Source organism: Notamacropus eugenii, chromosome X (assembly GCF_028372415.1).
Source record: "Notamacropus eugenii isolate mMacEug1 chromosome X, mMacEug1.pri_v2, whole genome shotgun sequence".
NCBI classification, from domain to species: domain Eukaryota; kingdom Metazoa; phylum Chordata; class Mammalia; order Diprotodontia; family Macropodidae; genus Notamacropus; species Notamacropus eugenii.
In genome coordinates, this window is record NC_092879.1 from 56,405,377 (window position 1) to 56,476,789 (window position 71,413).

At 41.7% G+C, this 71,413-nt stretch overlaps 2 protein-coding genes across 3 annotated transcripts; one reads left to right on the plus strand and one right to left on the minus strand.

Moving 5' to 3' along the window:
• Positions 1-7,919: 7,919 nt before the first annotated feature.
• Positions 7,920-36,127, plus strand: HPRT1 (hypoxanthine phosphoribosyltransferase 1). 2 transcript variants are annotated; one of them, XM_072625927.1, is made up of 10 exons: positions 7,981-8,179; positions 19,241-19,347; positions 21,037-21,220; positions 27,315-28,421; positions 29,732-29,797; positions 30,864-30,881; positions 34,037-34,119; positions 34,527-34,573; positions 34,739-34,815; positions 35,265-36,127. In XM_072625927.1, the coding sequence occupies exons 1-10, from the start codon at positions 8,153-8,155 to the stop codon at positions 35,310-35,312; spliced, it is 1,764 nt and encodes a 587-aa protein (XP_072482028.1). In that variant the 5' UTR covers positions 7,981-8,152; the 3' UTR covers positions 35,313-36,127. The 2 variants fall into 2 exon arrangements, with proteins under 2 accessions (XP_072482029.1, XP_072482028.1); XM_072625928.1 differs by lacking the exon at positions 27,315-28,421 and having other exon boundaries at positions 7,920-8,179.
• A 12,047-nt stretch (positions 36,128-48,174) lies between these two features.
• On the minus strand, positions 48,175-51,899 carry LOC140515294 (uncharacterized). The gene is made up of 2 exons (XM_072625929.1): positions 49,522-51,899; positions 48,175-48,512 (listed from the first exon to the last, which is right to left on the minus strand). The coding sequence occupies exon 1, from the start codon at positions 51,781-51,783 to the stop codon at positions 50,881-50,883; it is 903 nt and encodes a 300-aa protein (XP_072482030.1). The 5' UTR covers positions 51,784-51,899; the 3' UTR covers positions 48,175-48,512; positions 49,522-50,880.
• Between the last annotated feature and the right edge of the window lie 19,514 nt (positions 51,900-71,413).

Genomic DNA, 71,413 nt, shown 5'->3' on the forward strand with positions numbered 1-71,413 from the left:
ATTTGCTCCCAGTTTATGACTTCTGAGGTCCCTTCTAGCTTTAAGGCTATGAATCTATAAATGTATGTGGAATAATTTTTTTAATTGTGGAAAAACTGGTAAATCTTTATTAGTTCTTTAAAAAGGACCTGAAACAAGATCAGGGCCAAAAATTTTGGTCAATTGGGGTCTGTGAGAAATATTATAGCCATTTCATTCAGTGTCCACATACATGTTGAGCCAAGATTGGCTAAGACACATACTACCAATTTTCAAAAATAGCTAACCTATGTTGATGGGAGAGGTAGAGAAAGGGAGTGAAAGTGTGTCCCCCAAAACAAAAAAAAATGAAGTATCAAGGAAATATTTAAGAAATACATTTTAAAAAAATTTCAGAAGGAAACACAAACAGGCAGACAGTGCTGGTAGTACTGTGTTAAATGTAGTATATGGGGTTATGGACTGGACCTGTGATTTCTATGGGATAAGGATGAAAAAACTCCCTCCACCAATGCAGGTTGGCACCTTCTCTGCTATTTTTTAGTCTCAATGAGTTGTCTAGAGCATTGAAATGGTTAAGTGACTTGTCCAGAGTCGCATAGGCAATAGGTATGTAAAGTAAGACACAAATTTAATATATACATTTTACAAAACCAAGTTGCAAGTAATAGAAAACTCATAGTTTCATGGATAATATTCTATTTATGTTCTTTGTATATGGAAATGTTCGTGTTTGCTCATGCTTGTCAAATGCATAATAAATACCATTTTAGAAATTAAATAAAGGGTCTGGCTTATTTCTGACTTTTAAAAGAAAAAACAGACAAAGTAAAAGAAGATATAAATTTCCAACTTCTGTCCCCATGGGTTTAGCTGCAAGTGTGCCAGAGAATAGTTAAGACCTGTAGAAGCCTGTTACTGAGGATTAAATTCTTAGTTTGGGATTCATGGCCCTACACCATCTATTTCCAACATACCTTTCTAGCCTTATTTCTCAATCCTCACCTACACAAAATCATTGCTGAGTCCAGACTAGTCCACCCACTGTCTCTTGAATCCACCTCTCCATTAAGATGAGAACATTTCTGTAATGTTTTGTGTGGGATCGGATCACTTTATAACGCTAAGATGTTCAATGAGTCAAGAAGATGGCTTTTATTGATCCAATCTACAAGAAACTTTAGAAGAGTTTCACATATATATATATGTATGTATGTATATGTATATATATATGCATGTATGTATGTATGTATGTATATGTATATATATTCAGGAACTCCTTTTCATCCACTCACTTTGTTGGTGGTCCCAATTGTATCAAGGCCAGAGAAGAATCCTCAGAGAGGGTACACTGTGGATTGAGTTGTAACACCAAGCAGAGTGATAGTTGCTGGGCTGGCAACCAGCCCACTACAAGTTCGACCATTTCATGGAAGACCCACCTCACTTTCGAAAAATGTCACCAGGCCACAATCAACCCCAGTACTAGAAAATTCTGGAGGACAAAGGCAATTATGGGATGAAGTATACATTTCATGGAGTTAAAAGGTCTGAATATCTCAGAGATAACCTACTTCTAATCTCCTCATTTTACAGAAGAGGAAAATAAGGCTGAGAGATGAGAAGTGACTTTAGTCAAGGTCATACAAGTAGAGTAAGTATCATGGCATCACTAGGGAGCTTAAATCACTCACCTGATTAAACTACCCTGGTACTTCTCTGACTGACTTCTCCACCATGCCATTTGGGGAAACTTCATCATCCGAAAGATCACATCGGCCTTGGGATACCACTGCATCACTACCCTCTGCCCCTCTGATCAGAGGGCAGAGCCATGAACTCTGAAGCCTCCTTTCAAGGAAGGAGCTCATCTCAGAATGAGGCAGCCAGGCAGTTCTGTGGTTAGAACACTGGGCCTGGAGTCAGGAACCTTACTAACAGTGTGATCCTGGGCAAGTCACTTAACCACAATTTGCCTTGATCCACTAGAGAAGGACAAAACCCCTTGGACAGTAATACTGTGCTATCGTCCATGGGGTCACAAAGGGTCGAACATGACTGAACGAACAACATCTCAAAATATCTTCTCTTTTCTTACCTGGTTGCACTACTTTGGGATTTCTCTGACTTGTCCACCATGCTCTCACACTGAGTACCTTCCAAGGCCATCCCTCTATTTTTCAGCTTCCTTTTGTGTGTTGGCTTCCTCTATTAGATTGTAAGAAGCCTTGAGGATAGGGACTGTCTTTCTTTCTTCATATTTGTTTCACCAGTGCTTAGCAAATGCCTGGCACATAGTAGGCATTTAATAAATGTTTATTGACTATTGACATAGGTAGTAAGTGATGGGGCCAGGATATTTATCAGACCATCGGATTCCACGTGCAGCACTCTTTCCACTGTAGCATGCTGAGTATCCTTGCCAACAAACAATTTCAATTACCCCAGTGATGATTGTGGACTCCTTTCCTTGGCTCCAAACCAAAAAGGATAAGACTGGAACCTTTAATTTCTTTGGTGTAGGGATCTCCTAGAAAAGGAATCTCCCTCTCCTAATTCAGGCAAACACTTTCTCTGCAGTTTATTGTCTTAGTGCCTTGGGCACTGAGAGAGATTAAGTGACTTTTCTCAGGGACACATAGCCAAGATTCCTCCTAGGTAGGATACAGCATGAAATGTATATAAAAGTCTAGGTTGGCATAGCTGACCTAGCACTCTGCCTGGCCCAAAATTCAACAAGATATGAGGCGCTGTCAGCAAACGGACTGGGCGCAAACCTGACGGTATCTTTCATTCATACAAAACCAGGACCATCCCCACATGTGGCATACCCAAGTTCAGAGGCAGTAGATGAAGTGACTGACTGAGATGAGGCCAACTCTTCTGTCTACAAAGACAAAACTGAGAGGGAATGCAAGTGAAATCTACAAAACCACAAATGGTAACATAACAGGCTACTAAGTGCAAACCACAAGAAATTACTTTGAAGCCTAGTAACTCGCCCTGCAGGGAAACAAATTCCCATCAACTCTCAGGCATAGAGTGTATGTCTAAGGCAAAGCAATCAATAAGCTTTCTAGCATAGCTACCGTGTGCCTAGCACTGTGCTATTCACTGTGGGACATCAAAGGGAAACATAAGCATTAATGCCTTTAAATATAAACATCAATGCCTTTAAAGAGCTCACACTTTCGGGCAATTACACTTATACATAAGAAAAAGCTAGAGAACAGTATCTAATTTAGGGTCTAAAGATGTGGTAAAGATGTAAGTGCTATAGGAATTCAGAAAAGAGAGAAAAAGAAACTACAGGCTGGAGTAGAAAATAGAACGGAAACTCCTTGACAGCAGGAATTGTTTCACTTTTGTTTCTGTAGCCCTAGGCTTTGCGTGATGGAAGGGAAACAGTAGGTGCTTAATGAAATGTTTGCCTAAGAGATTAAAGCACTCAAAGGCCTCTTGGAGGATGGGATACCTGACCTCTGCTTGAATGGTGGATGGGATTGGGAAGGAAGTGGAAATTGAAAGAAGAGAGAGCAAAGACACAGTGGCAAGAGCAAATATGGTGACTGTGGACACTAGATTCGCTCTTAGGGGAATAGTGGGGAAAGGGTGCGAGCGGTAAAGGGCAGAAGAAGTTTTTGAACTTAATGCTAAAATTCATTTAGGTAACCCTTTAAGATTTGCAAAGTGATGTGCATACATCTCATGTGAGCCTAACAACAGCCCTTAGTTCATATTGCAAATATTATTGATCCCATATTACGAGGGAAGGCACTAATGTTTAGAGAAATCTTTGCCACAGATGCAAATAACTAGGATTGAAACCCAGGTCTCTCTTAATTCCAAATCCAGCTCATTGGAGTATATTCTTGGAAGAGTCATTTTCGGTACTACAGTGAGGGATGGAGGAGAGAGAGAGAGAGAGAGGGAGAGAGAGAGAGAGAGAGAGAGAGAGAGAGAGAGAGAGAGAGAGAACAAAGATTTGTTTTTCTTGCAAGTTAAGCAAACAACAAGCTTTATGAAGTGCCTACTGCGTGCAAAAAAAGCAGTTAGGTGCCACTAACAGAAACACTAGGAAATACTAGGGAAGGTGCAGGGGATGCAGAGAAGTCTCAAGTCAGAAGGACTTGAGGTCAAATCCAGCCTCAGACACTGACTAGCTGTGTGACCTTGGGCAAGTCACTTAACCTCTGCCAAATGTTGGGGATAAGTTCAGGTATCTTGACAGTATACTTTCCAGGGATGTCCACATAGATAAGGTTGATGTATGCATTGCCAGAGCTGCCTCAGTGCTTGAGAGGCTCGGAAGGAAAGTATGAGACAGAAGTATTAGCCTGTCTACCATGCTGAAGGTCTACAGAACCATTGTGCTAATCTCATTGTTGCATGCCTGTGAAACCTGGACAATCTACCAGCACTATGCCAGGAAACTGAATGGCTTCCATTTGAATTGTCTTAGGAAGATCTGGAAGATCACTTGGCAGGATAAGGTACCAGACCCTGAGCTCCTTTCTCTGACTGAACTGCCAAGCATTCAAACTCTGCTGCAGAAAGGGCAACTCCAATGGGCTGGCCACATTGTTTGAATGCCTAAAAGATGGTTTTTGATGGAGAATTCTCACAAGGCAAACGCTCACGTGGAGATCAGAAGTGATACAAGAACACTCAAGGTTTCTCTGAAGAACTTTGGAATTAATTATGAGATGTGGGAGACACTGACCCAAGATCATCTGGCATGGCAAGCTCGCATCAAAGAAGACACTGTGCTCTACAAGCAAAACAAAATTGCAATAACTTAAAAGATAAGCAAGATGCACACATTCCAAATGTCCATGTGAACTATTTGTGCCTGCTCTGTGGCAGAGCCTTTTAAGTTCCTATTGGCCTGATCAACCACAGTTGGACACACTATACCTTGACTCCAACATAATGATATCAGAACAAAGGACAACAACCAACCAACAACCAGCCTCAGCTTTCACATATGTAAAATGGAATAATAATAGGACCTATCTCTATAGGATCACATGAGATAATATTTGTAAGTTCATGGCACATAGTATATAGGTAAATGCTATCATTATTATTCTACAGTTTTGCAGAGAGGGTAATAGACTTAAGGAACTTAGCTTCAAAACCTCCTTTCTAAAGTTTTCCATGATCTTCCACAGGGGCCACAGTGTTGTATTTGGAGTCCAGAAAACCTAAGGTTTAAATCTTGCCCCACACTCTAGCAGAGTGAATTTGGGAAAGTTACTTAAATTCTTTCAGCCTCAGTTTCTCATGTGTAAAATGGGGATAAGAATTGTACCTACCTTCCAAAGTTGCTGTGAGGACCAAATGAGACTATATAGTTGTAATTATCTCCAACTGGTAAAGATGAGGCTCTGTCATTGACTTGCTTGGTAACCTTCAGCAAGTAATTTCCTTTCTTTGGGCCCCAGTTTTCTCATCTTTAAAATAAAAGGGTTGAATGGGAAGGTTCATAAGATCCCTTCCAGCTCTATATTCAGTACAATGTAAACTGCTTGAGGGCAGAGACCTTTTTTTCCAGGTTATTTTTTTTCTTTTCTTAGTGCTTTTCATAAAGAAAATAATTGTGGGTAGAGAATTTGGAACTCAAAGTTTTAAAAAAAAAAAAAGATGTTACAATTGTTGTTTACATGTAACTGGGAGGAATTAAATACTAAATAAATACAAAAAAATTGTGTATTTTTAAAAATGAATCATAAGACCACCCCTTTCACCCTCCCCCCCCCCACCTGTGGAAGTATGTTGTTTACATTTTGGTAATGCGCTTGACCCTTGTTTCTGTGCCTCTGTGTGTGTGTGTGTGTGTGTGTGTGTGTGTGTGACATAAAGGAGGCTGATGGGGAATTTCTGGGGCTACTTGATGAGTCTTTGGATCTTTGATTGCATCTTCCTCCAAAAGCTGTACTTATACCCACTGAATTGGAGAACTTCTACCAGGACTGGTTTAGTAACACCTCCCTGAAAGTGAGGACATCTTAATTCTCATCTTTTTGGAATGAATTGTTTGACTAAACTATTGTGGGTCTAAGCCACACCTTTGCACTTGGTCAGAGAAAGAAGTACACAGCAGATCCCTTTTGCTCTTTCTGGAGTTTCAGAGCTTAGGTAGGGTGGGGGTGGGGGAAGTGGGAGGAAGTGGGGAAAGCCTATGAGTATACATAGATGTATACATATTGGTTCCTACTATAGAAGGTAACCTCCTTGAAGAAAGAGATTGATTTGTTTTTGGTCTATTGTGTCCCCAGGGTCTAGTCCGGTGCCTGGCACATGTTTGCTTGAAGAGATGGTGCAATGGATAGAATGCAGGGCTTGGAGTCAGGAAGACTCATCTTAATAGACGTTAATAGTTGCTTTGGACTAAAACACATATGACTTTAATGTGCTCTCCTTTTAAGACAATGCCCCAAAAGGGAAGCCGGTCTAGATATGTATGTATGTGTATATATATGTATATATGTATGTATGTAAATGTGGGTGTATCCAGAGTTTGGGGCCCTGGGCCATAGGTTACACATAATTATTTCTGTTTTATCCTCCACTAGCCCCTGGAGTAGCAGGCGCTGTATCTTAGCTCACTTTTTTATTTTTTTCTCTTCTCTTCAGGCCTAGCAAGAAACATCCAGTAGACACTTAACAAATATTTTTTGAGTGAGCAAATCAACCAATCATAGAAATCCAAGAATCCTAAGAGTTAGAAAGGCCCTCAGAGGTCATCTAGTCCAACTCTCTCATTTGGATGGAGAAACCTGAGGCCCAGAAAGACAAACATAATTTCATAATTATGTCATACAATTAACAAGTGATTGAATTGGGACTTAAATCTGGCTATGGGTGTCCAAATCAACAATGTGCCTACCACAGACCAAGCACTATGCTAGAAACTGGAGATTGTAAGACAGAAATCAAACCGTCCCTTAGCTCGAATAGCTTACTTTCAATGAGGGGAGACAATATGTAAACAGAGAAACTTTGGTAACACATGATAATTTGAGGAGAAGGGAGAAGCAGTTCTCATAGCTGTGCTCTGAAGGGAAGTAGGGATTCTAAGAGGTGCAGGTGAGGAAGGAGGAAGCAAGGCATGGGGTAAGGTGGGAAGCATCCAGTGCAAAAGAACAGAAGTCAGAACCTAAGCCCTATCTTGGAAGACATTGGAATTCATGGGGTCAATATTTATTGCACTATGTGCAATGCCCTGAGCAAAGCTTTGTAGAAGCTACACAGAGGGTCTCTATTCTCAGAGAGTCCTAGGAAAGTGTACTTTGAGCAAGGAATGGATCCTAGGTCTAAAGGACCAGTCTAGGACCCTAGTTTTGCAGATTTTGAAATACCTTGCTCAAGGTCACATAGGTCATAAGCTGCAGAGATGAGATTGGAACCTAGGTTTTAGGAGGCCAGGTTTGGCTCCCTTACCACTGCACTGACTGCATCACAAGGCCTCAAAGAGCCAGCTCATCCAGAGATCAGAAGGAAGCTCAGCTTTTCGGAATCCTTGGAGGAGGAGTGGGCACCGCAGATGTTCGAGGGGAAAACTGGTGTGCGCAGCTGGGGGGAGCTTAGGGGTGGGGGGTACAGATCTGGAGAGAAGAGGTCGTGCTGCAAGTGTGCACGGGTTGTTTCCAGGATCCAAGCTCAGGGAGAGCAACGACAGTCGTTTTGTCTTAGCATCCCTGGCGTTTGAACAGTGCCTGGCACCTATGTTTAATAGGCCCTTAGTGTTTTAATGGATTGAGTTGCATCTTGAAATAAAATAAAGGCGGGAGACAGTACCTGTGAGAGTGGATGTGAGTGTGTGGCGCGGCGCGTGCCTGCCTGCCGCGGGGCTGGCGGGGGCGGGCTGAGTCGAAGTGGGGGAAGGGAGGGGGCGCGGAAAAGGGGCCGGGGGGGGGGGGGGGGCAGCGGGGGAGGGAAGGGGCGGGGCCACAGAGGAGGTGGCTTGCAGGGTTGGCGGGCGGAGTCTGCGCCATTTCAGCTCAGAGCTGGGGCTGGCACGGTCGCATCTCGATCGCTCCCTTGCTCTCTGGGCGCCGCCTCCTCCTCCTCGTCTTCCTCCTTCTTCTGCTCTGTTCCTCTTCTCCTCCTCTCCTCTCCTGTCCTCCTGCAGCTGCCCAGCCGTCGCCGTCGAGCCCCCTGCACCGTCATGGCGAACCTGAGCCCCAGCATCGTGGTGAGCTGACCCCGCCGCCCCTGCCCTCTCCTCTCTCCCCCCCCCACCCGCACGTCCCTGCCCGCAGACCCCCATCTGGGCGGCCAGGAGGGCTGGGGGAGCGATCCCCGGGGGGAGGGGGCTGGGCTGGGATAGGCTGGGCTAGACCAGACCAGACTAGACTAGACGGAGAAGGGGGGCGCGCTGCCCGGCTCGGCTTCGCGACGTGGGCGGCTGAGGGAAAGGGGGGGCGGTCGAAGGAGCTAGAAAGGAGGGAGGGGGGCTGCGCTCCAAAATGCGGGTTATGAGAGAGATGGTCACCAGCCATGTTGGGGGGGGGGGGGAATATGCGGCCACCAGGCTGGCGGGCAATAGAGGATTTGAGGGATGAGCCAGGCACCCAACGTTTGCTGCTGGGCTTGATAGGCAAGGGATGCGGTATGGATAAGTGGAGGGACCCCAAAAAATCAAGGGCGGAGCTAAGTAAGCAGGGAAGGAGGAAAGCTCCTTTTCCCCCCTTCATTCATTAAGTATGATCCAGCAAAAGAATTTTTTAAGTGCACACCAAGTGCAAGCAAGGCACCCTGTACTAGGCACCCGGGGAGAGGAACCCACTACAACTGCACTGAACGTAATTACCCTCTAGGAGCTTATGTTGAATTTCCACTAAGCATAAAATACCCAGTGGAATATAGCTTTTGACCAGACCTATTACGCACACACACACACACACACACACACACACATACACACATACACATACTCACGCTCACATTCTTCCTCCTCTCCCCCTCTTCCCCCCCCCCCCCCCCCCCGCCCTGCAGAGCTAGATTCAGCTTCTAGTAGCTTAAGATGAATTATTCTTTTTGGATTTGAGAAATCATGAATCACCTGAATCAGGCAATTAAATCAGGAAAGAATAAACCAACTGAATCCTACAAAAAGCGTCCTTACACATTGGGGAAAATGTTTTATAAAATTCAACTGTGTAATCAATTTAGTTCACTAAAAAATTTTTTCGTATTAAGGTATGTTTAATATAAAGAAGGCCCTGTCCTAAGGGGGGAGGGGAGGCGAGGAGGGTATTGCAAAAGGCTTCTGCCCTCAGGGAACTGAAATTCTTTCTGTTGAAGCTCCCACTATGTGCATAGCACCAAGAGGGATATTGAATTTTTCCAAACATGGCCCATTCCCCACAAAGAGCTATATTCACCTTTTAAAAGCTTGAAATGTACATTTTTTGGGGGCATTTGAGACCAGGAAAACATTAATCAATTTAAACCTATGAGATGACGTTTTTGTATATATTGTATTGGAAAGATTGCACTTTTGAAGAAATTCAGTTTAGGTGTATTTTATTGATTTTGATACGTTTTCTAAGCTCTGGTGTATACAGGGTGTCTGCAGTTGATTAAGATTTGGCGCTGCTTATTTGTTGTATTGTGTGATTTAAAATGGATGATAGTCAAAATTTTGCTCATCATGAGATGTTTTTATGTGGGTAATCCCATCATGCTTTGTCTGCCATGTCTGTTTCCTTGACTACCTAGGCATGATGTGTACCTTAAAAAAATAAAATTATAAATTCTAACTAAAAGATGATTTATGCAGCAAGGGTGAAAGGATATGTTTTTATTCATTTATATATAATTAATAAGCACTTTGAATATTATAGGTACTATATAAGGTGCATAGATAATGTGATATGTGCAGTTGTTCTCTTAATTTGAAATCTGTTATTACTGGTATGTTAATCCCTGTGCTAGAATTGAATTTCACCTTGGCAATAGGGTTTGTTGAGCTGTTAAATGTGTCTTTTCTCACCTAGAGTCCAGCAGCTGTGCTGGCAAAGATGACAAATTAGACTGTTGATGTTCAAAAATATTCTTTAATGTCTTCAACTAAGAGCTGTGTGCATTTTTATTTTGAGAAATGAGAATGGTTTGCCACTCCTACTGTATGTCTTCATTTTATGTTATATGATTAATCATACAGTATTTATCTGGATAATGCAGGTGGGAACCATAGGCAGAATGGAAGGCGAGAAAGATGGAGTCTACCATAATCTAAAAGAGGAAGGGGGAATCTGTTGCTTTGCTTTTCAGTACCTGGGGTTTGCTAGACAGAAACTGGACTGCGGATTTTTTTTTCCATGATGCAGACATGATGGCAGTCATCTGCTAATATACCCCCTTCTCTTTCTACCTACATGCTTTATTTTATGGACATTAAAAGACCACAGGATCTTGATTTCTCTTTCTTTGTTTCAGTAAAATACAAATAAAAGCATTTAATATTAATATTAACATCAAAATGATGGTTAGCCTGGCAGATCGACAATAAAATCAGAAATAAAGAAAATAGTCAAACATACCCTCCTGCCCTTGACTACGTAATTAGTCTGGAAACATAATGACACAATTTTAACAATATCATAGGATCATAGACCTCAATGATCTATTTGAATTAAATTGATCATCTACTTAAATCACCTTCTTAACCCCCCCCCCCATTTTACAGATATGAAAACTGAGGCTCAGAAAGACTTGATTTGCCCAGGATCAGACTGATAGTAAGTGGCAGGGCTGGGATCTAAATTCAAGGGGTCCCCTCCAGTTTTTCTGCATCAGGCTGCCCCCTTGACTGTTTTGTATTTGTATGGTAAATTATTTAATGATTTTTAATCTGGGAAGCCACATAAAAGACTTTTTTTAAAGATTTCTTCTCCCCCACCCCTCCTCAAGTCCACCCCACTGGCTCATCCAAATGTGGAGGGCATCCTATGGTCTCCTAGGCAACACCAGCCCAGCCCAAGCTTCCATCAGGTTTTACCTAGCTGAAAAGGCTTTCATTTTTGCCTAGAGACAGACCTGTGTGTCTAACACCTGAAGACTAGTTTTAGCTAGGCTCCATTCGGTCACATGCTAAGGACAAAAAAGAAAAAAAAAACAGAAGTAGGCCTTACCCTCAAGGACTTTAACAGACTGAATTCAGAGAGGTTTATCAGAGGGGCTCCAAGCCCCCCATCCCCGCAAAAAAAAAGGAGTGGGTAGGACAAGTCAGTGATACTGTTTACTGGGGACAGGGACCATTGGCCTATTAAGAAGGCTGATTTTAATTATTTTACCTGCTTTTTTAAGGTCCAACTTTCCTGGCCACATTTACTTTTTCAGAACTGCTCCCAAAAACCCACATTCTAAGCCATAGAAGGATCTCCTTATGCATTAAGGGAAGGAGTAAGCTCCCCACCCCATATTTGAAGTATTCTGGTTGTTGAGTCGTTTTTCAATCCTGTCCGACTCTTTGTCATCTCATTTGGGGTTTTCTTGGCAAAGTGGTTTGCCATTTCTTTCTCCAGCTCATTTTTCAGATGAGGAAACTGAGGCCAACAGGGTGAAGTGACTTGCTGAGAATCACACAACTATTGATTGAGGCAAAAACTGTAGTTATATATGAGGTATTTTAGTACCACATATGTAACTACAATTTCTTTAGGGTAAATGGCAGCAGAATAAGGTGATTTAAGAAGTCAATTTAGTCTTTTGCATAACTATATATGTAGAACCTATGTCAGATTGCTTGCCTTCTCAATAAGGAGGGTAAGGGAGGGAATATGGAACTGAAAATTTGAAAGAAAAAGAATGTTAAAATTGCTTTTATATGTAATTGGGGAAAAATAAGATAAATTATTTTTCTTGTCAACATTTATTAAGCACCTACTGTTGTACTAGGCACAGAACATACAAAGACAAAAATGAAAGTCTTCATTTCTTAGGGCAAAATAATATTCCATTACATCTAGTTAGCACAGTTTATTTCGTACCTCTGTATGCTTTTCTTTTCACTCACCCCCTTCTAACTCTGTTACAGTAACACATTCCTTTTAACTTTCCTTTTTCCTCTCAAAAACCCACAAAATAGAACCAATCCACCCTGCTTCCTCTGTTTTTCCTTACTTAACTTCTTTAATATCCTTTGAAGATACTAAACTTCTGAAGGGACACTTGTGTGTTCTCTCCCCCATGAGAGACTGTTAGCACTACATCATAATACAACTTCCAGTTGTTGAAATAAATTTACCTTTCTGAGTTTCTCTGAATTCTTGTGTTTGCATTTCAAAGTTCCTCCTCAGCTCTGGTCTTTTTATCAAGAATGCTTGTAAGTCCTATATTCCATTAAAAGTCCATTTTTCCACTTGTGAGAGATTATTCTCAGTTTTGCAGAACAAGTTATTCCTGGCTATAAGCCTATCTCTTTCCTTTCAGAACAATGTATTCAGAACAGTGTATTGCAAGATCTTGTTTCTAGAAGAATCTGCCAGGTCTTGTGTGCTCAATTGGAATTCTTGATACTTAAACTGCTTCTTTCTGGATTTTACAATATTTTGTGGGGACTATGAGTTTTGACCTACATTCCTGGGACATTTATTTCCTTTTGGGGTCCTTTCTTCTGTCCTCTAGTTCTAATAGATCTTAAAATTATCTAATTTGGAACTCAAAGTTTCAAAAATGAATGTTAAAAATTGTTTTTACATGTAATTGGGAAAAAATAAAATACTGAAAAAAAAGCTAAAAATAAATAAATAGATGATTCATTTTTACTTGACTTTGGCTGTAACCATAACTGATATAGGCAGTATTATGCAACTCAGTTATTTAGATAAAAATTACTACAATTTGTTTTTTGTCAAATATTATTCAATTACATTTTTATTACTTTGAAAAGCTAATTCCTTCCAAATGCTGCTAAAATAAATCATAATTTTTTGTATTTAAAAAGAAAGAAATAGTGCCTAAGCTTTTTTTTTAATCATGGGTTTGGGGAAGGCAAATATTCTTAAATTATCTCCCCTTGACCCATTTTCCAGTTCAGTTGTTTTTGATATCCAATCCCGTACATTATATTCCAGTTTGTTTTTTATCTTGATTTTGTTTTAACATTGTTTTCAAGGAGTACATTTCTTGGGTTAGATTTGCCACTTTCTCTTCTTTGGCACATTTCTTTCCCCCAAGGCTTTGATTTCATTTTTTTAAAAATCTTTTGCTTCGTTTTTTTCTAGGTATTCATGCAGTCCTTGTGGACCATCCTTTTTTATCTGAGTCTCTGTTTACTGTTTTTACTGTTTTTACTGTTTTCTTTCACATACTGAAGTCATTTTTCAGTCATGTCTGACTCTTTGTGACTTCCCGGGTTTTCCTGACTCCAGGCCCACAACTCTATCCACTGTGCCACCTAGCTGGCCTTCTTTCCCATTGTAGGTGCTTAATAAATTCTTGTTACCTTCCCCTCCTCCCTCTTTCCTTTTTTTGAAGGAATCTCAAAATTTGTATTAGTTCTATATACAGGTCAGTGTCTGATTCACTCATGTCTCAAGTTTGAGTTCCTGAATTGGGGCTTTGTGTTAGGAAAAGGTTCCATTTCCTTCTGCATTTGGTTTTTGGGTGGAGTGATCTTGCTCTGGGTTCTTGTGCTGACCTTCACCTCCCAGGGTTAGGGCCCCCTCTCCCACCTACCCCCATCTTTGAGGTTCAGAGCACTGGATCTTCAGGAATGGAAGAGTAGGGACTCCTGTTGTTCTGGTTTGAGTGCTTCAGTGGCCCAGCCAATGTCCTGCTCCTTGGAACCTTCTAATGGCTTCCCCCTGGTAATTTTCCCTTGGTTGGGCTGGTAAGTGGTTGCGCTGGCTTAGCTGGGGGCAGAGTGGTCTCCTTTCCTATTCTGGGGGCCTTCTGGCTGTTTTTTTTTTTGTGCAGATCTAGGGTAGAAGATGTCACTCAGGTTTCTGATGTGATTTTTTTTTAAACCATTATTCAATCTGGTGCAAATTTCAGAATTTTGCTGGGGTTTATATGAGTTCAATGGTTTGGCTCCCATTCAGGCAGCCATCTTTGCCAGTTTGGATGAGCCTCCTTAGCCATTTGCTGAATATTGCTTCATTGGGCACTGATTGAACTGTTGGAGAAGCCAGACATGATGGCTTGTGTCCATAGAAAAAGTTGGATGCTGTCATTGCTTAATAGACCTTCAGAATTGGATGCCATCCCTGTGGTTTCCCTGACCAAAATAACCCTTCTTGGTTACCACTGCCCACTATATGCTACGAATTAGAATGTAAGCTTCTTGATGGCATGGGCTCTGTTTTTTGCATCCACAGCACCTAGCCCTGTATTGCACCTGTGTCTGTCAACTTCTCAATGGAAATACTTCTTGTCCAAGTTTTTTTTTACTTGGTGAATCAGAGTGTTATCTATGCAAGTGGTTGCAGTGCCAGCTAGCACCTTGCACTTAATGAAATAAAGTCACATCAGTGTCTCATTTGCTCATTATGTTAACAAAACTAAAGATCACAATCCTAAACATTAAATATTAGTATTTACAAAAATTTTGAAGATAATTGAATAAAAATGCTATTATTTCCTGTAGCACCTTACAGTAAATGAAATGTTCCCATTGACTATTATCTTATTTCTCTCCTCCCAATCTTATAAACTAATTGTAAATGTAAAGCAGAATTTGTAAAGGTAAAAATGCCTTGACAAAATTTTAATAGAAATAATAATAAATAACAATGCTATTTTAATTTGTATAGCACTAGGCAGTTAATAAAATGAATTGATGGATATCTCATTTGCTCCTCATAACATAAACAAAATGGTAAAGATCACAATCATAAATACTGATTATTAATATAAAGATAATATTAATAAGTTAATAACAATGGCATTGTTTAATGATGTTTAATGGATTGTTATTAATTTAATATCTTTATATTAAACATCATTGTAAATTATGAGTGTTAATTATTAGCATTAATAAGATTACTAAAAATAATATTGATAAATGAATAACAACCCTGGTTTATTTTGAATATCACCTTACAGTTAATGAAATGGATTCACATCATTATTAATAAAATTGTAAATCTATAAATACTAGTCCTAAATACTAGTCACTAAGCAAAGTTATAAAGATGGTAACGGTGCTATTTTGTATAATACCTTCCAGTTAATGAAATGCATTCATGTCATTATCGTACGTGCTCTTTGCATTAACAAAACTGAAAAGATCAACATCCTAAGAACTAATTATTAACATAAACAAACTCACAAAGATGGTAATAACAATGCTATTATTTTGTTTAGAAATCGACAGTTAATGAAATGCATTTGTGGCCATTATCTCATTTGCTCTTCACTGAGATACTATAAAGTCATTGTTCATGTTAGCAACACTATAAAGATCACAATCCTAATTACATAAACAAAATCATGGATGATATTAATAAATTAATAATGCCATTTTGTTTTGTATAGCACCTTGCAATTAACGAAATGCATTCGTGGCCTTCATCTTGTCTGCTTCTCATGGTGATCTCATAAACATCATTGTAAATGATAAGGGTTAATTATTAACATTAATAAAATTATTAAAAATAATATTAATAAATTAATAGTTCTGGTTTGTTTTGAATATCATCTTGCAATTAATGAAACAGATTCACATCATTATTAATAAAATTGTAAAGCTTTTATCTTTATCTCTTGTGCCATCACCTTAACAGGGTGATAAAGAACAGTGCTAATATTTTGTTTAGCACTTTGCAGTTATATTCCTGGCCATTATCTCATTTGCTCCCCACAACAATCCTATAAACTGACTTACTTTTGTAACTTTGTTACTTTACCTTGTAAAGCTCTACCCTAAAGGTTGTAATTATTAACAAAACTAAAAGGATAACAAATGCTTATTGGTTTAATAAATTAATAGCAATGCCATTTTGTTTTGTATATCACCTTACAGCTAATAATCACAATCCTAAATACTATTAACATTTACAAATTCTTTGCTGTTAACAACATATGTTCATGGCCATCTAGCCCATCCCACTCTGACATAAATAGTCATATGCTTAAGCATGTCACTCTGTTGCTAAACTCCAGTGGCTCCCTATTACCACAATGAAAAAAATCACAAACTCCAGTTTGATATTGAAAGCCCTTTACAACTAGACGCATCTCCATTTCAAAGCTTATTATACGTTGGTCCCTTTCATACATTCTCTGGGCATGGAATTCATTTCTCTTACAGCTCAGAATCTCTGGTTTCCTTCCAAACATAACTCATTTTGTCTGACCCCCTTCTTAATCCACCTTCCTAGCTGCTGGTTTTTCTCCACTCCCTTCATTTCTTATTTTCTTACCTTCATGTGTTTTGTATTGAATTCTAAATGTACATTTCCGCCTCAATAGAATAGAAGCTCTTTGAGACCAGAAACTGGTTGTGTCTTTATATGCTCAGCATTTAAGCATAATCATAGTGGTTTGGGGGCTTTGGGTTTGTTTTGTTTTTTCTTCCAGTGTTACCTGATTATTTTGGCAATAACTTGATCTTATTGACAGTTTTTTTTTAGTTAGTGCTTTATTAAAGTGCTAAAAACCATCGTACATTAGGTGGTGCAGTGGATAGAGCACCACTGCAGGAGTCAGAAGGACCTGAGTTCAAATCTCACTTCATATACTTAACATTCACTAGCTGTGTGACCTTTGGCAAGTCACTTAACCCCAATTGCCTCATCCTGGGTCATCTCCAGTCATCCTGATGAGTATCTGGTCACTGGATTCAGATGGCTCTGGAAGAGAAGTGAGGCTGGTGACCTGCACAGCCCTGCCTCACTCAAAACAAAGTCAAGTGCAAGTCATGTCATCATTTCTCTGATGGCATGGTCTTCTTCGGCTACAAAGGATGAACACACACACACCTTCAAAAGTCACTGCTTCTCAAAGCAACTTTCTCATGTTCTAGAGAGGCAGCATGGTCCTGGAGAGAGTATTGGGCTTGGAATGAGGAAACACCTGTGTTCCACTTCTGACTCTGGTACCACTAGCTGTGTGACTGAGTAGGTCACAAATTCCTGAGCCTCCTCTCTCCCCTGTAAAATTCAGAGGATAGATAATCCTTACACTGTGTGCCTCATGGCATTGCAGAATGGGCTTAAATCAATGTATAAATTAAGATATAATTAGATGCCTGAAGTTTCATTACCAAAGGTGAATTCACTAACAGAGAGGAGAGAAATATAATTTGATTGGAAAATGAAATTGGGAGGGGGTAGAGTCTTGTGTCAGAGCATTGTTACTGAACCAAATCACCCATTGTTGCTTAATTGCTCTTTGTAAGGTGAAGTAACTATGGGAAGTCCCACAGTTCTCTCTGAGGTAGAATTTCAGCTCCAATCTTCATGACTCCAAACCCAGCACTCGATACGGTCAGTTACTCAGCAAGCATTCATTAAGTCCCTGCTATGTATTTGACACTGTGCTAAGAGCTGGAAATACAAAGACAGGCAAAAGGCAGTTCCTGCCCTCAAAGAGCTTATAATCTAATAGGGAAGACAATATGCAAACGATCACAATACAAACAAGATACAAACAGGATAAATTAGATATAACCAACAGAGGGAAGGTACTTAGCATTAATGGGAATTAAAAAATGCTTATTGTAGGTGAGTTTTTATCTGGAACTTGAAGACAGCTAGGGAGTCCAGGAAGGGAAAGCCTTCCAGGCATAAGGGATAACCAGCAAAAATGCAGTCAGAGATGGAGAATTATGTGGAAGGAACAGCAAGGAGGCCAGTGTCACTGGATTCCAGAGTGTGTGGCAATAGTAAGCTATAAGAAGACTACAATTGGGAGGGGCCAAGTTGTGTTAAAGGTTTTGAATGTCAAACAGGATTTTATATTTGATCCTGGAAGTGTTAGGGAGTCATTGGAGTTTTTTTACAGGGTGAGGGTAGTGTAACATGGTCAGAGCTATGCTTTAGGAAGATTAATTCGACAGCTAAGTGGATGGAGGGTGGACTGGAGAGGGGCAGGGAGTCCAACCAGGAGGCTATTGGGATAGTCCAGGTGAGGTGAGAAGGGCCTGCCCTAGGCTATGAGCAGTATCATGAGTGGGGTTGGACCAAATGACCTCTGAGGTCCCTTCCAGCTCTGGGTTTATGAGCCTAAGTTGCAAAAAGAGGCAGATTTAGGGTTGGCTTTGGGGAAAACATATTAATAGAGTTTTCCAAAAGTGGAAGAGACTTAACTGGAAAGATAATAGGTTCCCTTTCAGTCAAGGTCTTCAGACAGAGGCTAGATGGTCATTACTCATTGGGTATGTTGTAGAGTAGATGCTTGTTCAGCTTAAACAAGATGGTGTCTGGGATCTCTTCAGAGAGATTCTGCAATTTTGTTAGCTTAAAAAATGGTTTCCTAATTTCCCAATATTGCTCTGCAGCCAATCACTCATGGCCCCTTACTTCCCCGACCTTGTGTCTTCCAAGAAAAGCTCTGCCTTCCTGTTTCAAAGCTGAAGGGGAGCATTTGCCCTGGTTGATATTATTGGCAGAAGCAGTAAGAGCCTAGAAGCCCTGGACCAGGGAAATGGGGAAAGTCAGATTTGGCATTCTGGGATTTTGTGAGTACAAATGGCGCTGAAAGACAACCAAATGGGACATTTGATATATTTCATTTTTACACTATTTAAATTTTCCTTCCCTCTGTATCATTCCCTTGTCCCTCTCCCAGGGAACCTTCCGGTAGAGCAAAGAATTGTTTTAAAGGGGGAATAAATATTTTTTTTAAGCAAAACTGATCAAGTGTTGGGAGAAGGGTGTATGATAGTTTATAGATAATGTTTTACACCCCCTAACTCCATGAAGGGAGGTAGAAGGGAGGTCTCTTTTTTAAAGACAAGTTTGTTCTTTGAAATTCATTTTTCACTGTTTTGAGACAATGACTTTGCAACTCCATTCTTTCCAAGCTGCTGTGGAGGAATCAATTATGGGCAAAATGAATGTTTAGCTGTGCTTTAGTTTTGCATTTCAGGTGATTGGACTTAAGCTCAGGCCTCCACTCTGCTTCTTTGTAGATATTTGTCTGTAGATTGATAAATTAGGACCTTGGGGAACAACAGTCTCTTGTTACTTTTGTGGCTTGACATGTCACTGTTAGCCTAAGACCTGATGTTCCCGGATCAGGGTCAGCAGTCTGTGCTATTTCTATCCAGGCTCTCTTATTTTTGTGATATTTTCTTTTCCAGATTGAAGATGACGAACCAGGCTATGACCTGGACTTATTTTGCATCCCTAAGCATTATGCTCAGGATTTGGAAAAAGTATTCATTCCTCATGGACTTATCATGGACAGGTCAGTGAGACTTTAAATTGATCAGAATGTTGTGTCTTTGCAATTGTAATTTATGTTTTAATCACAAAACTAATGTGATTTTTAAATATTGGTTACTGATGTATGTAAAAGGTTTGAAAACTTTATTTTTTACAGCTAAAGGTATGTTGGATTTAGATAGGACTTAGGTTTTAAAGCTACACCATCAAGTTCAATTTCTCATTGGGAAGCTGGCATGAAAACAAGAGTATGGAACTTGAACATAGAATATTGAAGATCTGGGTTCAAAAGCTGACACCTGTTAGCTCTGTTGATAATGAACAAGACATTTAACATCTCTAGTCAGTCTTGTCATCTGAAAGATGAAAGGATTGGATAAACTGGCCCCCAGGTCTGTTCCAGCTTTAACTCTATGATTGTTTGGGGCCTAAAGAAATTAAACAGCTGAGACTTGAACCCTGGTCATCTGACTCCAGACCCAGTTCTCTTGCCCCACTATGTTATGCTACCTTACTTATATTTCTTTATACTTTAAAATCCTCTTCACTTAAAAAAAAAACCACGAAAACACTAGTCTTCCAAAATTCAAAAAGCTAATGATGAAATAAGAAAAATGACTATGAAAAACAAAAGTATCAAGGAAACAGTTTTAAAATGAAAAAAACATCATTGGATAGTGAAGATCTCTAGTGATGAGTGTTACAGAACTAGAGAAGTGCAGCCCCAAATGGGATGCTGGGGAGCATGGGGAACACTTCTGGGAAAGTTCCAGAGTTGTATATTTGCCTTCCCATTACTAAACAATGGGCTGGGACTGAAGTACCAGAAGATCAAATTAGGCTGTGCACCCGGAACATGCAGAAATTTTTCTAAAGATAAATGGTGCCATTATGAAAACCTATGTTACAATACAGGAAAGTGGGGGAGAAAGGGATAAGCAGGGTGGGGGGGATGATGGAAGGGAGGGCAGTGGGAGGAGGGAGCACTCTTGGGGAGGGACAGGATCAAAAGAGAGAATAGAAGCAATGGGGGGCAGGATAGGATGGAGGGAAATATAGTTAGTCTTACACAACACGACTATTATGGAAGTCATTTGCAAAACTACACAGATATGGCCTATTTTGAATTGCTTGCCTTCCCAAAGGGAAGGGGTGGGGAGGGAGGGATGGGGAGAAGTTGGAAGTCAAAGTTTTAGGAACAACTGTTGAGTATTGTTCTTGCAGCTAGGAAATAAGAAATAGAGGTAAAGGGGTATAGAAAGTTATCTGGCCCTACAGGACAAAAGAGAAGATAGGGACAAGGGAAGGGAGAGATGATAGAAGAGAGGGCAGATTGGTGATAGGGGCAATCAGAATGCTCGGTGTTTTTGGGGTGGGGGGAGGGGAGAAATGGGGAGAAAATTTGGAACCCAAAATTTTGTGGAAATGAATGTTGAAAACTTAAATAAATAAATTTAAATAAAAAAATAAAAATAAAAAAAAGATAAATGGTGCCATGTCTTCTGTGTAACAAGTTGTACTGTATCTATCTCCCTGTATGCTTGAGTGAATTGTTTTTTAGTCTAATAAAATGAGAATTCTTTGGGAGGGGGGACAGTGAGGAGGTGAGGTAGATTAGAGGACAGTTTAAGACTTAGACTCGGAGTTTTAGGGAGGAGTGTTTAATATTAAACACATTGTATTAAATTCTTGGGGTTTTTTTTCCAATTAGGACTGAACGTTTGGCACGAGATGTGATGAAGGAGATGGGAGGCCACCATATTGTTGCCCTCTGTGTCCTCAAGGGTGGCTATAAATTCTTTGCTGATTTGCTGGATTATATCAAGGCACTGAACAGGAATAGTGATAAATCAATTCCTATGACAGTAGATTTTATCAGATTGAAGAGCTACTGTGTAAGTATATTCAAGGTTAAAGGTGATTGAAGAGCTCATTATGGAAGGATTGTTAGGAATGTGTTTTCACATGGGAACTGGAGGTTTTCTGTCCATTTTCTGTAAAGCTTGAGCCATTGGTTCTCTGAAGTACTAAATTCTATGATTTTCAGTTTCATTTAGCTTGCTTTCCAGACAAAAGTTAATCTATGACTACATGAGTTTAAATAAATTTTGGCTTTAAAAAACTGCCTTTGGCAATTGTAGCATGTCTGCACTTGAGGTAAGTTTTTGTCCTTAGAGGAGAGGTTTGATTTTGAGTAAAAACCAAAGGCCACTTGGAGCCAAGCCTCAATACGGTAGGTTACATAATATAATTTTTGATTAAAACCTGTTTCCCGATCAGCGACTGTTATGGTCCGAGCAATTGCAACTGTGAAGAAACCAATCAGATTTTGGTTTTGTTTTTTTGCTTCCCACAGAAAGTTCTCTATTGCTTCTGAATTTCTGCAGAAGTAATTGACTATTTAATTGTTATGGGTTGAATTTTCCATGCACAATGAGAGTGCTGTGTCCATTTGTGATTGAATATATACACTTTTGGGGGGGTCTTGGGACTCTTGTAATTTTCCACTGTAAAATTGAGCACTTTTTTCCCCAGTCATGCTGGAAACACTCTTATTTTCATCCTGATTGTTTTCTTCCCTCAAAAAAGTTTGCTATTTTTTCTCATTTCACTCAAAAGATCAGAGCCAATGTCATATTCATTATTTCTGTTCTTTCCTCAGAATGGGTGGCACAGTCTTCACAGAAACTCCTCACATGTGGGTTTTCTTTGAGAATGCCTTCTTTTTCAATTTAAACTGGGGTGTGGGAGTCAGCCTCATTCACACAATGGTTTACTTGTTTGAAGGAACTACTCCTTTGGTATTTATCTCTGTTGGCAATAGGCCAAACCATTTAGTGTGGATGTTGTCTTCCCCACCACCATCTTAAAAGTTTTTGTGCCAACTCAAGCTCTGGCCAGACTTTTACTCCATCCCTAATGCTTCTTGTAACATGCCAGATGTCTCACTTGCACATTTATTTAACTGCACACAGAATTTGAGAATCTTTGTGCTAAATAAGGGTCATTCATTTTTTGTGTGTGTGAGCGAGCAAAACAGCACTCAGTTCCATTCATTGGCCACAGCTGTTGGTGGCAAGGCCAACTGACCTTGGGGTTGCAGCTGTTGCAAGTTAAAACTTGATGCAATATGTCTCCATTTTGAACGAGTCCATTCCTCTTCCACTAGCCACCTGAGAACACTGGCGTTGGTTTTTTTGACCAAAACTCATGCTTAGGAAATTGGACAGAGAACTTCTCCTTTAACAGAGCAGAGATTAATACATGTCAGAAATAAATGTACTGAATGAAATTCATTTATTTTGAACTAGCAAGTGTTAAGAATTAAATATTCCACCTAATGCACTTCCTGGAAGGGCATGTACGTATTTTAAGATTTAATTCTGTGTTTAAGATTTTTATTCACATCAAAGTTACTTAGGTTGTATGAGGTGAACTTAATGAAAAACTTGCAGTTTTAAAATGTCTAGTTTTTTATTATTTAAAAAGAGAAAGAGATTTTTGTACTGTGTTTTCCTATAGAATTTTATTTAAGAAATTGGAGCAAACTCTACCTAAAATTGTCTTAGAAATTGAAAACAAGGGGAAAATCAAATTCTTAGAAATGTTTCCTTGCCAGCCAAAATTCTTGAAGACTTTAAGGATCTGTAATTTCATTATAATAGATATCCTCTCCATTGATACAGATCACAACCCTTCTGTAACTTGGTTGGCAGAGAGTTGCTATAGCTAAAAATGTCATTTATTCCCCTTCTGCCCTCTCCAAACTTGGGATGGTCTTCAAACAACAGACATCACAGGGCCTGTATGCAAAGCCTTTCCAGCTTGGTGTAGGACCTGTTGGAGCATGTGCTCCACTGGTATAGCCTTAGAAAATCCAGGGTGCCTACCACATCATGTTGAGACATTTAGTGGAGGCAAAATAATTCTTTTTAAAAATGCTAATTAACTAATTTCTGTCTTGTGGCTATCCGTGTGAATCTTTTAACTTGCACTTTAAAAAAAATATCTGTTTGCTGTTAAAAAACGTTTGTTTCAAGAAATAATTTGAAAACATTTGGGAAGAGGGCAGTGAATCATGAAAGAGTGTATTTCAAGTATACACATGGAAAGCCAGTGGAAAGTTTTAAAAATTGGAAGCTTAATTTCACAAAGCCATGAAATAGAGATTAAAATTGTTTATGGGATCAGCTAACATTAATGGGAGGAGGAGAAAATAAATTCACATGCTGATCTCTGACCACTTGTTTTAAAGTTATTTTAAAACAGTGAATTGTAAGATAGCTAATCCTTACTAATCATGAAACTTTCTATAAGCTATTGAATTTTCTGGCCATGCAAAGAAATACGGAATACTTCTGAAGCATTGTGCAAATAATTCTGATTTCATTTCACACTCTTTAATAAACATTCTGTTAACATATTTTGTAAGGACAAGAGAGTCTGAACAATTTAAGAGCTTGCCCCAGCTCTCTGTTCTTAAGTCATGACAGGTAAGGGTGGCAGGCATTTGCCATTTTGTGTCATAGTCAGTAACCAAAGGGAAAATTAAAATGACCTGTTATGTGCCTGAAATAGGATTAGTCTGACCATGAGTGATGTGAAGTAAGTGTTTTCTAAACCCCTCTCCTTTAAAACAAAATGTATTCCTTTCTGATATTACTATTTTCTCCTGTCTCTCCCTCCCTTCTGCCCCAATTTCTTCTTTCCCATTAAAAAAAATCATGTGTGAAGAGTTTGAAATCTCACACCACACGGGAAACATAAGAATTATGATCTGTTGACAAATGTTCACGCCTCCCTTGGGGCTCATGCCCTATTTCTTTCTTCATTCCATATTAGTAGAGACTTCTGCTTGAAACCAGCTATTCATTTTCGCCTCTTCCAGCAGCATTCCTCATTCATTACAGCCAAGTCACAACCGTCAGTCTTCAGTGACACTCACTTGCTATGGGTCATGAATAAGCAGCTGCTTCCTGCTTCAAGATTAAAATGACTTTATAGGCACTTGGATAGATCTGTGATCTCCTTGATACGGGCATTCCTTCCAGTGATGCAGATCCGCAACGCCAATCACGCCTTCTTATCCTGTGCGCCTCTTGTCCATGTCCTCCTGTAGATCCTCCACAGGGAGTCCACCCAACGTGCTGGGATGGGAGCCTTCCTCTAGATCTCTTGACAACGCACGGATACCATTGGAGCATACGGCTTGTCCATCTGTTGTCCCTTGCTCTCACTACATGACTGACCCACCTTCCTTTCCAGTTCTACATCTCTCTGGTGACATCCTTTATACCACTTCTCCACAATTCTTGGCTGGTAATATATTGCAGCTTCCTCTTCTCTTTTGGGTTCATTTGTAGCAAGAATGGCAAGGTTGACAGGATTTCATTCCTCTAGTAATATGTCCCCTCATTCCCTGAACAAAGATTTCATGTTTAGAGCACCAAAGGCTGATTTAATCTTTTTTTTCAATTTTTTATAAACTTGACAGGCATCAACAAATGTCAATATCTCCATAGACAAAGAAGTACAGGGGAAACGAAGGAATTGTATTTGAACCTGACCCTATGTTTCACCGTACTCTTTAGCTTCATATCACGCTCTGCCCCCTTCTCTACCACTTCATCCTCATCACTCCAGTAGCAGGAGAAACACTGGCCATTTTGTATTTTTCTTTGTTCTGGGTTGCCATGGCCAAAGAATTCATTACCAAGTGGCTAACTTACTGGTGATGAGCTTCCTCATAATTAGCTAGGCTGATCCTTGGAAAGCAGACTTGGTCTGTTGCCAAGGCCTATTCAAAGCCTTTACAGCATAGTAGAGCCTGCCAGAGCTTGAGCTACTACTACCCCTGTGCTGCAGTGAAGCACTGGAGAACTTTGCCTATATGAATATTTCAAAGTTTATTTCATACATACAAACATCAATATAAGAGTTGCCATTTGGCAGCTAATAATATTTAGAAAAACCACAAGAATCTCAGAGTTGGAAAGGACTACAGAAGTCCTCTGTTTCAATTCATGTCTGAATAAGTGGTCATCAACTTCCACTTGAAGAACTCCAGTGATGGGGACCCCACTACCTCACAAGGCAGCCCATTCCATTTTGGAACTGCTGTGAATTCTAGGAAGTTTGTTTCTTACACTGAGGCCAAATCTGCCTCTCTGAAACCTTTACCTGTTGCTCCTAGTTCTGCCTTCTGGGGCCTAATAAGTTCAATCCCTTTTCCCCACAGTAGCCTTTTAAACACTTCAGATCATCCACCCTCCTCACCCTGCCCTCCCAAGTCTTCTCTTCCCAGGCTAAACATCCCTAGGTCTTTCAACTGATCTTTTTATCACATGACCTTCAGTTCCCTTGGCCTTCTGGTCACTCTGTTCTGGAGATGCTACAGCTTGGCAATGTCCTTCCTAAAATGTGGCACCCAGATCTGAACACAACACCCCAGATTGTAAAAGATAATTGTAGCACACACTGTTTTCTTCTAGTCCTTTTTGTTGTAGCTTTCAGCTTGACCTTTGTGTGCATGTGTATGTAGTCAGTAACTCTGAAGTTAAATAGTGTTATATGTCTTTACAATAGATTGCTTAAAGCTTATTTTCTATAAACAATATAAAAAGCAAATATAATTCATGACTGCACTAAAGGGCAAAGCAAGAAAACCTACTCGGTTTATATAATTAGGAATGGGCATAGGTGTGTACTACCTGTGATGGTAATCAGGAAACTATCCAAAAACCAGTGCCCCCAGAAATGGGGTGTGGCCCTTTCCTAATTACTTGGGTAGGTAGATAGCCTTTTAGACAGACCTATTCATCCTTTGGAGCTGCAGGTGGTTAATTTTTCAGTTTGTGGTCCATGGAACTCAATTTTCTCAGGATTCAATGAAGACTCAAAGAAAGAAAGTGTGGTTGTGGTGAATGTGTTTAATTTGTGCCTTCACCATTAAGCCCTGGCCTCAATCCAGGATTCTGGCATTTCCCAAAAAGAAAAAACAAAAGGTTCCACAGACTAAACAAATCTGAAGACTGTGTGCTCCAGAGTAGCAGTTAATAACAACATTATCTCCTCTAGGTCTGAGGGTACTATGTCATACTAAATACCAGCACAGTGCCTGGCACAGAGTAAGTGCTTAATAAAAATTTGTTGTTATCCCATACAATTACTAAGTCCCTTATATAAGTTTCTAAAATGCTTGGATTTATCTTCTTATATTTCCCTTCCTAAGATTTGAATGGAGGGAAGAGAACATGGTTAGAATGTGTGTGTCTGTGTGAATGCATACACAAATATACATATATGTATGTATGTATGTAATATGTACTGGTATATGTGTATTGTGTGTGGCACTGTGTGTTGTATACATGTATATTTGTGCAATACATGTATAAACGTATGCATGTATATGATAAACTACAGGTACACACACTTAAGTCTTGTTCTGATGCCTCATTATAGTATGAAGTTGAAACTTGGGTCCTTGGAGGATAAGCCAGAATTCTCCAGGCCCTAGTAGGGTTCTGCCAAGCTGGAAAGGCTTCAGGTATAGGCCTGGTTTGTTACAGACTGTATGTCTGTTCTAAAACCAGGCTAGCTAAGAATGGGAAGGCTTATACTACCAGGCTAGCCACATGGCTATGAATTTTTTGCTCACAGCAACTCTTAAGGACCTTCTGAAATCATAAAGGGTCATGGTATGTGTCAGTGGAAAGAAGTGTCTATGCTGAAGAAACTGTGGATCCTTGAGGTGTGTGCTCTTTAGACATTTATGTATGTATGTAATACATACATGCATAGAATGTGGTCAAGAGCTATAAAAGGTGGAATAAGTGATGTTTGGATCTCTGACTAGCTGGACGCAGGGGAGATGAATGTGTCCCAGCAAGTTAACAGGTAGACTGAAAATAGTTGGAAAGCACTGTCCTAATGCCCTGAAAGAATATACTTTCCTGCTTTTTTTCCTCTGTGTGATTCCGTTCTGAGCAGAACCCCACAGAAGAAAGAGTCCAGCAGCCACCCGTTGCCCACCCCACCCCGATTACCCGCTGCCTTTCGTATAACTGCCCCACTGAGAACACGGATATGGATGTGAACCACATCCGGGCGCAAAGCTTCCTCTTCGGTTGTGAGCTCAAGGCTGACAAAGATTTCCACTTCAAGGTGGTGAATGAGCAAACCGAACACCAGCTTTCTTTGAGGACAGTGAGCTTAGGAGCTAGTGCCAAGGATGAACTGCATGTCGTTGAAGCTGAGGCCCTGAATTTCGAAGGCAGCCCAACTACAGTCACTCTGGCATCGCTGAAATTGTCCGTGCAGCCCACAGTTTCACTTGGTGGCTTTGAGATTACCCCACCTGTTGTTCTGCGTCTGAAATGCGGTTCCGGGCCTGTGTACATTAGTGGCCAACATCTAGTCGCACTAGAGGAAGATGTAGAAGAAAATAATGTGAAACTTGTCAATCTTCCTGCCAAGCGAGCTGCCTCTGAAATTGATGACAAGATTCCATCAAAAAAGGTAAAACTGTCTGAGGAAGATGAGGAAGATGAAGATGAGGAGGAAGAAGAAGAGGAAGAGGAGGAAGATGATGATGAGGCAGAGGATGAGGAGGAGATAGAAGAGGTGGATGAGGAGGAGGAGGAAGAGGAGGAGGAGGAGGAGGAGGAGGAGGAGGAAGAGGAGGAGGAGGAGGTGGAGGTGGAGGATGAGGAGGAGGTAGAGGAGATTGAAGAGGATGAGGAGGAAGAGGAGGAGGAGGAGGAAGAGGAGGAGGAGGAAGAGGAGGAGGAGGAAGAGGAGGAGGAAGAAGAGGAAGAGGAGGAGGAAGAGGAAGAAGAGGAGGAGGAAGAGGAAGAAGAGGAGGAGGAAGAGGAGGAGGAAGATGAGGAAGTTGAGCATAATAATCCTCTAGAGAACAAGTCTGATTCTGATAGTCCAGCACAGAATGAACAAACGCCCAACATGGAAGAGGAGACAACAGATTCTGAGCCAGTTACCCCCAAATCAAAAAGCCAGGAGTCCTTCGACACTGAGGAAAAGATTCCCCCAAGTCCCCAAGAAGCTAGCTCTCCTGAGGATATTAAAGAAAACATTCAGGCAAGCATGGAAAAGAGTAGTTTATTCTTTCCCCAAAGTAGAAGGCAAATTGCACAGCACTAAAGAATTGCTTTAGGATGTTCAACCCAGAGGCTATTGAGCATCTCAGCCCATTGAAATCTTAAGAAAATAATTTTAAATTTGTTTAAAAAATTTTTCCATCAGCATATTTCTTGTTAGAGTTGATATTTGCCTTCCTTTTTATAATGCAGAGTGAGAACCTTCCCCATTGAATCTGATAAATGTCATCCAGAATACTTTGCCAAGAATATGTTGTCCATTAGTCTTTAACAATGCAGTAGTTCTTCCCTTGGATTCATTTATTGGGTACATACATTTGGAATGATATTATAGGAGAGAGTAGTGATGGCAGTCAGACAAATGATGGAGAGACAAAATAGAAATGAAATAAATTCAGCATTTTAATAAAATTAGGGGAGGGGTCCATCCAACCTGTGATTTTCATCAGTGTGGTGACTTCCTCCGCTGATGCAGCCCATTAGCAACTCCACTGTAACTGTCTAGACTTTTGAGAGTTGCTGGATGCTCCAATCAGTTGGTGATTTATTTGCTTGTTATCAGCTAATATCCAACAGAGGCAGGACTGGGGTTTTTTTGTTGGGTTTTTTTTTATTCCAAGGCTAATAACCCTTTCTCCATTAAACCACACCATCAGTCTTATGAGCTTTGAAAACAAACAGGTTTATTTTGCCTATTTAGTTAATCTTGGCTGCAAAAAAGCAGCTATTAACAAATTTAATTCTTTGTTTCATCTCTACATTTCAGAATCCTATTTATCCCTAGACTTCCATTTAAAAATTGGAAATGCAATTACAGAAAAATCCCCCATATACTAAGTTGAAAACCTTTAGGTTAGTAAGAAAGAGTTTAAGATGTCCAGCAGCTCATCAGAGTGCTGGACACTTCCTGGAATCTGCTACCGATGTTACAGCAAGTTGCTCTAGCCCACTTCCAGGGTTCTAGAGGCCAGGGTTCCTCTATAGCATCTTCCCATACCTATGTTCTTACTCCTACCTTCATGCCAACCCCCACCCCAGCCCCAGAACTAAGGAATTTTTCCTGTGACTCCCCAGTTACAACTACTAGGATTTTGTCCCCTTCATCCTTTTAATCTTATATATGTGTGTGTATGTGTATATATATATATATATATATGTAATATATATATATGTGACAACAATATATATATATGTTGTAATATCTTGATGGCTTGGACAGCTAACTTCTGAAATCTTCTCATTGGTTGTGTGATAATTGGAATGTTGGAAATACTTTTTCTTTTCAATCAGAATGACCAGTCAACAGGGGACATAAAAGTGATTGGTGGAGATGATCTTTCAACTTTAACTGGAAAGGTTTGTATATTGAATTTAGAACTTAGATCACAGAGGACTTCAGGGGTAACATCTGCAGGGCTTATGTAAACACATTTCAAATAATGTTTGCCACCAGCCAGCTTTGAGATAGACACAAAACATCTCAAACTTGGTGTTCAAACAAAATTTGCTTTATTGACCCCCTAAACTCACCCCATCTTAACCTCCCTATTTCTCTCAAGGACACCCCTATTATTCCAGTCACCCAAGTTCACAACCTTGGAGAATTCCTTGGCCTCTTATCTCGCCTTCGCTCTCCACAAATAAACAATTTCATCTCTCCAACACCTCTTAGTTCCGTCCCAGCTTCTCTCTACTCATGACTCTCATCACCTTATGCTGAGATTATTGGAACAGGTTTCTAATTGGTCTCTCTGTTGTAGTCTCCCCTCTCCAATTCATCCTACACATAGATGCTGCAGTGGTCTTCCTAAGACACAGTCGTTTGAAGGTATAAGATTATATTAGCAGAAACCAAACATAGTATAACCTGTGGCTCAGAACTGCAACTCTGACTTTCCATGACTCAGGATCATAGATAGAGAGATGGAAGAGACCTCCCAAGGCCTAGTCCAACCTCCTCCTCTTTTACTGTGAAGGAAACAGGCCCAGGGAGATGAAGGGGCTTAAAATCATAGAGGGAAAGCTGGAAGGGACCTCAGGCAACAAGAGTTTATTCGAACTCCATTACAATGAATTTTTCCATCTTGATGGACCACTTATTTTAAACTGTTCCATCAACACAATTGCAAAAGGGGATTTTCAAATCTGAGGACCCCTTGTAGCATCAAGAAGCTCCCTACATAATAGGAATGTACTATTGGTATCCATTGATGAGGAAAGTAACTTCTTGGTGCTTCATGAGAAAAAGTTCCTGCAAACCCAATAGCACTTTGAATGTGTCTTATTGATTGCAACAGCATCTATATACATTGGGAAAATGAAGTTTTGGGAAGCCCTAGTGGGGGGGTGGGCTTGGGAATTGAAAACATTCATTTTCTTACTTGAACTTGAGAATGACTTTGTGTTCTTTCCTTTTTGCTAGAATGTCCTGATTGTTGAAGTAAGTACTGTGTTTCTATTTGAGTTTGTTCTTGTGAATGATTTAAATGGACAGTGCCAACATTGATTAGACACTGTGCTAAGCACTGGTAATACAGATACAAGCAAACTAGTTCCTCCCCTCAAGGAGTTGATAGTCCATTGGGAGAAGGCAGTACACACAGGGGAGCTGAAAAGAGAGTAAGAGGGAGGAAGCAGCTGATCCTCCTGGGGCCAGTGGAGGTGGAATCACCAGTTAGGAGAGGTGCAAATGCGACAGGCAAGGGGGCAGAAGAGGATTCGGGAGACATTTCTAACTTCAAACACCTTCAGAGGTAAAAATAGGGAAAGAATGGATTCTTGGAACCTGAGCATCTCATCAGGGAGCCATTGAAATGATATAAGTGTGAAGTAGTGAAGCTTTTTAAAAACATAAATGTTCAAGAACTTGGCTAAGTGAATGTTACCATTTCAAAGTCCTTTTTTAACAAAAATGGCTCCTCTTATTCCCCTGTTCGACCATATTTATGACATTTTACCCCACTGACCATCATTCTAGAGATGGGGAATGGGCTTGTGATTTCATTGAAGGGAACTTCCTCTGACAGAACTGGAGGTAAACCTTGTGGCTCTCCCAAAGGCAGGGCCAGTGTGTGTCCAAGGCAGGATTCAAATCCAGGCCTTTCCAGGCTTCCAAGCTGACTTTTTCTTCACTAACTCGACTGCCTCAAGCTGGAGTTACAGCTGCTCCTCAGATATTATGGAAAACTCAGATTTACAAAGCATTTTACCCACAACAGCCAGGGGGAGTAAGTACTCTGAGAATCATTAGCCTTCCTTTCCAGAGGAGGAAGCCAATGTTCCTAGTGGCTACTTGGCTCACCCAAAGTCCCCTCTAGCTAGGGTGAGCCTGGCCTAGCCTCCTGGCTCCCAGGCCACTTCTTTCTGTGTGTCTCCATGACTTGTGGCTGTTAACACACATCAGAGCTACCTTGAAAGGACAAACATCTGCAGCCTGGAGGCAAGAGTTGAAAGTGTCACACAGAATGATGGGAATCTGTCCTTTGCACAGCCCCAGACTTTTTTTTGATCGAATGAAGTGGTCCCTCTTTGGCAACATGCTAGTTGACAGGTCTTGAAGAAAATATGTTCACGGCTGTGGACTTGGTTTATTTCTTACCAGGAGATACTAGTATCATGGAAAAATGTAGGGTTCAGGCATATTTCCCTGTTTGTTTTTATTTAAATTGGGCTTATATGTATTCTAATGTGATATGTAGCCACATTTCCCAGTGCTGGCATTCAGTTGCAGCTGTGTTTAAAAGCAGTCGATCTTAAAGCTGGAGAGAATCGAAACCATTTATATAGAGTTTTTTAACATGAAAGTCAATCTGATTTAAAGTGTTCCCTGATGGTTTGAAATAAAATGATTGCACATCAGTCTTGCTAGTCAACAGCTACAAACTAACTTCTTCCTGAACTTATACTTTTAAAAAATTATTCAAGTGAAAAAAAAATATTCAAGTGGCAGACATAGCATAGAGACTTGGAGCTGGAAGATACCTTAGAGGCCATCCATCCCAGCCCTCTTTTACAAAGAAGGAAACAGACATCTATAGAAGCCTAGTGACTAGCTCCAGGCCAGACAGGTGCTAAGGGGCACAGCCCAAGCTGCTCAGTTCCTTTCCCCAGTACAACATTACTTTGCTTTCTCCAAGATGAGAATCCTTTTCTGATTGTTAGAAAGAAGAAAAGGATGTTGATGATTTTATGGGATTGTGTTTCAGCATTGAACCATAGGACCATGTTTAAGAAACATTGTGTACCTATTCATCTTAGGATCAGATATTGAGACCTTCAAGGTCATCTTAGTCCAACCCCCTCATTTTGGATTTAGGAAACTGAACCCCAAAGGAGCCATGTGACTTGCACAAGGCCAGACAGTGACAGAGCTGGGATTTGAAACCCAAGTCCCATTGACTTTGGAACCAAAGGAAACCACAATTCAAATTCTGATTCTGCCACTTCAGACCTGTGTGATCTTAAGTGATGAACAAATAAAAGAAAGAAAAAGCATTAAACACTTAACTAAGGTTTCAGATGGAAAGGCCCTATGGAACTCAGGGAGCAGCAGCCAGGTAGATAGTAATATATCTTCTTTAGTCTCATGTCCACTGATAAAGTCATATCTGTTCCTGATTTTGAACCATTTAACAGCATCAAAGACTTTGATGTTGAGGATTTTCCTTTCTAGGTCTTTAGTAGGTGATTGTTGGGGAGACAGCCTGCAACACGTGCAGACATAGTGTCCAAATTGCAAGGGAAGGGTGACACTTCCTGGGTTGATGGCCACTGGGGTAGGCAGGGATGGGCTTCTCTTTCCCGACTTCTCATTGAGGGGTTTAGACCAAGCTAATCTCAAAGGTTTTTCTGCTTGAAATTATTGATCTTACAGTGAGCAAGAGCAAAACATTTCTTAAGTGTGGTCTATTAGTCATAACTGATGCAGTCACATAAAATAGTCATATGCTCCTTTCTCCAAAAGATGGTTCCCCATTACCATGTAAACAAGTTAAATAAGTGTGGTAGAGTAGAAAAAGTGCTAAGTTTGGAGTCAGAAGACCAAGATTTAACTCCTGGCCATATCAGGCCAAATCCAGGTGCTCTAGTTTCAAGACCAATACTTTTCCCCCTGTCCCATGGAATACCTTCCTACTGTCATGCACATCCATGATGGTCATTCATGCATGACTTGTGGAATTATTGTTTTGAGGTTCTTTTGGGCCCTTTTGATACTCTTAATATACCTTAAATATTATCTTAATATATCTTAAATAATAAATCTTAATATATCTTAAAATAACAAATATTCTTTAAAATTCTTTGATATTAAGTAACAAAATGCAGGTGTGCATGACTGTAGTCTAAAATGAACTCCAGTCTTTCCCAAAAACCTCATTGGGGGGAGTGGAGGGGCCTGAGGACCCACTGCCCTTGCTTTGCCTCTGCCCCAAGAGTGCAGAAAAAAGCCTGATGGAGACATGAAAACATCAGTTGCCTTGTCTTATCATTTGTGCTATTAACAGACTCGTTGCCAGTCTGGTCATCTTCCATTGCCATTTGTCTGCAACTGCTTTTTGTGGCCATTTTAACATGTTCTTTTTTTTTTATGATCAGGACATCATTGACACGGGTAAAACGATGCAGACTTTGCTTTCCCTGGTCAAGCAGTATAATCCAAAGATGGTAAAAGTAGCCAGGTATGTCATCCTAATAGTAAGGTGGCTTTTAATCTGAAATGTATGAAAGTCTGTATTTTAATTGTGGCTCAACCACTGCTATGTAGTAGTAGTTTTTGTTAGCCTTTGAGCTTTCTAGAAGTCTCCTTTAAATCTTGTCTTCCAGGTCTTGATAAATGAGTTCATGTTCATGTTCTCTGTGCTTTTCAGGACTACACTCTATTCTTTTTGTGTGCCTTATTGTAGTAGTCCCCTCCCCCATAGCCTCAATAAGTTGACTTAAATTTTGAAAGATTGCACTTCAGACCTTTGTATCGGATTTCCAAGGTTCAGTACAAGGGGAGAAGAGAACTTGTTAACAATTCCAACACTGCACTCTTTAGCGTCTCTATCTTTCAGCTATGTATCTACGTTTATCTTTTTAACAGCTTGCTGGTGAAAAGGACACCTCGAAGTGTAGGATACAGACCTGACTGTAAGTAAATTGCTTTTCAGTTTCATGAATTTTAGCCTAAAATTTTTTAATATATAAAATGGCAGAAAAATACCTAAAACTGTGTAGGAAAGATTCATTGGCAAGCATTTGATTTCTTCACATTATGTTTTCTGCATCTTAGTCATAAATTGTGATTCTTTTCAGTTGTTGGATTTGAAATTCCAGACAAATTTGTTGTTGGATATGCCCTTGACTACAACGAATACTTCAGGGACTTGAACGTAAGTAATGCTCTCATTTTTCATAACATTTCAGAAAGAGAATTGTTTTGCTTCTCTATGCCTTGTAATTTAAACAGTCTAGTAATTCCCATTAGGCACATTAAGCTCCTGTCCAGAACAGACATTCTTGGAGCTGGCGCCTGACCAGGCGAGGGAACGCTCCCACTGATTGGAGCCCTTGAACAACTTTCTCTTGTTATTTGTCCATGAGAAACTAAACTTAAAGAGAGGTTTCATTCATTCCCCCTTGAAATGTCAGAATCCCACCCTCCAATGGCAAGAGTCACACAGATACCTTTGTGTAAAGAGTTGGAGGACATGGGGGAAAAACGCCAAGTTGAACGTAAAGCACAAATCTTGTCTTGCTTCTTAGAATGTGCAATTGATTCTTGCCTCTAAGATCAATCGTCCCATTTCCTAATGCCTCCTTCCGGCTTTTCTTTCCTCAGCATGTCTGTGTCATTAGTGAGACTGGCAAAGACAAGTACAAAGCATGAGATGCAACTTGGTGTGCAGAGAAGCTTTGAAACACTTTGGGGAAACCCATCAACTTCACCTCTGGACCACCAGCTAATTTGTCCAATGTTTCAGCCCTGTGACCATCTGCTTATTAGAGCTTTTTGCATGTACTGTATCTTGTCTGTTTTATATATTAGGAATGTCAAACAGTTGCTGCAGTTCTGATTGCTGTTTCATTTGCACTACAAAACCTAAAGAGACTATCACTACCCCTGGGTGGGTTGTATTGCTTGAATTGCTGTTTGACTTATGAATGGAAAATTACTTAAACCACACCGACACTGAATTGAAATAGTTAAAGTATTGTGAATGTAAGAGATGTTTAAAGAGGATATATTGATTTTTTAAATTGGTAATTTAATTTTATATGTTAATGAAAATGCAGAGAAGTGATTGAATATTGTTAGTTAACACCTTTTTGGTGTCAAAGAGGGAGCAGTCAATTTCAATATCTGTTCCAGTTCTGTTACAGAATCCAAGAGGTTTGATTATTTTATGATAACCCTATCTATCTCCTGGAAAGAATGATTATTTCAAGAACTTTGGTTGTTGTTACTAATGGGAAATTAAAATGGAAGCAAAGAATTAATTTTATTGAGATGGGCAATAGAACGAAAAGCCAAAAAAAAAAAGTTCGCTGAGCTGTCTGTCCCACTCTTACAGATTATTTCCTTTCTGTGCTCGCCAGTCAAAAGTAGTTTTCTTTTAAATATAATTGACATTCTGGACATTTTACTTTTGAAATCTATAATGCAAAATGCTTAAAATAAAGGCTGTCTCTTAAAAAAAAAAAGACTTGACTTTTGTCTTTTACATCAGTCATCTCAGCCCCTTCCTCCAGACTGAACCTTTCCTTATGAAAAACAGTTAAAAGGAAAAATATTCAATACAGTGATGGCATCTGACAGTGTGTACCACGTGTAGTCACTGTGTATCTCTAAAATCATTTCCCTTTGATTTCATTTAATTTGTGATGTCATTGTTTTGTATGTTCTCTCTTAGCACTTATTTCATTCTCTAGTAGTTCATGAAAATCTCATGTCTTTATTCATCATTCCTTAATTTCCATTACATTGACATGACATCATTTGAGTTTGCAGTTCTCTGTTGAAGTGTTGCCATGAATTTTAGCATTTAACAGACCTTGGTTGTTCTCCCTTCTTTGGGAGTAGAGGAATTACTGGGTCAAAGGGTATGAACTTTGAGTCACTTTTCTTGCATAATTATTTCCTAATTGTTATAGAATGGATGAACCAGTTTCCAATTCCAACAGTGTAGTTAGTGTACCAGTTACAGAAAACCCCTTCCACATTTAGTGTTCCTGTTTTTTTTTTCATCTTTTGCCCATTTGCAACTGGTGAGGTAGAGCCTCAAAGGTTTAATTCCAATTTTTTATTAGTTTGTAAGTCAGTTTTCAAATGGATCATCATAGGTCCTTTAATTCTTTCAAAAGCTATCCTTTGACCACTCAGCTACTGGAAAGTTATATATTTGTCAATTCTCTATATATTTGGATATAAGTTTTAGTGAGCATAGTCAGTGGTCTTTTATGATCTTTATGCTTACAAATTTTCCTCTTAATTTTAAAAATTAAATTAACAAAAATCTATTTTTCTCTTCCTCTCACCTGCCCCACACTAAAAAAGAAAACAAGTGATTTTCAAGTATAATTAATCCCTATGTTTTGTGTGTGTGTGTGTGTGTGTGTGTGTGTGTGTCTCAGTCTTTACTCTTAGTCCATCTCCCTGACAGAGAGTGAGTTATGACTCTTCTAGAATCATGGTTTGACCATTTAAATGACTCAATACTCTATACATTTCAAGCTGATGTAGTATATGTGTGTGTGTATGAAAAAATATATATATACACACATACATACATGTGGCGTAAGAAGCTGATCTGAACTTAATTTCTGCCAAAGTGCTTTCCCATTCTCTTGTGAAAAAAATAAATGTAACTCTTCCTCTGGTAATCTATGTTCTTGTGTTTATCAAGCAGTAGGGGACTGTTTTTGATGGCCTCTGTTTTCTTGCTTATCTAGTCTCTTCTGCTGATTTGGGATTTTTTAAAGCAGTAGCAAGTCGTTTCAGATGAGTAGTGCAAGTACCTAACTGGCAGTCGATTGGTATAAAATTGAGAGTGTCTTAGAGTTGTGTCGAGATGAATCTTATGTGTCTTATAGAAGTTACTTTACTTCAAAAGTTATTTTACACATTTCGAAGTTACTTTGAGAGGAATTTTTCTCCTGGTTTATTTATTAGTACTGTCAGAGAAATGCTGGTGATTTCTAGGGGTTAATTTTTTGTATTCTGCTACATGGCTAAAGGTATTTATCTTACTTCTGTGAGGGATTTTCTGGGATTTTCCTAGTGGCCCATCTTGTAATCTGCAAATAGGGACAATTTTCTTTCCTTGTTACTGATGTTTGTAACTGATTTTGCCCTTCTTTTACTGCTAGGCGTGCAGTTTCAGGATTCTGTTAAATAGTAGTGGGGAGAGAGATCATCCTTGCTTTATACCTGTTTGTACTGCAAAACATCACAAATGAAAGTGGCCCATGGTTCTGAATGTGTGCTTTGATTACATAAGCTGGGCCAAAGGAAGATTGGAGAGGGGGGAGACTTAAGAGAAGGTAGATCAGTTAGGAGGCTGTCTTAGTAGTCCAGATGAGAAGTGAGAAATACTTGAATTAGGGCATGTCATCAGAACAATATTCTAAACAAATCCCTTTCCCATTGCAAGTTAGGTTAATTTTTCCTTAAAATATTTTGAGACTATCCTCAAGACTTGGTCAGCTCAGTCTGACCAATTCTGAGTCTCCTAAATACAAAAACATCCTGTAGGAGGTCCAGGCCCCCCTCTCTGTTGGGGCTGATAGTGGGCACAGGCTTTGCCACAGCCCAACTCAGGATGTTCTCTAGACCTTTTCAATGTCCTTCTACAGCTTTTGTTAACTTTTGAGTTAATATGAGTGTTTCATTTTGTTTCAGTACTTTATATAAGCCATCATAGAATTGTCTGAGTCAGGCTGAGAACAATTGGAATAGATTACAGAAGTGGAACCTAACGTTCTGGGGGGTGGGGGGGGGTGGATTAATGGAGTATCAGAGAGGACTATTCAGATCTAGTGATAAACTTGGCAGTCATGTAATATACTATTCCAGAATATAAAAGGGATAGGTTTACAATTTTCCTTGCAACACAAATATAATTTTGAAAGGGGGGAAACATATTAATAGAAGAGAAGATTTTAAAGTATCAGAAAAGCTGAAAGCTGTGGGGGGAAAAAAATCAAAGAAATCTAGGAAAATAAATTTCTTTGAGTAACTGAATAAAATCTTGTCTAGAATGTTGTGTTAGAGGCAGCTAATAAAAAAAAGCAGAGGAACTAGGGGTGGATTGCTTCTGTTATAGGTTTGAGGAGGGAAAAGAGATGGGGGTAAAAGAAAGAGACTAGTGTAGAAAGTAAGAGGGTGTTAGAACAAGCTGGGGGTGAGAACAAGGATGGGGGGGTGAGGTGTGGGGAGTGGGCATTAGGACACCTCAGTTGGACAAAAGAGGGTTGAACACACAATTTGGTGCCAAATTACATCAAACCCAACAAGGAAATGAGATAGAGAATGGAAGGGGGAGGGGTGGGAGTGTGTACTGAAAAATAGAGAGGCTTGAAACAGGAAAGGAAGCCTTTTTGGGAGGCTCTAGGCCAGGCTTGAGGTGATAAAGACCTGAACTAAATTGATTAAGACTGAGGCATCAACTTGACAATTGGGATATGAGACTGGGGCTGCCTAGGTAAATGTAAAACATGTACATATTATTGAAGCCCATGGGAGTTTATCAGACCATCAGGACACCACCAGTTAGTGGTTGGAACCAGGAAGAAAACCAGCAAAAAAAGACAGAAGGAGCTGTCAGGGTGGCCTAGGACCAAAAATGGTGTTCAAATCCCCCACAGTGCAGGGGAGAGGACAGGAGAAGGAGAAGCCAGGGTCAGGCACTTTGAGAATACATTTAGTTTAATGAACATTGGTAGAAAGGTCAAACTGACATACTATATACCAAAATAAGCTGCAAATAGATAAGAAACTTTAAGACCTCTTTTACAGCTTTGATTTTAAGGAAAATTCATAATCATAAAGTAAAAGAGGCCACAAAATAATGTTGATTAGGTAAAATTAAAAAACTTTTTGCACAATTGTAAGAAATATGGGAAAGGTGTTGGGTTTTTTTTCTTGGAGGGGGGAAGCAAACATTTCAAAAGCAGATGTCCAAGAGATATTCAGAACTAATAAATATATAGATGACCAAGAGCTATTTTCCTAAAGATTCCCAAAGATTTTCCCAAAGATTAGCAAAGGATAAAAAAGTTTTTTTTTTAAATGCAAACTATTATCCATATGGAAACATGGTGCAAATCATTAATAAAGAAGGAAATACAAAGTAAAGGAACTGAGATTTACTCCATGCCCAGCAAACTGGCAAAGATATAAAAGGTGAAAATATTGAATGTTGGAAAGACAGGCAGCAGCTCACAATTGACTCGTTGTGTAAGGCTTTTGGGAAAGATACTAGAATGGTGAGGAAAGGGTGACCCCACATCCTTTGACCCAGACATTCCACTACTACCAAGACACAGAAGGTCAAGCAAGGCCCCATATACACCAAGGTGTATTGCAGCATGGTAGAAGCAAACAGTGTTTGGGGACTGGTGAAAAGGTGAATACGAAGAATTAATGAGACATATGGGAGAGTTTGTCTACACCGACATGACAAACAGAAGCAAAAGAAAGATACACAATAAGTACAGTAAGCTTAAACGATGCCAGGACTAAGACGATTGCGATGTGTAGGCTTAAGTCTCCGGTACTTGGAGTAAAAAACCTTGCCTCCTTGGTAGAGAAGAGGTGGACTCTGGGTAGGGAAACACTCCTAGACCAGGCCAGGGTGTTGCTTTCTTTTGTGTAACTGCTTTCTTACATAGGAAAGTTGATTTGGGGTGAGTTTAGCAAAAAAAAAAAATATGATTTTAAAACCTTGCCCAATTTCTAAGTCTTAATAATAACTATACCTTGGTTTTTTCTAAGCGCTTTCACGCGGCCAGGATTTGATGCTCTTTGCCATGTCAGACCCCGGGTACCCCCAATATGCCCCCGTGGAGAGAGCCCAACTGCCGGCAGTTTCCCCCAAGGTGGACCTGCGCCTCTGCCAGTAGACAGTGCCAGTGTTGCCCCAGTACCAGCCAGGTTGACCTCAGGTAAATTGGAGGGCTATAGCAAGTCTGAAAAGACGTACTTGTACAGGAAATGGCCCCACGCACGGACTCCCACTGAGGCGCTGTCACTTGGTGATTTGGTTCCGTGGCTTCTCCTCACTGTGCCAGTTTCCGGATTTGTATTTTGGGGTGGTCGGGGCCCTTCTGGCGGCTCTTGATATGTTCTGATTTTAAAAGGAAAATGCAGGGCATACAAACTGACTTGTGCCCCGGCATTCCCAGCACGGGCTGCTTCTGCCTTTCTGCGTCTCTTCGTGCATTTCTGTCAGGAGTGGGCTACGAAGTTCAGCGCCCCTAGGTGTTCGGGGGGACTCACTGCGTCCGCTCAAGGCGCTAGGGCTGATTATTTGTAGTCGAGGAGCGCCACCTGACATTTGGGGTAGGCCGTTGCACGGTGGTCGAAAGGGTCAGTGCTGTTTATTTCTAGTCGAGGAGCGCCATCTAGTGTTTGGGTCGGGACATTGCGCGCTAGTCAGGGCAGTTTATTTCTAGTCAAGGAGTGCCCCCTGATGTCAGAGCAGGGTAAGGTCTGGGTTTCAGAAGGCAGGGGGAGAAGGGCTTTTGCGAGGCCTCCATTTTACAGAAGAAGCAGCTCGGGCACGGAGAGGAGAAGAGGCTGTCAAGGTCACGTATCCGAAGGCGAGTGGCAGAAGGCGGGGCCGGAGCTAAAGGAGGCTGCCCCCACTCTACACCGCCTCCGCTTTTCCCGGCTAATCTGGGCCGAATTCGCTCGTTCGCCGACCCGCACCTGGGCCTCGGCCGCCTTTCTAACCTTTCCCGACCACCCTCGGCCACCACAGGCCTCCCTGAGCTCCACGGGGCTCCTGTGCTCGGCGCCGCCGCGGCACCACACGGCTCCAATGTGTCGACCAATAGCGGAAGCGCCCCCTTGTATCGAGTGCCAAAAAAATCCAGGCTTCCGCCGGCTCATTTCTAGTCAAAGCCTGCCACCTGGTGTCCGAAAGGGAGAAGTGTATTGGCATTTTGCTTCTCAGGAAGCTAAGTTTGAGAGATTTTGGGGGTCGTGTGCTCCGACCCCCCACATTTTGCAGAGGAAGAGACTGAGGCACAGAAAGGAGAAAGGGCTTCCCAAGTCCCCACAGCCAGCAAATGGTGGAACCAGGGCTAAAACCCAAATCCATAGCCTACAAACTCGCAGTCCCCCCTCCAAGCACTTTAAATGGGGTAGGGGGCTTTCTATAGACGAATAAACCCCCCCTTGGGGGGGGGGAATCTGTAGGAGACGTCATAATAAAGCAACACGACATAGGTGTGTTGGGTACTTGGGAGACACACGAATATCATTCATTTCATCTACTTTTTTAACTCAGACTGCGATTGACCCATTCAATAATGCTCAGGAGAATAAATAAGTCTCTTTTCAATTTATTAAGCACCTGCTGTATGCCAAGCTCTGGACTCAAAGCTGGGAAAGAAGATGAATGCCCTCAAGGAACTTCTATAGATGGAGGGAGCTGGTACATATCACATGTATACACCAATACACAAACCTTTGAAACACCTCTGGCAAAGGAACTTTCTGAAGCAGGGGGGTAGTTGAATGATGCTCTGAGCCTCTGCACCCTCAGGGCGAGCCATCCCCAGGTATTCATGATTTCATGAACCAGCTCTCCTGAGGAATGATTGCCTTCCAGGAGACCAGCTCACACAAAAGGAATTGTCTAGACATTGGGGACAGTCCCATAAAGTCAACATAAAGCAATCTCCACCCTCATGGAGCTCATCATTTAATGGGGAAGCAAACAAGGATAAAGTGGGAGATAATCTCAGAGAAGGAACTAGGTTAAGAAGGTGCAAATAGGAAGCAGTGATGAGGATAGAAACAATTCCAGGCAATGAGGACACCCAATGCCCAGATTGCGGAGATGGGGCAAGTGGGAGGCACAGCCAGGAGGCCCCTGCCACACATAGGTGGAGGGGAGTCAGATGCAGTAAGAAAAATGGAAAGGTAGGAAGGGACCAGGTTATGAAGAGCTTTAAAAGCCAGAAGATTTTCTATTTGATCCTGGGGACAAACATCAGTTTATCAAATGGGAGGAGCCTGGAGGGAACAAGGTCCCAAGGTACTTGGACTTGAGGAAGATCAATTCCATAGCTAAATGGAAGATGGAGTGAAGAGAAACTTAGAGGAGACAGACCAGCCAGCAGGCAGCAGTAGCCTCAGATGTGACCTGATGAGGGTGGGAAATAGAATTGATAAGCCATGGCAAGAGATTGGATCTAGAGGGCCAGAGTGATCTCAGGACACCAAGATTGTGAGCCTGGGAGGATGGTGTCCCCTTTGACAGTAAGAAGGAAATCAGGAGGAGGGTTAGAGCCAGCAGAACCCCCTCATCATGATATCAAAGTACCAGGAAAATGGAAGCAGTCAACAGCAGCACTAGGGAATTGCTGGAGGAGCCTGGAATCAATACACAGAGTTGGGTGGGCCTGTGGGGTCTTTTCTTCCTGCCTGGAGAATTATGCGGGTCTCACTAGGACTCCTTCAGCAACCTGGGGAAGCCTTTGGTCCCCTTCTCAGAAGAAGTCTTTTAAAAAACTAAAATAAGGGAATGCAGGTATGTTGAAAATTATCAAAGTATTCAAAAGTCATGCCATGGGGGCATGGTAAGAACTCCTACTAGACAGTCGAAATTTGATGACCAGTGAGCTGGTCCTCATATTTATAATGCCCTTATTTTGTGCCAGGCACTGAGTATCTTCCCTGGTCCCATCTGTGGTATAATTTTCCCTCCACAGAGACTAGATTCTGAAGTTTAAGCTTTTTTATTAAGGTTCATTTTCCAATGGTATTCTGGAAGGTTGGCATATAGGTGAGGGAATAGTGTTCCAGAAGATTATTCACCTCAAAAAGGTCTCATTTAGCTTGCTAGCATACTGCCAAGAAGAGGGAGGGATGGTAGAGTACCACAAGTTGTAATTCTGACCCAAGCTATGGTAGCATTTGGTGACCAGGAATTAACTGTTAAGTTCTGGAGCCATAGAAGTAACTCAGGGGAATGGATGTGTGTACAAGCTCTCTCTAAAAACAGGAATGGTCAGATAGGTTTGGTTATAGAGCAGAAAAGTAGAGAACAGGGAAGGTGGAAGGGCGGAGAGGGGAACCTCAGGGCACTTATCACAGAATGCCAAATAATCTGTTTTCACAAATAGCTCATATCTTTCTGGCAATGAGGTGAGGCCAATCTTACCAGGAATGGTATCAGATATGATTCCCATTTTTTCAGAGCCATCTTCAGGGTATAATGAATCACCTACCAGTTTCCTACCCCTCTAACTTCAGGAGCTAAAGTAATCCCACCAGCAGACTCAGCAAATGCCCCAAATTCTGGGGCCAACCCTGTACCTCATTGTTAGTTCACTGGCTCAGGGACTCTTGGCCCTGTTCTGATCATTGCACTTGGAGACAGAATGCCTAATGGTGTTTGCATCCCACCCTCTTCTCTATAATCAGCATGGATCTCAGATGTCATGGAGAACCTCCCAAGACTCCTCAAAATTGATACTTAGGGGCACAGGTGCTCTCTTCATCTCTTGCCACTTTATGATTGGAATTTAGAAAAAGAAAAGTGAACAGCTAGCTGCATTGCTGGTGTCTGGGAGTGGAATGTCTTATAATACCCAAGTAACAAGCTTCTGGCTTGGCACAGAGTACATCTTACAAGGGCTGATGATTGGCCAGAGGGAGGCTCACCCAGCTGAACAAGGTGGTTTTGAACAGAAATTTGATGGAAACCGAAGAAATATCCTGAAGAAATTATGAAAGATACCCCAGAGGACAAATATTAACAAGAAACTGAATGAGCATTCAGGGCCTAGCTAGTAATACACTAGAGACAATGTGAGGAGACAGGGTGGGTACCCAATGCGCAGAATATAGAAAATAAACCGACTTGGGAGATTAGTCACTAACTGGGATATAGCAAAGGAGTGGAATAGAGTGATTTATTCAGAAGAAACAAGTCTAATTAGAAAGTTTGGGGGATTAGCACTATTGATCTTAGTAAGCAAAAGGACCTCATCAAGGTCCCTTCTCCAACCTACATTAAAATGGTATGCCCAGCTAGAATTTTGTTCCACTGGAATAATTAAGAGCTCAGGACCCCTCGGTGCTAGAATCCAAGTGGCATCCAAGGACTTTAATACAACCTCTCTTAGCTCAAAAAAATATAAACCATATGGAAATGAGTGAACCTGAGGATAATAGCATAGTGGGTAGAGCTGGGGAACAGGGGGGTGGTCAGAGAAATAGAAATGTTATAACTATGGAAATAAAGACTGATGGGAGACTGACCTAAGAGAGTGAGGATGGCAAGATGCCATCTATAGGAGCCTTGAAGGTTGGATCAGCTCTAGAGAGGCTGAGATGAAGAGTGGAAGGAAAGGAGGGAACGTTCCAGGAGGGGGCCATTGTTCTAGAAATTAAAGTTGTATGGTCACCAGATGACTCTTGGAATGGAGGGTTTCCTGAGAGGCTGAGGTGAGAGGCATGTTCCAGCCACAACACTTAGGGAAAGGGTTAGGGGATGCAGGACAAGCCAACCCCAAATTACTCCCAAAGATAACTGGCCTTTTAGAAAATAGATTTACTAGATTTGGAACTCCAAGAACAGCTAAGATTGTCTTACTTTTAGTAGCTTGTGCATAATAGGTATTTAAATTTGTTCTAGGAATAGATGTCTTATTATAAAGCTCTAGATCATATATTTTCTTCAGTTTCACCCAAGCAATTGGTATAGGTATCTCAGCTACTTCATTTATCCATTAAAAACAGGTGATAAATAGGGGTTTTAGGAATCATGAGGGAGCATTCCAAGTTCTGCCTACCTCTTCATGATTATTAAATTTTCCACTCCTAGGATCTCACTAAATAACTGAGTGATAGAAAAAGACAAGGAAAATTCTTAGGACCGTAAGCCAGAGCTAGAAAGGACTCTGAGATTATCTGGTCTGACTCCCTAACTCTACTGAGAAAAGTGAGGCCCAGATATGAAAAGGGACCATTTGTTTCTGAGTGCCTCCTGTGAGGGAGGGCCATATATTAGGTCGGCTTCAGAGCACAGCACAAGGATGCTTTGACCTGGCTTTGAGGGAACCAGGCACTGTTGTTTGTCCATGGCAGGACCATGGCATCAGGAAGGTGATGCTTGGACTTGAAGGTAAATTGGATTTAAGTGAGGGAGGGCTGTGTAAAGTCACCAGCTCTTCTCTGGAGCTAGTTGGGTTCAGTAACAAGATCTAAGTCAGGATGAGTGGAGATGGCCCTGATGAGGCAGTGAGGGAAAGAGAAGACTAGAGAGGTAACAAGTTGCAAGCTCAGAGACTTGCTTGACCTTTATTCTAGATTTAGAGCAGGGGAATGAATGACTGAAAGGTGAAAAGAACCTATGAAATCATCACCTGAAGGGAGGGGGTGGAAGCTGCTCCTGAGCCCCTGGTCTAAGCAGTTAACAGTAGCTCTGTGAGAGCCATATTTCCCCTCACCTCACCCCTCTGAAGTCCAGGGTCTCTCGGGGGTCTTGGGCACTGATACTATCTACCTGACTCAAAGCAGGAACCTGCTCCAACTTGTCCTGAGTCTCCAGGCTTTTTCCTCTGCTAGAAGTCTCCTCTAGAGGTAAGGCTGGAGGTAGGTGGAGGATTTCCAGAAATCCTAGGAGTCACAGGCAGGGGGCAGGGGAAAGAAGTGCCTTTCTTTTGTGTAACCAATTATCTAGATGGGCTCCCCACTCCCCCCAAACTTGAGGTGCCAGAAAAGAGCCAATGGGTCCTTTGCTGTATCCTGCTATCTAATAGGACACCCTCTCTTATTGGCACATCTGATTTTCCCCTCTGCCTCCACCCTCCAGACAGCTCATTTCCTCAAACCCTACCCAGGTAGGATAGGGTCCTTTTCCTAGTAAGAGCTGTTAGATGAAAGGCCTGACTTGATGAAGGGTCCAGAGCCACCTGAAAGGGGATAGGCTGGGCATAGTTGAGTTGGGAGTCCAAGGTGGTTTCTCTCAGTGATGTCTAGGTCCTCTTCCTGAGGAGTACAGTTAGATGAGGGAGTGGAGGATTTGAGATCTGGTACCTTCTCTTGTGGACTTGATTCCACCAGACCCCCTAACTTGCTCCTCAGAGTGCTTGCTAACTGTAAAATGCTTGGACGCTTTTATCATTGCTTGTTCCCCCTTCCTCCCAACCACCCTCCTCAACTGAAAAAACATGTAATTTAGCAGCAGCCGTGGTTGAATTTCTGTGATTCACAGGGCCAGCAGGCCTATTCTTGGGCTGCCTTCCATATTACTTGGTTATGTTTTCAGTTCTAGAGCACGGGTTCTGAATTTTTATGTTTTGGAACTCTTGAGAGTCTGCTGAAGGCTATGGACCCTTGTTGGAATATCCTTAAATCATGTGTTAAATTTCAATGAGAGGTTAGTGAAAATAAAGATGCACTTTTTCCCATCCAACTTCATGGACCCTAAGTCAAGAACTCGCTTTTCTAGATGTTGGAAAATGCCATGTCACTGAGGGCATGAATTCCATTAACTTGCAGATGAGCCCAGTTTTCAATTCATACCTTCAGGATTGGCCAAGACTGGAAGTGGAATGCACTTGTCTTGTGTTTCACGTAAAGAAAGAGGCCTGCCCAGGAGGCAGAAGTATTATATACTGGTAATACACTCCTCTTCCCCATCACCAAGTAAAGCTGGTTGTGCTTACCATATGGATAGGCCTACAAAAATGAAATTGATGGAAATTGTGGGTATATACATACAAGGGCTTGTCAGTTACCAAAGGATATAGGACCTTATACAGGGCCAGTTAAATGTTAGATAAATGTTTGTTTACAAATCATTAACTATTGGGAGATGGGGGAATAAGAGGTGAATACAGTTGGTAGAAAATTTGAAGCTCAGGTGTGTGGAACCACTGCCATAAATAAAAAATCTGAGTTAACTAATGCCCTGGGGTAAGCAAAGGTTATCCCTAAAAATGATAGATGTAGCTCAGATCCAGGTTCCCCCCCAAGTGTCTCAGTCTTAAAACTGGAAACATCTCTCAGGTTAACAAGGTGTTGACTCTTGTTAGGCTGAGTTTCCACCATTGGATGGTGCCACATGAGACAAGGTTGGAAGGTCAAACCGATATAGGCTCAAACTGAAGCAAAAAACAGAATGAGCTTAATTAAACCTAGATGCAGAATCAATGATTCAGAGTAGGATCTAGTTCAATCTGCTCCTTTTGCAGAGGAAATTATGCCCAAAAGGATTGCTTGAATTGGTCACGGTCAAATCCAGAGCTTGTGATTCAGTCAGCTCAGGTTCTCTTTCCACTATCCTAGTGACCAATGAACTCATTTACTGATGGTGAGTTTGAATGATTTCTTTGATCTTAGAAGCCAGGTCCCAATGCTAACTCCCCTCCACATGCATTATCTTCCTTGAGCCAAGAAAAAGAAACCCCAGTCTAAGAGTGACAGTTTCAACATTAAAAACAAATTCTGCTTCTTGATTACCTGTATTCCAGTTCCCCTCAGGAAATCATTTTCAATACCAAGAAAGTTCTTTTAAAAAGAAACTGTTTATTACATGATTACATGATCTGGGGCGGGGGAGGGGGGGGTAAGGTGAGGAAAGCAGCAGGTTTACAGGAGGTCACACAAGCATGATATAACAGGGAAGGAGGGGAAACTGACAAAATGTGGTCCAAATTCAGAAATAAATAGCCTGCCCTCTTAAAGTTTACAATCTATAGAGATGATTTGCAGTTATAACAAAGGACATGTAATTATTGAAGAAATTCATTAATTTCTTGGTGGATGTTCCTCTTCTCCATATCCCTCTTCTCTGGTCCCAGGGCAGCTGTGGTAGGTCTCCTCAGCAACAGGTCTACGCTGTGACTGGTATGTGAATAAAGGAAAAAAAGAGACACTCGTAAGTACTGCTTGGGATCCTTGTAAGAACAGTACCAAATCCTTTTCCCTCTCAAGGCCTCAGTGCCTCCTCTATAAGTGAACGTGTGATTGTGCTCAAAAGATCATACCCCTTCTTGGGGATCTCTTAAGATCCCTTGGAATTCTAAATCTCATGATTCTTCTAGAGAGCAAGGACCTTGGTGTGTTCAACAAACTTTATACAAGGCTATGACGCAGCCATTATTTAGGGTGAGCAAATGCTTTGCATTTGAATCTGAGATTAGGAGTGCACATATTGTGATCCTGAAATGTCACAGACGTGATTGGAATCCAGGTCTTACGTTCTGAGTCAGGTCACCTGGCTCAAATATCGGCTCTTTTCACATTGAAAAGGAAAGGGGGAATGTATCAGACAAATCTGGGCGATATCCAGCATCCACTGCCACTATGAGGGTTTAAAGGATTGTCTGAGATAATTCACAGAAGTATAGACTGTAAGTAAATAGGTGCAAACAGAACATCCAGTTTCTTATAAAGGGTATCATCTGATGCCCAAACAACCAGCAAAATAAACAGAAATGACAAAACTCACTGTTGGCAGGGGTTGATGGCAATGAGAAGGGGCACAATCACACACTCCAAATGTCTCATTAACTGGGCTATAGCCTTTAAATGCAGTACCACTAATGGGAATATGCTTCAAGGAAGTCATTAGCAACAAGGAGGAAACTTCCTAATGGTCTTGTCGCTAAAGATATTTGTAGTAGAGAAAACCTGGAAACAAACTATTTGGGAAATGGCTAAACAGGCTACAGAATGGCTCACTGCATCCCACAAGAGAGCAATAAGGAACGTAGAGAATGAAGAGAATGATCCCCTAAAGCCCCAGAGAGTTTTGGAGGCACACCGATGCTGACATTCTTCAAAGGACCCCAAATCTCACGTATGTGAGACATTCCTTTAAAGATACAGAAGAGAGAAGCCCTCCCTATACCTTCAGCATGGATGACCCTGTCCCGAAATCCACAATGCAACGATCCAACCAAAGACCTGGAGGGCTGCTTGGGGTCTTCAATGAAGGACTTGCACCACACCTAGAAAATAAATGATACATATTAATAATGCACAGTCATAAGGGCTGGAGAGGTAGTTTTAAAGGCTATTTGTATATTTAAACGTGTCTTTTACTGCAGACTGCTGAAAGTTTGATTTTCAGAGAATTGAGGTAGAAGGGACCTCAGTGGTCAACTAAATCTCTACTCGTGTTAAAAAGGAGTAAATGGAGGGCCAGAGAGAAAGTGACAGACTATATAGTCAAACCAAGGACTTCTGATTTCCATCTGATTTCAAATCCTGTAATGGGACTTTCAGCTTTATTAAAAGTGTGTAGGTAAGTCATGTTCTAAGTATAATAGTTTTCCTTTTACTTTGCAATACACTTTCCCTTACGTGGAGACTACCTATCATGTAGACACTGTCTAAGTGATTCAGGCCTCCCAATTCCATCTGATTCCAAATCCAGTAATGTTACTTTCAGCTTTATAAAAAAGAATGGGAATTCATGCCTTAAATATAATTTTCCTCTTACTCTGCAATAGTTTCTCCCTAAGTGGAGACTTCCTGTCTTGTAGATGAAGTATTTCTTTTTCCTACCCTGCCCAGGGATCTTTTAGAATTTATAGATATTCCAAATATCAAGAAAAAAATTGGCACTTACCTAAATGAAGTGAGATGTTCCCACTCAGCAACACCAATTCTACTTACCAATATCAACCTCCACACACACAAAAAAATTTGTATTCCACAAACCAAAGAGGATTAGATCTTCCAAGCACCAAACAAACCCCCAAAGTTTATATTCCACAAATGTAGAGAAACGATAGTTTTTAGTATTCCAGACCAAGAAAAATTATATCTTCCAAGCACCAAAAAGAAAAAACCCCAAAAACAAAAAGCCAAAAAACCCTTGTATTCCACACCAAGAAAAATGATGAAATCTTCCAAGCACCAAGAGAAAAAAAAAAACAAAAAAACCACCCTCAAAATCCCTTGTATTCCACAAAGAATAAATTTTGTATTCCAACCAAGCAGGACGATGAGATCTTCAAGCATAAAAAACAAAAAAAAAAACCCAAAGCACCAAAAATAAAAACCAAAAAATTTGTGTTCCACAAAGAAACAAAAAATTTTGTATTCCAAACCAAGGGTGAAATCTTCCAAGCACAAAAAATAAATAAATAAAAATAAAAAAAACTTGTATTCCACAAAATATTCCAAAACAGGAAGGATGATGAAATCTTCCAAGCAACAAAAAACAAACACCACCTTAAAAAAAGAAAGAAAAAAGAAAACTTTATATTCCACAAACGAGGAGCAATACATTTTGTATTCCAAACCAAGGATGATGAAATCTTCCAAGCACAAAAAAACCCCATCCAAACAAGAAAAAGTCAAAAAATTTGTATTCCACAAAGAAAAAAAAAATTTGTATTCCAAACCAAGGAGGATGATGAGATCTTCCAAGCACCCAAAAACCAAAAACAAATGCCAGAACAACCCAAACATCTTGTATTCCACAAATGAATTGTATTCCACATACCAAGGAGGATGATGAGATCTTCCAAGCACCAAACAAACCCCCCGAAAGACCTTGTATTCTACAAATGAGGAATGATAAATTTTGTATTCCACAAACCAAGGAGGAGGATGAGGGCTTCCAAGCACAAAAAAACCCCAAAAAACCAAAAATCCCTTGTATTCCACAAAGAACAATAGATTTTGTATTCCAAACCAAGGAGGAGGATGAGATCTTCCAAGCACCAAATAAACCCCCCGAAAGACTTTGTATTCCACAAAAGAAGGATAAATTTTGTATTCCATAAACCAAGGAAGATGATGAGATCTTCGAAGCACCAAACCACCAAAAAAAAATTTGTATTCCACAAATGAAGGGAAACGATGTATTTTGTATTCCAAACAAAGGATGACGATTTCTTCCAAGCACCAAAACCCAAAAAAAACTTGTATTCCACAGATGAAGAAGAACAATATATTTGTATTCCAAACCAAAGGAGGATGATGAGATCTTCCAGGCAGCCAACCCCCAAAAGAAAAACACCAAAAAAAACCAAAAACAAAAACAAAAAAAACCCAAAACTTGTATTCCACAAAGCAAGGAGGATAGTTCATTCTTCTGGCCAGCAAAGGAGGTCAATAGATCTTCCAGCTGCCAAACTGAAAAAAATTCGTGTTCCATGAAGAGGGAGATACCAAAAAAAAGTATTCCACAATGATAAGAACTTGTATTCCATAAACAAAAAAGGACGGCCAAAGAAATTTTGTATTCCACAAGGATGAGAACTTGTATTCCACAAAATGAGTGAGATGATTATCTCCCAGCTGCCAAAGAAAATAACATATTCCACAAACAAATAACATATTCCACAAATCATAAACATATTCCACAAACCAAGATATCTGATTAGATCTCACAGCAAATCAAAAAAGGAAAACTGGAGCTTCCAACCAAATTAAAAAAACACACTTCTATTCCATAAACCAAAGGGAGCAACTGGAAATCCAGACCAATAGTTTAAAATTACTTCTATCACACAAACCAAGGAGATCTACCAGCTTTTAAATAAAGACAAACAAAAAACATACTACTTTTATTCCATGAAGCAAGGGGCATGATTGGATCTCCCACCTGCCAATTAAACCAACAAAAATCTCTATTACTTAAATCAAGTGTGTCACTGGGTCTCCCAGCTGCCAATGAAAACAACTTGTATGTACTGCCTAAACCAAGGCAATCCACTGGATCTCCTAGCTGCCAATTAAAGCAGCAACAACTATACTGCACAAATCAAGGGAGTCCAGCTGCCAATGAAAACAACAATTTGTATTATGTAAACCAAGGAGATTGATTAGAACTCCCACCAGCCAATTAAAACAACCAGCATTACATAACCCCAGAGGATCCACTAGATCTAGATACCAATTAAAGCAACAAAAACTTGTATTGTATAAGCAATACAAGTTGATTGGTTCTCCCAATAGCCAATTAAAATCTAAAAGGGTCAACTCCATCAGAGTTAACCAAAAAAAACACAACAACAACAACTTGAATTTCAAAAACCAAGAAAGTAGGGCTCAATTGTATCTCCCAGCAGCTAAATTTTAAACATTTGCATTCAACAAACTAAAGGGTGGGGGAAGGGAGTCCATTACCTAATCCTAGCCACTAAACTGTAAAAATTTGTATTTCATAAACCAAGAAGATCTCCCAGCTGCCAATTTACAAACTTTTATTCTAAAAACCAAGGGATATATTTAGAATGACCAGTCACTGAAATCAAAGAAAAACATTTCTTGCAAATTAAAAAACCAAACTTGTATTCCACAAACCAGTGGCATTGATTACATCTCCCAGTAGCCAAATTTTAAAATCCTGATATTGCACATAACAAGAAAGATGATTAGATCTCCCAGCTGCCAAATTTATAATTATATTTCACAAATAAAAGGGTGATTAGATCTTCCAGCTGCCAAGTGGAGGAAAAAAAACCCCTTGTTTTCCAAAACCAAGGATGAATGATAAACTCTCCCAGATGCCAAATGGAAAAAAACAAAACACCTTCTATTCCACAAAACAGATTAGATCCTCCCAGATGCCAGTTAAAAACAAAAATTTATATTCCACACAATGAGAGGACCAGATCTCCCAGAAATGGAAAAAAACTTCTATTCTACAATAGATCATATTTCCCAGATGCCAAAGTGAAAAAAATACCACAACAAAACCTTATATTCCACAAATTAGATCTCCCAGATGCTAATGGAAAAAAGTTTGTATTCCATAAAACATCAGATGATTAGATCTCTCACATGAAAAAATGAAGAAAAACTAAAAAACCCTTGTATTCCACAAAAGATTATATCAACCAGCTGCCAATTTTTAAAAATTATACTCCACAAACAAAAGGGGACTAATAGATCTCCAAGCTGAAAAAGGGAATATAAACAACCAAATTGGTATTCCACAAATGAAGGGGGATGATTAGGTTTCCCAGTTGATAAATCTTAAAATTGCATTCCATAAATCAAGGAAGATGATTGGATCTTTCAGCTGCCAATTTTCTAAAAAACCAACACTTGTATTCCATAAATGAAGGGGAATGATGAGATTTCCCAGCTGCCAAACAGAAAAAAAAAACAAGAAACAAAAACAAAAACCCAACAACCGTGTGTTCCACAAAGGAAGGGGAACGTTGAGATCTCCCAGCTGCCAAATTTTAAAATTATTGTATTCCACAAATCAAGGAGGATGATTGGATCGACTAATGGCCAATTTTATTTTTAACCTAACACTTGTATTCCACAAATGAAGTGGGATGATGTATGTCCCAGCTGCCAAATTTTAAAATTTTGTATTCCACAAATCAAAGAGGATGATTGGATCTCCTAGATGCCAAGTAAAAACCAGAACAAAACCAAAAAAACTCAACATTTGTATTCTACAAACTAAAAGATCTCCCAGCTGCCAAATGGGGAGGGGGAAGGGGAAGGGAAATCTTATTCCAAAAAGCAAGGGAGATGATTAGATCTCCCAGCAGCAAATTTAAAAAAATTTGTATTCCACAAATCAAAGAGGATGACTGGATCTCCTAGCTGCCAAATTAAAACAAAACAGAAAAAAACTAACACTTGTACCTGATCTCCCAGGTGCCAAATCAAAAAAGAAAATTGTATTCCACACAAAGGTGGATGATTAAATCTTATCAGCCAATTTTTTTAAAACTGTATTCCAAAACCCAAGAGGGACGATTTTATTGCCCAACTGCCAAAATTATAAACTTGTATTCCACAGATCAAAGGAATGATTGGATCTCCCAGATGCCAATTTAAAAACATTTATATTTCACAGATCAAGGAGGATGAATGGATCTACCAGCTGAAAATTTTTAAAAATTTGTATTTCATAAAGAAGGCGATTGGCTCTTCCAGTCGCCAATTTTTTAAAATTTGTATTCCACAGATCACGGAGGATGATTGGATCTCTCAGTCACCAATAAAAGAAAACCATTTATTCCAGAAACCAAGGTAAGGTGGGAGAATTAGAGCTCCCAGCTGCCATTTTAAAGAAAGCTTGTATTCCACAGAAAACGGGGGAATGATTGGAAGTCTGAGCTGATAAACGTTTAAGTTTGCATTCCACAAATTTTTGAAAAAAATAACTTGTATTCCATAAAACCAAGGAGGATGGGTTAGGTCTCCCAGCAGTCAAATAATTTGTATTCCATAAAATATGCAGAAGGCTTGAATGTCCCAGAAGGTACATAAAAATGTTGTGATTAATACCTAGAGAAAAAGTGGCACTTACCAAAGCCACAAAAATGCAAATTTGAATTATACTTACCAATCAATACTTACCAACACAAAATTAAGAATCTGTACTTATGGCCACCAAGTGGAAAAAATTGAGATTCCAAAAAAAACAATAAGGGGGAAAAATTCCACATTCCATAAACCGTGTGGGGTGTGTCTTTTATTTTAGATTCTGGGAACAAGGCAGAAAAATGTAATATTCCAGAAGTGAAATGAGGAGGGGGGAATTAATATTCCAGAAACCAAGCACAGGAAAAAGACTCCAAAAACCAAACACTGGGTGGGAGGAAGAGACTATGCAGATTCCAGAAACCACACAGGAAAAAAGAAAATTCCAAAAACTAAGCACAGGAAAAAAATTCTAGATTCCAGAACCCAAGCATGAAAAAAATCTTTCCAGAAATTAAGCACAGAATAAACTTGTAAATTTCAAAAACCAGGCGGGGAAAAAATTGTATTCCAGAACTAAAGGGGGAAAAATCAATATTCCAGAAGTATAACACAGGACAAAACTGTAGATTTCCAAAACCAGGCAGGGAAAAATTAATTAGTCTTCCAGAAATGAAGCACAGGACAAAGTTGTAGATTCCAGAAACTGGGCATGAAAAAGCCCCCAGCATTCCAAAAACCAGGGAGGGGAAATATATATACATATATAATATAATATATATTATATTATATATAAACTTATTATATATATCACAGGGAAAAAATGTCAATTCCAGAAACCAGGCACAAAAAAATATAACTAATATGCCAGAAATCCAGGTGGGAGGGTAGAGGTGGGGAGAGAAGTGGAAGAAGAGAAAAAAATTCTAGAAGCCAATCAGAGAAGGGGGAAATTGTATTCTGGAACCCCGGTAGGAAAAAACATTGTAGAATTTCAGAAACCAAGCAGGAAAAAAAATGGGGGTGAAATTGATACTTTAAAAACCAGGCAAAATATTTTCCTCTCTGGATGCCAGATTTCCAGAATACTTAACTGTCTGGACACCAATTTCCTAGAATGTGTGTTTCTCAAAACCAAGCGGAATGCTTGCCTCTCACTCCCATAAAACATGTAGAATATTTGATTCTGCAGAAAATGACTGAAATACTTGCATCAAGGGAAATACTGGAATTTCCTAGAACATTTGTATTTGCAGACACCAAGTGGAATGCTTGCACCTCCAGAAGGCAAGGAGACTTTTTGTCTTTCCAAACACCTGTGACTCCCATAAGAGTGGAATATTTAATTCTCCAGAAAATGATTGAGATACTTCCATCAAGGGAAATACTGGAATTTCCTAGAACATTTGTATTTGCAGACACCAAGTGGAATGCTTGCACCTCCAGAAGGCAAGGAGACTTTTTGTCTTTCCAAATACCTGTGACTCCCATAAGAGTGGAATATTTAATTCTCCAGAAAATGATTGAGATACTTCCATCAAGGGAAATACTGGAATTTCCTAGAACATTTGTATTTGCAGACACCAAGTGGAATGCTTGCACCTCCAGAAGGCAAGGAGACTTTTTGTCTTTCCAAACACCTGTGACTCCCATAAGAGTGGAATATTTAATTCTCCAGAAAATGATTGAGATACTTCCATCAAGGGAAATACTGGAATTTCCTGGAATATTTGTATTTCCAAACACCAAGTGGACTGCTTGCCTCTACAGAATGCAATGAGATTTTTTGCCTTTGACTCCAGAAAACAAATAGAATATTTGATTCTCCAGAAATTGATCAAAATACTTCCATCAAGAGAAGTACTGGAATATCCCACAAAACAAGTAGAATATTTGGTTCTCTTGACAATGACTGGAATACTTACATCAAGGGAAACATTGGAATTTCCTAGAATATTTGCACTTCCAGAGCCAAGTGGAATGCTCAAACCTCAAGAAGGCAAGGAGACTTTTTGTCTCTCCAAAATATCTGACTCCCACAAAAGAAGTGGAACATTTAAGTCTCCAGAAAATGATTAGAATATTAGCATCCAGAGAAATGTTGGAATTTCGTAGAACATTTGCATTCCCAGACACCAAGTCTGGAATGCTTGCCTTGCCAGAATGCAATGATACTTGTGTAGAATATTTCATTCTCCAGAAAATGATTGGAATACTTGCATCAAGGGAAATACTGGAATTTCCTGGAATATTTGCATTTAAGGACACCAAGTGGATACATGCCTCTCCAGAAGACAAGATTTTTTTTTTTTTACCTCTCCAAACACCTGTGACTCCCATGAAACAAGAATATTTGATTCTCCAGAAAATGATTGGAATACTTGCATCAAGGGAAATACTGTAACTTCTAGAATAGTTACATCTCAACACCAAGTGGAATGCTTGCCTCTCCCGAAGGCAACAAGACTTTTTGCCTCTGACTCCCATAAAACAAATGGAATATTTGATTCTGCAGAAAATGAGTGGAAGACTTGCATCAAGGGAAATACTGGAATTTCCTGGAATGTTTGCATTTCTGGACACCAACTGGAATGCTTGCCTCTGGAAAGCAAGGGAACCACCTCTTCAGAAAACAAAAAGGATTTTTGGCTCTCCATAAACCTATGGCTGTGAAACAAGTAGAATGTGATTCTCTAGAAAATCATTAGGATATCTGCATCAAGGGAAATGCTGAAATGATTTTATCTTCATTCATGAAGACAGTCATCAAGTCATACTGGAATGATTGCCTCTCTAGGCAAAAAAGGCATCTCTTGGCATCAAGGGAAATCTGGTTTGGGTACATCAAGATGAATGTGGATCTCACTTGGCATCAATAAATGACTATCACAAGGACCAAAAGAACAGTAGTTGCTTTTCCCAGCAAAAAATAATATCTGCCTCTGAAGAGCCCAAAAAGAATACTTACTTCAAGTGAGGTATAAGACAATACTTACATCTCCTGTGGACCACTGAGAATCCTTGAGTTTCCAGGAACCAGGTAATGCATGCTTCTGTTGACAGAGGATTTCCAAACACAGGTGCCTCTCCAGACACCAAGAGGAATCCTTTTTTTTTCCCTCCAGGTGCCAAGAGGAATACTTTTTTCCTTAGATACCAAGGGGTATTCTTTTTTTTAACTTCGGCACCAAGAGGAATCCTTTTATTTTCTCCAGGCACCAAGAGCAAGCTTTCCCTCCAGGTGCCAAGAGGACTCCTTTTTTTTCCCTCCAGGTGCCAAGAGGATTCCTTTTTTACCCTCCAGGTGCCAAGAAGAATACTTTTTTCCTTGGGTACCAAGAGGAATCATTTTTTTCCCCTTTGGGCACCAAAAGAAATCTTTTTCTTTTCTCCAGGAACAGGAATCTTTTTTCCTTCCAGGTGCCAAGAGGAATCCTTTTTTTCCTTAGGCACCAAGAGGAATCCTTTTCTTTTCTCCAGGCATCGCCTCTGGCAATAGCAAGAAGAACGCTTACTTCATTAGGCATAGGACAATATTTGTATCTCATGGATCACTGAGAATCCTCGAGTCTCCAGGTACCAAGGGTAATGCATGTTTCTGTAGACAGAGGATCTTCAGACACAGGACAATACTTGCCTCTACAGACACCAAGAAGAATTTTTTTTCCCTCCAGGTACCAAGAGGAATCATTTTTTTCCCCTTGGGCACCAAAAGGAATCATTTTCTTTTCTCCAGGAACAAAGAAGACTCCTTTTTTTCCCTCCAGGTGCCAAGAGGACTCCTTTTTTTCCCTCCAGGTGCCAAGAGGACTCCTTTTTTTCCCTCCAGGTGCCAAGAAGAATCCTTTTTCCCTTGAGTACCAAGAGGAATCCTTTTCTTTTCTCCAGGAACCAAGAGGACTCCTTTTTTTTCTCTCCAGGTGCCAAGAGGATTCCTCTCTTTTCCCTCCAGGTGCCAAAAAGAATCCTTTTTTCCTTGGGTACCAAGAGGAATTACTTTTTTTCTCCTTGGGCACCAAAAGGAATCCTTTTCTTTTTCTCCAGGAACAAAGAGGACTTTTTTTTTCTCTCCAGGTGCCAAGAGGTTTCTTTTTTTCCCTCCAGGTGCCAAGAGGACTCCTTTTTTCCCTCCAGGGGCCAAGAAGAATCCTTTTTTCCTTGAGTGCCAAGAGGAATCCTTTTCTTTTCTCCAGGAACAAAAAGGACTCCTTTTCTTCCCTCCAGGTGCCAAGGACTCATTTTTTTCCCTCCAGATACCAAGAATCTTTTTTTTCTTGGGTACCAAGAGGAATCACTTTTTTCCCCCTTGGGCAGCAAAAGGAATCCTTTTCTTTTTCTCCAGGAACAAAGAGGACTCCTTTTTTTCCCTCCAGGTGCCAAGAAGAATCCTGTTTTCCTTGGATACCAAGAGGAATCACTTTTTTTCCCCTTGGGCACCAAAAGGAATCCTTTTCTTTTTCTCCAGGAACCAAGAGGACCCTTCTTTCTCTCCAGGTGCCAAGAAGAATCCTTTTTGCCTTGAGTACCAAGAGGAATCTTTTCTTTTCTCCAGGAACAAAGAGGACTCCTTTTTTTCCCTCCAGGTGCCAAGGACTCGTTTTTTTCCCCTCCAGGTGCGAAGAGGATTCCTTTTTTTCCCTCCAGGTGTCAAGAAGAATCTTTTTTTCCTTGGGTACCAAGAGGAATCACTTTTTTTCCCCTTGGGCAGAAAAAGGAATCCTTTTCTTTTTCTCCAGAGAGAAAGAGGACTCTTTTTTTTCTCTCCAGGTGCCAAGAAGAATCCTTTTTAACCTGAGTACCAAGGAATCCTTTTCTTTTCTCCAGGAACAAAGAGGACTCTTTTTTTTTCCTCTCCAGGTGCCAAGAGGTTTCTTTTTTTTTTCCTTCTAGGTGCCAAAAGGATTCCTTTTTTTCCCTCCAGGTGCCAAGAATACTTTTTTCCTTGGGTACCAAGAGGAATCACTTTTTTTCCCCTTGGGCACCAAAAGGAATCCTTTTCTTTTTCTCCAGGAACAAAGAGGACTCTTTTTTTTTCTCTCCAGGTGCCAAGAGGTTTCTTTTCTTTCACTCCAGGTGCCAAGAGGACTCCTTTTTTTCCCTTCAGGTGCCAAGAGGAATACTTTTTTCCTTAGATAGCAAGAGGAATGCTTTTCTTTTCTCCAGGTGCCAAGGACTCATTTTTTTTTCCCTCCAGGTGCCAAGAAGACTCCTTTTTCCCTCCAGGTGCCAAGAAGAATCCTTTTTTCCTTGGGTACCAAGAGGAATCCTTTTTTCTTAGGCACCAAGAGGAATCCTTTTCTTTTCTCCAGGCATCGCCTCTGGCAATAGCAAGAAGAACGCTTACTTCATTAAGCATAGGACAGTATTTGTATCTCATGGATCACTGAGAATCCTCGAGTCTCCAGGTACCAAGGGTAATGCATGCTTCTGTAGACAGAGGATCTTCAGACACAGGACAATACTTGGCCTCTACAGGCACCAAGAGGAATTTTTTTTCCCTCTAGGTACCAAGAGGAATCATTTTTTCCCCTTGGGCACCAAAAGGAATCCTTTTCTTTTCTCCAGGTGCCAAGAGAATTCTTTTTTTTCCTTGAGTACCAAGAGGAATCCTTTTCTTTTCTCCACGAAAAAAGGACTCCTTTTTTTCCCTCCAGGTGCCAAGGACTCCTTTCTTTCCCTCCAGGTTCCAAGAGGACTCCTTTTTTTCCCTCCAGGTGCCAAGAAGAATCCTTTTTCCCTTGAGTACCAAGAAGAATCACTTTTTTTCCCCTTGGGCACCAAAAGGAATCCTTTTCTTTTCTCTAGGAACAAAGAGGACTCCTTTTTTTTCTCTCCAGGTGCCAAGAGGATTCCTTTTTTTCCCTCCAGGTGCCAAGAAGAATCCTTTTTTCCTTGAGTACCAAGAGGAATCCTTTTCTTTTCTCCAGGAAAAAAGAGGACTCCTTTTTTTCCCTCCAGGTGCCAAGGACTCCTTTCTTTCCCTCCAGGTTCCAAGAGGATTCCTTTTTTTCCCTCCAGGTGCCAAGAAGAATCCTTTTTTCCTTGAGTACCAAGAGGAATCCTTTTCTTTTCTCCAGGAAAAAAAGAGGACTCCTTTTTTTCCCTCCAGGTGCCAAGGACTCCTTTCTTTCCCTCCAGGTTCCAAGAGGACTCCTTTTTTTCCCTCCAGGTGCCAAGAAGAATCCTTTTTCCCTTGAGTACCAAGAAGAATCACTTTTTTTTCCCCTTGGGCACCAAAAGGAATCCTTTTCTTTTCTCTAGGAACAAAGAGGACTCCTTTTTTTTCTCTCCAGGTGCCAAGAGGATTCCTTTTTTTCCCTCCAGGTGCCAAGAAGAATCCTTTTTTCCTTGAGTACCAAGAGGAATCCTTTTCTTTTCTCCAGGAAAAAAAGAGGACTCCTTTTTTTCCCTCCAGGTGCCAAGGACTCCTTTCTTTCCCTCCAGGTTCCAAGAGGACTCCTTTTTTTCCCTCCAGGTGCCAAGAAGAATCCTTTTTCCCTTGAGTACCAAGAAGAATCACTTTTTTTTCCCCTTGGGCACCAAAAGGTATCCTTTTCTTTTCTCTAGGAACAAAGAGGACTCCTTTTTTTTCTCTCCAGGTGCCAAGAGGATTCCTTTTTTTCCCTCCAGGTGCCAAGAAGAATCCTTTTTTCCTTGAGTACCAAGAGGAATCCTTTTCTTTTCTCCAGGAAAAAAGAGGACTCCTTTTTTTCCCTCCAGGTGCCAAGAAGACTCCTTTCTTTCCCTCCAGGTTCCAAGAGGACTCCTTTTTTTCCCTCCAGGTGCCAAGAGGACTCCTTTTTTTCCCTCCAGGTGCCAAGAAGAATCCTTTTTCCCTTGAGTACCAAGAAGAATCACTTTTTTTTCCCCTTGGGCACCAAAAGGTATCCTTTTCTTTTCTCTAGGAACAAAGAGGACTCCTTTTTTTTCTCTCCAGGTGCCAAGAGGATTCCTTTTTTTCCCTCCAGGTGCCAAGAAGAATCCTTTTTTCCTTGAGTACCAAGAGGAATCCTTTTCTTTTCTCCAGGAAAAAAGAGGACTCCTTTTTTTCCCTCCAGGTGCCAAGAAGACTCCTTTTTTTCCCTCCAGGTGCCAAGAAGAATCCTTTTTCCCTTGAGTACCAAGAAGAATCACTTTTTTTTCCCCTTGGGCACCAAAAGGAATCCTTTTCTTTTCTCTAGGAACAAAGAGGACTCCTTTTTTTTCTCTCCAGGTGCCAAGAGGATTCCCTTTTTTCCCTCCAGGTGCCAAGAAGAATCCTTTTTCCCTTGAGTACCAAGAGGAATCCTTTTCTTTTCTCCAGGAACAAAGAGGACTCCTTTTTTTTCCCTCCAGGTGCCACTTTTCTCCTGGGGTATCAAGAGGAATCCTTTTCTTTTCTCTAGGCACCAAAAGAAATCCTTTTGTCTGCAGGCACAGAATAACAGACCTGTCTCTGGAGATACCAAGAAGAATGCTTACTTCAGGAGACATAAAACAATACTTGTATCTCCATGGACCACTGAGAATCCTTGAGTCTCCAGGTACCAAGTGTAATGCATGCTTCTGTAGACAAGAGGGATCTCCAGACACAGGACAATACTTGTTTCTTTTTTTCCCTCCAGGTGCCAAGAGGAATCCTTTTCCTCTAGAGACCAAGAAGAATCCTTTTTTCCGTCATTTACCAAGAGAAGCCCTTTTTATTTTTTCCTCCAGGAACTGAGTAATGAGTAATCTTTTTTTTCCTCTCCAGGCACCAAGAAGGTTCCTTTTTCCCACTTTCCAGGGAATTCCAGAGGAATGCCTTTTTTATTGGTTGTTCAGGCACCAAGAGGAATCCTTTTTTTTTGTTTGTCTTCTCCAGGCATCAGGAGGAAACTTTTTTTTTAATCCTCCAGGCACCAAGAAGAATTCTTTTTTTATTAGAAAGGAGAGGAATCTTTCTTCCCCTCCCTCCAGGTACCAAGAGGAATCCTTTCCTTCCTCCAGGAACTGAGAGGAATCCTTTTTTTCCCTCCTCCAGGCACCAAGGAGAATCCCTTTTTTCTGCTAGTCACCATGAGGAATCTTTTTTTGTTTTTAAATCCAGGTATCAAGAGGAATGCTTTTTTTTCCTCCAGGCACCAAAAGGAATCATTTTCTCCTTAGGTACTGAAAGCAACTGTGGATTATCTATTAATGTTGTTTGAACCTATCTTAATGGGACTAAAACATCATTGACCCAAAAAACTTACTGTAGAGGTCAGGCTGACACAGGGGGGCCAAAGGGAAGCCAGATGATTGTAAGGCATGGTTAGATCCCACCCAGTGCTTGTTTGGGGTCCTCTCGGGTCTTCTTTTGAGTTCTCCAAAATAGACTGACAACTACTGAGGTACATCTCAAATTGACCTTCTCTAGGTGAGGCCAATCAGTCCTTATGCCTTTGTCTGAACTCTATAATGTAACCTCACAAGGACTTGGTAGGGAGTCACCTCCCCCCCACCCCCCGCCATTCTTTCTGGCTCTCTCTACCAAATGACCTAATAAATCTCTTTCTAAAACTATTTTTGGGGTTTGTTGTTGCATAAAGCAGAATCCATTTCTCCACAGGCAGAGGGCAACAGTTGGATCTCCAGGGACCCAGGGGAGTCTTTGAGTTTCCTGGTACCAAAAGGAATGCATGCTTCTGACTATACCAAAGAGAAATACTTGCTTTTACAGGAACAGACTTTTTTTCTAGAAATAAGGCAAAACTCAGGTCTCCAAGAGGCACCAGGTCTCTAGGCCTAAGGTAATACCTCTGTAACAAAAGTAATACTTCCCTAGGCACAGGGCAATACTTACATCTCCGAAGACTGAGGCGTATGCCTGAGTCTACAGGCACTGAGGAAATGTGTGCTTCTGCTGAAAGAGAGCTACCCGGATCAAGGAACTACTTGGATTCTGCCTGAGTGATCTTCTTGTGTCTCCTGACTGCCAGGGAAAGACTCGTATCCAGACTTCTCCAAGGGAATGCTTGCTTATCTTGATAGCAGGTAGAAGCCTTGGGTCTCTTGACTCTAAGTGGAAGTGCGTCTTATCCCCAACGGGAATGCTGCTACTCCTAACTCAAAGTGCTCTTCCTTCAAGGAGAATGCTTTCTGTTCTTGACCACAAAGGGAGTGTCTCATGCGTCTTACTGCCAGATATGTTGTAAACTCTTAAGAAATGCTTGTTGGCTTACTCCTGGACCCCCAGTGGAAATCTTGCTAATTGTGACTCAAAGTCACATTTCTTGATTCCAAGTGGAAGGTTTCCTGTAATTGACTCCAAATGGGAGGTGTTCTCATCTTCCTATTGGAAGTTTCTTGGTTTCAAAAGTAAAGTTTGCTTCCCCTGACTTGTTAACTTCCTTCTGAATCCAAGTGGAATGATTGGGTCTCCTGACTCCAAGGAGTCTTGTGTCTTCTCTAACTCCAAGTAAAATGCTTGCTGTTCCTGACCCCAAGAGGAATGTTTGCTGCTCCACAATTCCCTGGCTATTGACTTACTCCTGAATCCAAGTGGGATGATTGGTTTCCTGCCCACCATTTGGTGACTTCCATCTTGAACCCAAAAGAATGCTTGTTGCTTGACTCTAGAGGAAATACTTGCTGCTCCTGGCTGCAAAGGGTGTGCCTGCTGTTACTCCTCAGCACATATTAAGGTCTTGACAAAGGTTTATTGACTTGCTCCTGACTCTGAGGGGAAAGACCACATCTCCTGATTGTTGAAAGTTTGTGTCTTGTCTCCAGGAGGAAGACTTGTCTTCTGAGTCCAAGTGGCATTTTTCCTGCTCATGACTCTCAACAGAAGTTTCTGTCTTGACTCCAAGTTGAATGTTTCTTCCTCTTGACTTACAGTAGAAGGTGTGTTTTTTAACTCTAAGAAAAAGGCAATGCTGGCTGATCTTGAATCAGATGGAATATTTCCTGTTGCTGTGAGATCTCTTGACTCTCTAAGAGAAGGATTCCTGTTCCACAATGACAGCACAAGGCCTGTGCCTTGACTCTGAAAAGTCTTACTGATCTTGAATCCAAATGGAATAATATTTCCTCCTCCTAACTCCTCTTAAGTATTGAGACTTTGTCTCCTGACTCCCAGTAGAAGGCTCCCATTTCTTGACTCTACTCCAAAGGGAGCTCCAAGTGAGGTGCTTGATTCTACAGAATCAAAGTGGAATGGTAGCATCCTCAGGAAACAAAACAAGGTTCTACTTGCTACTCTTGAAATAAGGTGAAATTCTTTCTTCTGCAAGCACAAGGGGGAAATACTTGCTTCTGCAGACACAAAGGCAATACTTTTCCATTTAGAAATAGAGTATCTGGCACCAAGAGGTACCCCAATATTCCAAGTGAAATATTGTCTCTGGGCCTAGGGGAATACTTGCTTCTAGACACTAATTCTCTAGGCCTGGGACAATACTTACATCATCATGAACCCAGATGAATCTTGGGATCTCCCATTCTAAATCCAAAGGGAATACTTGTGTCTTCTGATTTTCAGTAAAATGCTTTCTAATCATGAACAAATGAATAGGTTTGTTGATCCTGACTTCCAGTGGAAAGTTGATGTCCCAAACTCCAGAGGCAATGCTTGTGATCCTGACTCAAAATGGAATATGTCCTGTTTCTGATCCCCACTGGAAGCCTGGTTTCCTGACTTTAAGTGGAATGCTTATTCTCGTCTCCAGAGGGAATGCTTGCTAATCTTTGGCTCCAACTGGAAGATTCACTGGTCCCAGTGGAAGGCATGTATCTCTTGACCCCAAGTGGAATTTTTGCTGAACCTTATTCACAGAAGAAGGCTTGTATACTGATTCCTGACTTCTGAAGATACTTTCATTCTAAAGATACTTTCGTCTTGACTCCAAAGGACTGTTACTGACTCTGACTGAAAAGTATCTGTCTCTTGGACTCCAGGGGCAATGCTTACTGATCTGGAATGCAACTGTAATGTTTCTTGCTTCTGACTGAATCTCAGATCTCTTGATTTCAGGAAGAAGGCTTATGTTTCTTGATTCCAGAGGCAATGCTTGCTGATCTGGAATCCAAGTAGACAATTTCCTGTTCCTCACTCCCAGTGGAAGTCTTGTTTCTCTTACCTCCAAGCATTTCTTAGTGATCCTGATTCCCAGTGGAAGACTCTGCTTTCTTGACACCAGAAGCAACGCTCAATGATCCTCATTCCAAGTGGAATGCTACCTCCTCCTGATTCTAGTAGAAGACGTGTCCTGGCTCCAAGTGAAACGTTTCCAGCTGCAGACTCCCAAGGGAAGACTTGAATCCAAGAGGACTATTTTCCTGCTTCACTAAGTACAAGGCTTGTATCTTCTAACTTCACTGATTGCCATGAGAATGACCAAGTCTCCTAATTCCAAGGGAATGCTTGCTGATCGTGATTCCAATGGAAGGCATGTTTCCTGACTCCAGAAGCAATGCTTGCTGATCTAAGTGGGATATTTCCCGATTACTGACACAAGTAATGCTGTGGCTGGGCTCCAAGTAGGATGTTTGTGCAGACACAGAAGGTAACAAACAGAGGGCAATACCAGTTAACTAGCACTGATTAAGCACTTTACCTCAGGAATTGGGCAATAGTTGCTTCTCCAGGAACAGAATGGAGAGGAATCCTTTTCATCCAGGCACAGGGCAGTTTTTGCTTCTACAAACACAGGGTAATATACTTGTATCTTGTGCAAGTATGTGCCCATACTTGCATGTCCAGTGGGGGAAATTCTTGCAGCTCTAGGGAAAAAGGCAAAAAATCCTTTCTCCTCGGATTTCCAAATGGGCCTTCTTCTCCCTCCTCTATGTGAAATGCTTCTTTCAGCAGACACAAAGCATAGACTGCCTGCCTCTTCACTCACCAAAGAAATCTTTGCCTCTGCAGACACAGGCATGGAAGGCTTCGGGCTCCAGGTCCAGGTCAGCACTTGCATCTCTAGGTACTGAAGGGAAGGAATGCCCAGCTCTCCAGGAACACAGGGAAAAAAGTGTTTCTGTAGACAATGGGCAACATCTGCTTCTAAATAAACACAGGTGTTTGCTTCACTATGCAAAGGGCAAGACTTGCTACTCCAAGTACTAAGAGGAGAGGGGCAGGGATCCTTGAGTGTCACAGCACTGAAAGAATGCTTGTGGCCTGTCTTCTAGTGGGATGTTTCTGCCTCCTTGAAACTCCTATAATTAAGTAGAATACCAGTATCCAAACAAGGGGAATATCTGAATCAATACTTACCAAGAGGAATACTCACCAGAGATTACTCCTGATTTGAAGTGGGATTTTTTATCTTGACTTACTTGGCTAAATGGAGGACTTGTGTTTCTTGATTTCAAGTTGAATGATTCCTGCTCCTTCTCTAAATAGGGATGCTAGTCTCTCCTGACATCCAGTGCATTGTTTATATCTGGACTCCAAGTTTAAAGCACTCACACTTTACTTCCCAGCGCATTCCTTTATTTCAGGTCCTGGTGTCTCTTGATTCAACATGGAATATGTGGAGTACAAGGGAAACTCATGAATCCTGACTCCCAGGGAAATCCTTGCTGCAACTAACCCCAAGGTCAAGGTGTCACTACGCTCCACGTAGGAGTTTTGTGACTTGGGTCCTGATGAAAGGGCTGAGGCTTAGGTCCTGGCTCCTGGTGGACGGGCTGGGTCCTTGCTCCTAGTGCCAGGACTGAGCTTGGGTCCTGGATCCTGAGTCCTGGTAGAAGGTAAGGCCTCAGTCCTGGCTCCTGGTGACAGGTCTGAAGTTTGGTCCTGGGTCTTGGTGGAAGGCCTGAAGCTTGTATCATGGGTCCTGGCTCCCAGTAGAAGGCCTGGTGAGAATTGGGTCATGAGTCCTGGTGGAAAGCCTGAGGCTTGGGTCCTGGCTTCTGGTTCCTGGCTCCTGGTGGAAGGCATAAGGCCTGAATCCTGGGTCCTGGCTCCTGGGTCCTGGTGGAAGGCCTGAGGCTTGGGTTCTGGGTCCTGGGTCCTAATGGATAGCCTGAGGCTTGGGTTCTGGGTCCTGGGTCCTAATGGATAGCCTGAGGCTTGGGTTCTGGGTCCAGGGTCCTAATGGAAGGCCTAAGGCCTGGGTCCTGGCCACTGGTAGAAGACCTGAAGCTTGGGTCATGGGTCCTGGCTCCCAGTAGAAGACCTGGGGATTGGGATGATTCCAGCTCCTGGAAGGCCTGAGGATTGCGTTCTGGATTCTGCTGGAAGGTCTGGGCCCTGGCTCCTAGTGGAAGGCCTGAATCTTAGGTCCTGGTGTAAGGCCTGGGTCCTGGTAAAAGGCTTGGGTCCTAGTAAAAGGCTTGGGTCCTGGGTCCTTGGTTGAAGACCTGGATCCTGGATCTTTTGTCCTGCCTCTTCGTAAAAGGTCTGAGTCCCAGGTTCTTGGTCCTGGTGGAAGGCCTAGATCCTTGGGTCCTGACTTTTGGTGGAAGTCCTGGGTTCTTGGTCCTGGTGTAAGGCCTAGGTCCTGGGTCCTTGATCCTGGGTCTTGGTGGAAGGCCTGGGTCTTGACAGAAGGCTTGAGTCCTGTGTTCTAGGTGCTGGCTCCTGGTGGAAGGCCTGGGTCCTGGTAAAAGGCCTAGATCCTGGTAGAAAACCTGAATTCTGATAGAAGGTCTGGATCCTGGATCCTTTGTCCTGCCTCTTGGTAGAAGGTCTGGGTCCTGGCTTTTGGTGGAAGTCCTGGGTCCTAGGTTCTAGCTCCTGGTTAGAAGGTCTGGATCCTGAGTCCTTGGTCCTGATGGAAAACCTGGGTCCTTGGTCCTGGCTCCTGGTGGAAGGCCTGGGTCCTGGGTCCTTGGTCCTGGTGGAAGGCCTGGGTCCTGGCTCCTGGTGGAAGTCCTGGGTCCTGGGTCCTTGGTCCTGGTGGAAGGTCTGGGTCCTGGATCCTCAGTCCTGGCTCCTGGATCTTTGGTCCTGGCCCCTGGTGGAAGGCCTGGGTCTTGATAGAAGGCCTGGGTCAGGGGTTCTAGGTTCTGGCTCCTGATGGAAGGCCTGGGTCCTGGTAGAAGGTGAAGGTCCTGGGTCCTGGTGGAAGGCCTGGATCCTGGTAGAAGGCCTGGATCCTGGATCCTTGGGTCCTGGCTTTTGGTGGAAGTCCTGGGTCCTTGGTCCTGGGTGCGGATGTAAGGCCTGGGTCCTGGTAGAGGGCTTGGATCCTGGATCCTTTTTCTGCCTCTTGGTAGAAGACCTAGGTCCTGGGTCCTTGCTTTTGCTAGAAGTCCTTGGTCCTGGGTCTTGGTGTAAGGCCTGGATCCTGGGTCCTTGGTCCTGGGTCTTGGTTTAAGGCCTGGGTCCTGGTAGAGGGCCTGGATCCTGGATCCTTTTTCCTGCCTCTTGGTAGAAGGCCTAAGTCCTGGGTCCTTGGGTCCTTGCTTTTGGTGGAAGTCCTGGGTCCTGTGTCCTTGGTCCTGGTGGAAGGCCTGGGTCCTGAGTCTTGGTGTAAGGCCTGGATCCTGGGTCCTTGATCCTGGGTCTTGGTTTAAGGCCTGGGTCCTGAGTCCTTGGTCTTGGTTTAAGGCCTGGGTCCTGGGTCCTTGGTCCTGGGTCTTCATGTAAGGCCTTGATCCTAGGTCCTTGGTCCTGGGTCTTGGTTTAAGGCCTGGGTCCTGGGTCCTTGGTCCTGGGTCTTCATGTAAGGCCTGGATCCTAGGTCCTTGGTCCTGGGTCTTGGTTTAAGGCCTGGGTCCTGGGTCCTTGGTCCTGGGTCTTGGTCCTGAATCTTGGTGCAAGGCCTAGATCCTAGGTCTTTGGTCCTGGTATAAGGCCTGAGTCCTGGCAGAAGGCCTGGATCCTGGATCCTTTGTCCTGGTTCTTGGTAGGAGGCCTGGGTCCTGGGTCCTTGGTCCTGGGTGCTGGGTGCTGGTATAAGTCCTGGGTCCTGGTAGAGGGCCTGGATCCTGGATCCTTTTTCCTGCCTCTTGGTAGAAGGCCTAGGTCCTGGGTCCGTGGGTCCTTGCTTTTGGTGGAAGTCCTGGGTCCTTGGTCTTGGTGGAAGGCCTGAGTCCTGGGTCTTAGTCCTGAGTCTTGGTATAAGGCCTGGATCCTGGGTCCTTGGTCCTGGGTCTTGGTCCTGAATCTTGGTGCAAGGCCTGGATCCTGGGTCTTTGGTCCTGGTATAAGGCCTGAGTCCTGGCAGAAGGCCTGGATCCTGGATCCTGGATCCTTTGTCCTGGTTCTTGGTAGGAGGCCTGGGTCCTGGGTCCTTGGTCCTGGGTGCTGGGTGCTGGTGTAAGTCCTGGGTCCTGGTAGAGGGCCTGGATCCTGGATCCTTTTTCCTGCCTCTTGGTAGAAGGCCTAGGTCCTGGGTCCTTGGGTCCTTGCTTTTGGTGGAAGTCCTGGGTCCTTGGTCCTGGTGGAAGGCCTGAGTCCTGGGTCTTGGTCCTGAGTCTTGGTATAAGGTCTGGATCCTGGGTCCTTGGTCCTGGGTCTTGGTTTAAGGCCTGGGTCCTGGGTCCTTAGTCTTGGTTTAAGGCCTGGATCCCGGGTCCTTGGTCCTGGGTCTTGGTCCTGAATCTTGGTGCAAGGCCTGGATCCTGGGTCCTTGGTCCTGGGTCTTGGTCCTGAATCTTGGTACAAGGCCTGGATCCTGGGTCTTTGGTCCTGGTATAAGGCCTGAGTCCTGGCAGAAGGCCTGGATCCTGGATCCTTTGTCCTGGTTCTTGGTAGGAGGCCTGGGTCCTTGGTCCTGGGTGCTGGGTGCTGGTGTAAGTCCTGGGTCCTGGTAGAGGGCCTGGATCCTGGATCCTTTTTCCTGCCTCTTGGTAGAAGGCCTAGGTCCTGGGTCCTTGGATCCTTGCTTTTGGTGGAAGGCCTGGGTCCTTGGTCCTGGGTCCTTGGTCCTGGTGGAAGGCCTGAGTCCTGGGTATTGGTCCTGAGTCTTGGTATAAGGCCTGGGTCCTGGGTCCTTGGTCTTGGTTTAAGGCCTGGATCCTGGGTCCTTGGTCCTGGGTCTTGGTCCTGAATCTTGGTACAAGGCCTGGATCCTGGGTCTTTGGTCCTGGTATAAGGCCTGAGTCCTGGCAGAAGGCCTGGATCCTGGATCCTGGTTCCTTTGTCCTGGTTCTTGGTAGGAGGCCTGGGTCCTGGGTGCTGGTATAAGTCCTGGGTCCTGGTAGAGGGCCTGGATACTGGATCCTTTTTCCTGCCTCTTGGTAGAAGGCCTAGGTCCTGGGTCCTTGGGTCCTGGCTTTTGGTGGAAGACCTGGGTCCTTGGTCCTGGTGGAAGGCCTGGGTACTGGTAGAGGGCCTGGATCCTGGATCCTTTTTCCTACCTCTTGGTAGAAGGCCTAGGTCCTGGGTCCTTGGGTCCTTGCTTTTGGTAGAAGTCCTGGGTCCTTGGTCCTGGTGGAAGGCCTGGGTCCTGGGTCCTTGGTCCTTGGTCCTGGGTCTTGGTGGAAGGCCTGGGTCCTGGGTCCTGGGTCCTGGGTCCTTCGTCTTGGTGTAAGTCCTCGGTCCTGGGTCCTAGGTCTTGGTGTATAGTCTGGGTCCCGGGTCCTTGGTCCTGGTGTAAAGCCTGGGTCCTGGTAGAGGGCCTGGATACTGGATCCTTTGTCCTGCCTCTTGGTAGAAGTCTGGGGTCCTTGGTCCTGGTTCTTGGTGGAAGGCCTAGATCCTGGTGGAAGGCTTG

What these genes read in the sequence shown, in the direction of transcription:
- HPRT1 (XM_072625927.1), top strand. Translation starts at nt 8,153, where the DNA reads ATGGCGAACCTGAGCCCCAGCATCGTG. An exon ending in TCAGATTGAAGAGCTACTGT is followed by an intron (nt 21,221 to 27,314) that starts GTAAGTATATTC and finishes CGTTCTGAGCAG; the next exon opens with AACCCCACAGAAGAAAGAGT. An exon ending in AAGATGGTAAAAGTAGCCAG is followed by an intron (nt 34,120 to 34,526) that starts GTATGTCATCCT and finishes TCTTTTTAACAG; the next exon opens with CTTGCTGGTGAAAAGGACAC.
- LOC140515294 (XM_072625929.1), bottom strand. Translation starts at nt 51,783, where the DNA reads ATGGAACACGAATTTTTTTCAGTTTGGCAGCTGGAAGATCTATTGACC.